General features: G+C 44.7%; 2 protein-coding genes across 3 annotated transcripts; both read left to right on the top strand.

The window, feature by feature from the left end:
- Positions 1-7954: 7954 nt before the first annotated feature.
- On the top strand, positions 7955-24996 carry LOC120038029 (pleckstrin homology domain-containing family A member 8-like). Of its 2 annotated transcripts, XM_038983975.1 has the most exons (14): positions 7955-8172; positions 8442-8558; positions 9127-9282; positions 11417-11529; positions 11752-11910; positions 12981-13012; positions 14140-14276; positions 15049-15382; positions 16899-16984; positions 17728-17786; positions 18534-18735; positions 18874-18935; positions 23154-23375; positions 23409-24996. In XM_038983975.1, the coding sequence occupies exons 1-13, from the start codon at positions 8133-8135 to the stop codon at positions 23349-23351; spliced, it is 1695 nt and encodes a 564-aa protein (XP_038839903.1). In that variant the 5' UTR covers positions 7955-8132; the 3' UTR covers positions 23352-23375; positions 23409-24996. The 2 variants fall into 2 exon arrangements, with proteins under 2 accessions (XP_038839903.1, XP_038839902.1); XM_038983974.1 differs by having other exon boundaries at positions 23154-24996.
- Positions 24997-26878: 1882 nt separating this feature from the next.
- Positions 26879-58912, top strand: LOC120038028 (acetylcholinesterase collagenic tail peptide-like). The gene is made up of 16 exons (XM_038983972.1): positions 26879-27288; positions 28375-28493; positions 33368-33484; positions 39812-39856; positions 40025-40051; positions 47568-47639; positions 48130-48192; positions 48291-48317; positions 48500-48580; positions 48863-48943; positions 54140-54236; positions 55289-55425; positions 55560-55679; positions 55825-55951; positions 56226-56328; positions 56471-58912. Exons 1-16 carry the CDS (start codon positions 27192-27194, stop codon positions 56538-56540), a joined length of 1383 nt encoding a protein of 460 aa, XP_038839900.1. The 5' UTR covers positions 26879-27191; the 3' UTR covers positions 56541-58912.
- The last annotated feature ends 1600 nt before the right edge of the window (positions 58913-60512 follow it).

The following is a 60512-nucleotide window of genomic DNA, read 5'->3' as shown; positions in this document are numbered from 1 at the left end:
GGACAAGAGGTAGTTTGATATGAAGGACAAGAGGTAGTTTGATATGAAGGACAAGAGGTGGTTTGATATGAAGGACAAGAGGTGGTTTGATATGAAGGACAAGAGGTAGTTTGATATGAAGGACAAGAGGTAGTTTGATATGAAGGACAAGAGGGGGTTTGATATGAAGGACATGAGGTGGTTTGATATGAAGGACAAGAGGTAGTTTGATATGAAGGACAAGAGGTGGTTTGATATGAAGGACAAGAGGTGGTTTGATATGAAGGACAAGAGGTGGTTTGATATGAAGGACAAGAGGTAGTTTGATATGAAGGACAAGAGGTGGTTTGATATGAAGGACAAGAGGTAGTTTGATATGAAGGACAAGAGGTAGTTTGATATGAAGGACAAGAGGTGGTTTGATATGAAGGACAAGAGGTGGTTTGATATGAAGGACAAGAGGTGGTTTGATATGAAGGACAAGAGGTGGTTTGATATGAAGGACAAGAGGTGGTTTGATATGAAGGACATGAGGTGGTTTGATATGAAGGACAAGAGGTGGTTTGATATGAAGGACAAGAGGTGGTTTGATATGAAGGACATGAGGTGGTTTGATATGAAGGACAAGAGGTGGTTTGATATGAAGGACAAGAGGTAGTTTGATATGAAGGACAAGAGGTAGTTTGATATGAAGGACATGAGGTGGTTTGATATGAAGGACAAGAGGTGGTTTGATATGAAGGACAAGAGGTGGTTTGATATGAAGGACATGAGGTGGTTTGATATGAAGGACAAGAGGTGGTTTGATATGAAGGACAAGAGGTAGTTTGATATGAAGGACAAGAGGTAGTTTGATATGAAGGACATGAGGTGGTTTGATATGAAGGACAAGAGGTGGTTTGATATGAAGGACAAGAGGTGGTTTGATATGAAGGACATGAGGTGGTTTGATATGAAGGACAAGAGGTGGTTTGATATGAAGGACAAGAGGTAGTTTGATATGAAGGACAAGAGGTAGTTTGATATGAAGGACAAGAGGTGGTTTGATATGAAGGACAAGAGGTAGTTTGATATGAAGGACAAGAGGTGGTTTGATATGAAGGACAAGAGGTGGTTTGATATGAAGGACAAGAGGTGGTTTGATATGAAGGACAAGAGGTGGTTTGATATGAAGGACAAGAGGTAGTTTGATATGAAGGACAAGAGGTGGTTTGATATGAAGGACAAGAGGTGGTTTGATATGAAGGACATGAGGTGGTTTGATATGAAGGACAAGAGGTGGTTTGATATGAAGGACATGAGGTGGTTTGATATGAAGGACAAGAGGTGGTTTGATATGAAGGACATGAGGTGGTTTGATATGAAGGACAAGAGGTGGTTTGATATGAAGGACATGAGGTGGTTTGATATGAAGGACATGAGGTGGTTTGATATGAAGGACAAGAGGTGGTTTGATATGAAGGACAAGAGGTGGTTTGATATGAAGGACAAGAGGTGGTTTGATATGAAGGACAAGAGGTGGTTTGATATGAAGGACAAGAGGTGGTTTGATATGAAGGACAAGAGGTGGTTTGATATGAAGGACATGATGTGGTTTGATATGAAGGACAAGAGGTGGTTTGATATGAAGGACAAGAGGTGGTTTGATATGAAGGACAAGAGGTAGTTTGATATGAAGGACAAGAGGTGGTTTGATATGAAGGACAAGAGGTGGTTTGATATGAAGGACAAGAGGTGGTTTGATATGAAGGACAAGAGGTGGTTTGATATGAAGGACAAGAGGTAGTTTGATATGAAGGACAAGAGGTGGTTTGATATGAAGGACAAGAGGTGGTTTGATATGAAGGACAAGAGGTGGTTTGATATGAAGGACAAGAGGTGGTTTGATATGAAGGACAAGAGGTGGTTTGATATGAAGGACAAGAGGTGGTTTGATATGAAGGACATGAGGTGGTTTGATATGAAGGACAAGAGGTGGTTTGATATGAAGGACAAGAGGTGGTTTGATATGAAGGACAAGAGGTGGTTTGATATGAAGGACAAGAGGTGGTTTGATATGAAGGACAAGAGGTGGTTTGATATGAAGGACAAGAGGTAGTTTGATATGAAGGACAAGAGGTGGTTTGATATGAAGGACAAGAGGTGGTTTGATATGAAGGACATGAGGTGGTTTGATATGAAGGACAAGAGGTGGTTTGATATGAAGGACAAGAGGTGGTTTGATATGAAGGACAAGAGGTGGTTTGATATGAAGGACAAGAGGTGGTTTGATATGAAGGACAAGAGGTGGTTTGATATGAAGGACAAGAGGTGGTTTGATATGAAGGACATGAGGTGGTTTGATATGAAGGACAAGAGGTGGTTTGATATGAAGGACAAGAGGTGGTTTGATATGAAGGACAAGAGGTGGTTTGATATGAAGGACAAGAGGTGGTTTGATATGAAGGACAAGAGGTGGTTTGATATGAAGGACAAGAGGTGGTTTGATATGAAGGACATGAGGTGGTTTGATATGAAGGACTCACATACAACCAAACGTTATTTAGATCATACTGGATTAATCTGATTCTGTTCATACTGTCCTAGGCTACCTAAGTTCTAGTATGCATTAATGCAGTGGTTCCCAACCATTTTTTGGTTACTGTACCACCAACTGAATTTTGCTCTGCCTGGAGTACCCCTGAAGTAGACATGTGTATTTTACCAGTAGACCTATGGTCTCATGAGTCTTCTCAAGTACCCCTGTGGATAGACCAGGTACCCCCAGGGGTCCTAATACCACTGGTTGGGAACCACTGCAGTAATGAACTCTTACAGTGGATGTGAATGAAGGATATGCCAGCATGTACATTAGCTAGTGTTGAGGAGATTTTAAGATTAAATTTAGTTGTTTACATCACATAATATTTTAAATGTAAAAAGAACAAAACATCTGCATTTAGTACAGCAATGTACGTACACACACACGCACACTCACTCAGGAATTACATATGACGTTAATACACCTTTGTTACATATTTATTGTGGATAATATATTTACTATTTTGTCACGATCTCAAAATCTCTGTTTTGAATGGACTATGCCTACTGGCATCATTGTTTACAGTCTGCTAAAAGTTTACTTCAGAGATGTATATGAAGAAAAAACATCTACAATATTTTAAATAAATGTGTAAATATGTCATTTGGTTTACTTTGTGTTTTATTTTCACTTAACAATAACAGATATGGTGAAGAAAGCTAAATACATCTAAAAGTCTAAATACATCTTAAATTAAATTAAATGTTATTGGTCGCATATACATATTTAGCTAATGTTATTGCGGGTATAGCGTAATGCTTATGTTCCTAGCTCCAACAGTGCAGTAATATCTAACAATACAAAACACACAAATCTAAAAAGTAAAATAATGGGATTAAGAAATATATACATGTTAGGATGGAAGTCTAGAAGTCTAAAAGTCTAAATACACCTACCTAAAAGTCTAAATACACCTACCTAAAAGTCTAAATACACCTACCTAAAAGTCTAAATACACCTACCTAAAAGTCTAAATACACCTACCTAAAAGTCTAAATACATCTTGAAGTCTAAATACACCTAAAAGTCTAAATACACCTACCTAAAAGTCTAAATACACCTTGAAGTCTAAATACACCTAAAAGTCTAAATACACCTAAAAGTCTAAATACACCTAGTCTAAATACATTTAGAATTTAAGATTCTGGTTTATTCTGGTTTCTAGAAGATCAATGGATGCATGACCTCGAACCACACAATAGATGTAGCCATTGTCATTGTTCTGTTGCTAGGCCTCTGGGTGTGGTGAAATGTTTAGACAGCAGCTTCCCTGGGGCTGTTGGGGTTATTTTTAAATCATACATTCTTGCCTCTTAGAGCACCATTATTATAAACAGAATTACCTAGGCTTATTACAATAAATTATTGATAGATCCAAATGACCAGTTCCTCCTTACTGGATTAGAGGTAGCTACTGTAACTCATTATGGTTCATGTGAACGGCATGGTTGCTAATGTCAGTGCCAGGACATGATAATGCTTGCTAATGACAGTGCCAGTACATGATAATGGTTGCTAATGACAGTGCCAGGACATGATAATGGTTGCTAATGACAGTGCCAGGACATGATAATGGTTGCTAATGACAGTGCCAGGACATGATAATGGTTGCTAATGTCAGTGCCAGTACATGATAATGGTTGCTAATGACAGTGCCAGGACACGATAATGGTTGCTAATGACAGTGCCAGTACATGATAATGGTTGCTAATGACAGTGCCAGGACATGATAATGGTTGCTAATGACAGTGCCAGGACATGATAATGGTTGCTAATGTCAGTGCCAGGACATGATAATGGTTGCTAATGACAGTGCCAGGACATGATAATGGTTGCTAATGACAGTGCCAGGACATGATAATGGTTGCTAATGACAGTGCCAGGACATGATAATGGTTGCTAATGACAGTGCCAGGACATGATAATGGTTGCTAATGACAGTGCCAGGACATGATAATGGTTGCTAATGTCAGTGCCAGGACTTGATAATGGTTGACTGACGACCTTAGTTAAGTGAAATGTACAGTATAAAGGAATGATCTGGTTCATCCTTTTTCAACTCAGATTCACACAGAAGTACATACTGTATTCCCCGTTGCTCTATGTAATCTGCTTATTCACCCGTGTTACAGATGGTGTGAAATAGGGGGACAAATATTTGTGATGGAATGGCTTCTGTGAGCTTTTCACTTCAATTGTTCTCTCCAAGTAAGCAAGGGTGTTGTTCTACACTTTGGGTATTAGTATGAAAACAGAAGAAAGAGCGCCCTCTACTGTTCATCCTGTACTCTACTATCAGTGCCTCTCCCTTATTAAGGCATTTTTGGCACAATTGCAACTTGGCCATGTTTGCGTTGGGGGGAAAATAATAAAATAATAAATAAATAAAAATAAAAAGAGTACATGACTCTTCTGAGAGATTTATGAAAAGTGATTTTATTTCAGTGGCTGACAAATACAGATATTCTTAGGAATACTGTATGATACTTTACAAACTGGTGACCCCATCATTCACCATCAGCCTTGTACTTGAACTAAAGACTTGTACTTGAACTAGACTAACACAAAAATATGTATCTATACAGAAAATCATTGAAATGAATGTGAATAACTGTACATTGGGTAGAAATGCAGTCGATAGATTTAGTGTTCTCTATGATACGTCTTCAAGGCAGTTGGGGCGGCAGGTTGCCTAGTGGTTAGAGCGTTGGGTCAGTAACCGAAAGGTTGCTGGATCAAATCCCCGAGCTGACATGGTACAAATCTGTTCCCCGGGAGGCTGTCATTGTAAATAAGAATTTGTTCTTCACTGACTTGCCTAGTTAAATAAAACATAAAAAAGGTAATTTCATACCTGCAAAACCTTGAAAAATACCCAAATCACATAAATATATGCCAGTAAATCCTGAGTGCTCCTCAGAACACTTTAATTGTAAATTCAGGACTGATTGAACATAGTTAAAATAAGGAGTAAAGGCTGGTTTATACCTGGGCTAATGACACAGTCACTTGACCTACTGTAAACCAACCTTATAAAATCGTGAATTTCAGACTTCTACAGCTCATCGTGTTTGTAGGTAAACTCTCTAGAAGATATGAATCAATCCTAGCCTCATGACGTGCATCAGTGAAGAACAAATCCATTAAGTACAATGACGGCCTACCGGGGAACAGTGGGTTAACTGCCTTGTTCAGTGGCAGAACAACAGAACAACAAATCCAGCTTGGGGATTTGATCCAGCAACCATTCGGTTACTGACCCAACGCTCTAACCACTAGGTTACCTGCCGCCCCAACTGCCTTAAAGACGACCTTGAAGATGTCTTTCAAACTCTTTCTTCAGGCTTCACAGAGAGAACATAAAACCCTCACATTAACAAACACCTCATCTCTGTAACCCAGATGTAAAATAATCTGCCTACAGGAGATTAACAATCTGGGTTCAAATACTGGGCTTGATTGAGTTTATCCTGGTGTAACAGTATTGCTATAGCTTGCTTAACAGTATCACCTCCTTCCTTAGGTACCCTGTCCCTTACTGAGCTCGAACCAGTGATCCTCTGCCTCGCAAAAACATGAGACATTTCAAGATGGGGAGTGAGGTTAGCCATGTAGCTTGTGACTCGAGGGTCCACTAATCCCTGTCGTGTGTAGAGTCCTCTGATGCCTACCTCTGGTTTGGAGAGGCTCCAGTCATCGTTTTGATCCATTTCCTGGAACGACTCATGGAACGTTCTGAATCTCCATGATCTCAATGTCAAAGATTAACGTACTCTTAGGGGAGATTTTACCTGCCAAAATACACGTGAGCAATATGACACGATGGCTGTGTCCCAAATGCCATCCTATTCCCGAGTGTATTTATTTCATCCAGAGCGCTCTAGTCAAAAGTAAAGCACTAGGAAAGATTGTCCCATTTGTGGTGCATCCGATGACATTGACTTTGACACAAAAGAATCACCTAGCGAATTAAAGTAATTATGGATTTCAGTGTTTGAGGAGATCACACTAACGTTCACACTAACGATCAGTTCTGTAATTGGGTATGAAGGGTTAGGTAAGCACTAGGCTACTGGTAGTCATATGTTAATACATGTGTAATACCTTCTCCCTCTTTGCCATAGGCCAGAGCTGGGGGGATAGTGAGCTCCCTCATCCCTCCTCTCTCCTGAACACATGTACTTCATTCAGCCCCTTATCCCAACCCTTGATCACCTCTCGGATCCCCAGGGTGAACCACACTGGCTGCTTGTCCCTGTGGTTACGGCTGCCAAGAGTCACACAGATCCATCATAGTGTTCTTAAAGAAAAATCAGTAACCACTAAATTAAAGGACTAGTTCACGCCAGTGGCGGCTGGTGGGAGGAGCTATGGGAGGGGCTCATTGTAATGGCTGGAATGGAATTCATGGAACGGAGTCAAACATGTGGTTTCCATATGCTTGATGTGTTTGATACCATTCCATTCCAGCCATTAAAATGAGCCCATCCTCCTATAGCTCCTCCCACCAGCCTCCTCTAGTTCACGTGCAAAAACACATCATTACAGTGCTGACATGCACCATTTTTCAGATTGTATTAATAGTGGACTATTTAACAAAATATCGTTTTCGATTGGACTGTCCTTTTAACCAACCGGTTAATCAGAAAAACAAACACATCGATTGTCAATGTCGACAAACATGCAGGTGTGCAGGTGTTATGGGAGTGTGATCATGGGGATCATGGGGATTGCCACCTTCAAGATCCCAATTCAACCCTTGAGTATGATGGACTGGTTGACCATTGGTTAGTCGACTAAGATTGCAGCAACAGGCAACGGAACCTTATCCAATCAACAGAGCATTTCATATCGGTTTCAACAAGTCAGCTGGAATGAAACATGGTGCCATTGCTCTCCAGAAATCCCTCGAAGTGCACAAGAAGTATGTCTCCATATTTCGACTTCCTGAAAGCAGGCAAATGGTTTATTCAAAACCTCAATTTTCACCTCTGGTTCGGGTAGTTTAGCGCCATTCATATATAAAAAGCACACAAAAAATTGACCAAAATATAGGAGTAACATTTCAGTGCTTTCTGGTTGGATAGATTAATCACACCAGAGTACACAACTAAGTAGACTACGCCTGACTAACAAGTGTGCAACAAACCTGCATGGAGTCTAGATCAATTGATAGCTACGTGGCAGTCAAACTGAGAGGGGTACTTGCAAAATGTTTCCCTTGTTCATTTGTGAGACCACCTTTTTTGCGATTGGAGAGAATTTTTGGAAGCCGCACCCAATTTCTAAATAGTTTCTGTTCATTGGAGGACATACATAGTTCCTCCCACATTGTCACGTCCACAGGCCCTAAAACGCAAATCCATTTGACGTCATATGACTGGGCGGGATCTCACGCGATCACATGGAATCCCATTCATGTATGACTTACGTACTTTTCTGTCGTATCCAAATGAAACGGGTCCTTTATTTCCGAAAATCTTACTTGGTAATTCAATTGAGTCTCCAGGATCAGCTGTGGCCGGCGTCTTGTTCTAATAAACAAGTAATGAACCTCAGAAACAGATGAAGAATGGAGGGAATCCTATACAAGTGGACAAATTACATAAGTGGTATGTAGAAACTAAGCAGCTAACTGAGCTTCTGAATAAGTCAGCTTTGAATCAGATTGTTAGCTAGCTAGCTAACAACTAGCTGGACAAGTAATCAGACAGAAAAACAACATGATCTAACCTTAGCTAGCTAGTTAGCTAATTGTCATTGGATGGCACTGAGTCATATGGTTATATGTCTTGCTCTGTTAGCTAGCTACTACAGGTTACAATGAATAGTGAAAGTTGTTTTTCACAGTGGTTATAGTTATCAACATCCTTTTCTCCAGGTTGGCAGCCTCGCTGGTTTGTACTGGAAGGAGGGACTTTGTCCTACTATGACTCGCAAGAGGATTCCTGGAAAGGATGCAAGGGAAGCATCAAGATCTCAGTGTGTGAAATACAAGGTTGGTACTTGGTAGCTATTATTGGCTTGGTAAAGACACAGTGGCCTGTATTATGACAACATGCTAACTGTTGCGGTCCTTTGAACTAGATAGGCTACACCCTACTGAAGAGTCAATCTGAAGCTTAGTCTATATTGTTTTAGTCCCAAACCTTCCATTTGGAAAAACTCTTTCCCACTTCCTGTTTACCTGTGTGCCTATATACATGTGACCCATGACCCAACACATAGAACCGCTCTAGTGTACAAATTAAGTGGAATATACAAAGGCAGACAAAGTATAGACAACATAACAACCACATATGATTGCCAAAATTTATCCTACACCAGTGGTTCCCAACCTGGGGTACTTGGCCTATCCACAGGGGGTACTTGAAGACTCATGAGCCCATAGACCTACTGGTAAAATACACATAAGGGTGTACTTCAGGGGTACTCCAGGCAGAGCTAAATTCAGTTGGTGGTACAGTAACCAAAAAAGGTTGGGAACCACTGTCCTACCCCTTGCTGTTAACTGGGGTTTACCCACTTTCTGTCTTTCTCTCTCTTCCACCATCTCTCCCTGCTAGTCCACTCCTCTGACTTCACACGGGTTGACCTGACCATCCCTGGAGAACAGTACTTCTACCTCAGAGCCATCAACGCAGCGGAGAGGCAGAAATGGCTGGTCGCGTTGGGATCTGCAAAGGCCTGCCTGACAGACAACCGAACCAAGAGAGAGAAAGGTAAGGTGATAGGTTTGGGTTACTCCAAACAAGTCTGAAAACACACAATAGCTTGAGTGAAACACGATTTCATGCTGTTATGTGGGTATTTAATTTGGCTTGGTTTTACCTGTTGTAGCCTGGTGCCTGTCATGGACATGTAGGTCTACATGGGTGACCTGTTAAAAGCTTTCCAACTGACTTCATGAAATGAATGTGTTTATATTCCTCAACTGGTGGCCCGAGGGAGGGACAAATAAAATCACCCAAGTTTTCTGAGCAAAAAAACCCCAAAACAAGGTGTTTATTTGTTGGAACCGATTTTACAGTCTCATGTCCAAAGTATTCCCACGCATAATAGAGATGTGATCGTATAAATGTAAGCAAGGTTTGAAATGATTATGTTTTAGTCAAATATATTTTGGGGATTCTTGCGATCATTTTTATTATTTTTATTATTTTTTATTATGTTCTGGACCCGCTCAATAAAAAAATTGTTCCGCTGCTGACTAGTTGATGATCTACAGCAAGTAAGTGAGAACCTCCACATCCCAAATGGCATCTATTCCCATATAGTGCACTACTTGCCCATTGGCCCTGGTCAAAAGTAGTGCACTAAATAGGGAATAGGGTGTCATTTGGGATGTAACCAGTAAAATGAATTTCCAGGTGAACAAAAGAGAAGAGCAGTCTCAGTTAAAGCAATCCTGTTTATTACAAGTTACAGCCTCCAGCACAGCAGCAGAGGAAATGTCTACCTGGCCTTCTCTGAGACTAAATCCTAATCAGCAGACAGCTGTTCTGTAAACACCAGCCCAGAAGGCTTGTATGAAGTCCAAACAAAAGGCAGTGACTGTCAGCTTCTACAGAATCACAGTGTTTCAGACAACACAATAATAATCAGTGTGTTTAGTCCTTGTACCTCCAGTCTGGCGTCAATCACTATCAACAGATATGAGTTTAATCCGTAACATACAACATCCAGTCTAGTGACCATTAACCCGAGAGCCACCAACAGAACACTGGACATTGTGTATTATAGAGAGCCACCAACAGAACACTGGACATTGTATTATAGAGGGCCACCAACTGGACCCTGGACATTGTGTATTATAGAGAGCCACCAACTGGACCCTGGACATTGTGTATTATAGAGAGCCACCAACTGGACCCTGGACATTGTGTATTATAGAGAGCCACCAACTGGACCCTGGACATTGTGTATTATAGAGAGCCACCAACTGGACCCTGGACATTGTGTATTATAGAGAGCCACCAACTGGACCCTGGACATTGTGTATTATAGAGAGCCACCAACAGAACACTGGACATTGTGTATTATAGAGAGCCACCAACAGAACACTGGACATTGTGTATTATAGAGAGCCACCAACAGAACACTGGACATTGTGTATTATAGAGAGCCACCAACTGGACATGGTGTATTATAGAGAGCCACCAACTGGACATGGTGTATTATAGAGAGCCACCAACTGGACATGGTGTATTATAGAGAGCCACCAACAGAACACTGGCCATTGTGTATTATAGAGAGCCACCAACAGAACACTGGACATTGTGTATTATAGAGAGCCACCAACAGAACACTGGACATTGTGTATTATAGAGAGCCACCAACAGAACACTGGACATTGTGTATTATAGAGAGCCACCAACAGAACACTGGACATTGTGTATTATAGAGAGCCACCAACAGAACACTGGACATTGTGTATTATAGAGAGCCACCAACAGAACACTGGACATTGTGTATTATAGAGAGCCACCAACAGAACACTGGACATTGTGTATTATAGAGAGCCACCAACTGAACACTGGCCATTGTGTATTATAGAGAGCCACCAACAGAACACTGGACATTGTGTATTATAGAGAGCCACCAACAGAACACTGGACATTGTGTATTATAGAGAGCCACCAACAGAACACTGGACATTGTGTATTATAGAGAGCCACCAACAGAACACTGGACATTGTGTATTATAGAGAGCCACCAACAGAACACTGGACATTGTGTATTATAGAGAGGGAAATGTATGCAGAGAATATGATCTTTATTCATCTTAAATATTCACATAACACAACCAAGGATATTTTCAAGAAGTGACATCACATGTCTCTCTCTCTCCATCAGAACACCAGGAGAACACAGAGGCTCTTAAGACCAAGATGTCAGAGTTGAGGCTGTACTGTGACCTTCTCCTCCAGCAAGTTAACCAGATCAAGGACAGTGAGGAGAATGAGGAGGTAAGACAGAAGACGGGGTGAGGTTTCAATGGCCTATTTACTCTCTGTGCAACCATAACTTTTTCTCACTGAGTTCAGTATGTATGCTCTGTTTGAAGCGCCAGTGGATTATGTTGCTATGCAAATGGCCAGTCACTTTTACAGTACAAGCAAGGGATAAGCAATGGCATAAGCAATCTGCTTAGGAGTTGATGGTTGTGTATATCTGTGTGTCTGTTTCAGGCTGGGGAGAACCCTGGCACCATGGTGAAGTCTACATGCACCACCTTCATCAAGACGTTGGAGGAGTGCATGCTGATCGCCAACCGCACCTTCAGCTCAGACCAGGCCACAAAGACCCCACCCGGGTCACCTCCCGTGGCAACCATCAAACCCCAGAAGGTACCAGCGTACGCATAGAGATACCAAAGGTTTTTTATAACTAAACCAAGATAGACCACAGCCCGTCGTTTCAAATGGGAACAAATGAGTCATAGTGGGCAGAACAAGCAAGGAGGTGGGCAGAGCCAAACACGAACTAGCGAGATCCTATTGGCGCGTTCTAGCATTCCTTTGCATTAGGGAATGCCTACACTGAAGTGAGCATGTGCAACAACTCAATTTGAATTTGCACTCCTAAGTAACAACAATTTAAAAACTTTGGCAAACAGTAAAGTCTACAAAACTTAGTCCACTCTGTTTGTAACATATTTTAGTTTTGGTAACAGAACTGTATTGAGATCAAATGTTTAATTGATGAGAAAATGAGCAGAATGTCGGCCAAAATCCATCTCGTTCCGTCTTCACCCACTGCCGGCCGCTGGGCTTCCTCTCACCACCGTATTTGGTAGTGAGTGGAAACTCCAACCGGATGCTTCACATTTATACATCCGGTGAAATATGTCTCATTGTTCTATCTGTGGAGAGAGTTTAAATCCTGACAGATGGCAGATGTTTAGTTATGTTGCTACGGTGCAATGTCCATTTGAGGGTTCTATTTTATGTAATTCTATGGGTATAAGGGCAATTCTAGGTTTGATTCTGAAATGACCGTAAGATCCATATTGACCTAAGAGTTTCTAAACCCAGAGGTGCAACATTGTGAAACTTCCGAGAACGCTTTCGAAACAGATCAAACAGACCAGGCTGGGATTTGGCGTTTTTAAAAGTCTTGAGAGAAGTGGAAAATGATTCTTTAGTTGTTAATTTTCTCAATCTAAAGGCTCACCCTAGATTGGAGCCAATATCTTAAGTAGTTTAACATGTTATTACTCCAACCTCGTGACAAAAGGATGTTTTCATTTTTGTCAAAAACAACGTATCTATCGAAGGACTACCTTTTGATTTGGCGGCCTGCACATGCTCAGTTTGGTGCAAGACGACCGTGATTCTACACATGAGCTTAGCTAGCCAACGTTTTATCTTCATACTGCTCTGTCTTTGGCTAATGTGCTATATTCTTTGTTCCACAGGTCAAACCTGTCAATCAATCAAATCAGGAAAAGTAGGTGGCTCTCTTTTCAGAAGTTTGGTTTGAAGCTAACTTGTTGCTCACGTTCTCAACCTTTACACCAGCACTCCCTTATCTCCATCTTCCATGAATTGTTACATGTCCACTAACTGCTGAAACTACAGCATTAGATATGTATCTATGATAACTCTGTGGGGGGTCATTGTCTTGTTCTCCGGGATGTGGGGGGTTATTGTCTTGTTCTCCGGGATGTGGGGGGTTATTGTCTTGTTCTCCGGGATGTGGGGGGTTATTGTCTTGTTTTCCGGGATGTGGGGGGGTTATTGTCTTGTTCTCCGGGATGTGGGGGGGTTATTGTCTTGTTCTCCGGGATGTGGGGGGGTTATTGTCTTGTTCTCCGGGATGTGGGGGGTTATTGTCTTGTTCTCTGGGATGTGGGGGGTTATTGTCTTGTTCTCTGGGATGTGGGGGGGTTATTGTCTTGTTCTCTGGGATGTGGGGGGTTATTGTCTTGTTCTCCGGGATGTGGGGGGGTTATTGTCTTGTTCTCCGGGATGTGGGGGGGTTATTGTCTTGTTCTCCGGGATGTGGGGGGGTTATTGTCTTGTTCTCCGGGATGTGGGGGGGTTATTGTCTTGTTCTCCGGGATGTGGGGGGGTTATTGTCTTGTTCTCCGGGATGTGGGGGGGTTATTGTCTTGTTCTCCGGGATGTGGGGGGGTTATTGTCTTGTTCTCCGGGATGTGGGGGGGTTATTGTCTTGTTCTCCGGGATGTGGGGGGGTTATTGTCTTGTTCTCCGGGATGTGGGGGGGGTTATTGTCTTGTTCTCCGGGATGTGGGGGGGGTTATTGTCTTGTTCTCTCCGGGATGTGGGGGGGGTTATTGTCTTGTTCTCTCCGGGATGTGGGGGGGGTTATTGTCTTGTTCTCTCCGGGATGTGGGGGGGGGGTTATTGTCTTGTTCTCTCCGGGATGTGGGGGGGGGTTATTGTCTTGATCTCTGGGATGTGGGGGGGGGTTAGTGTCTTGTTCTCTGGGATGTGGGGGGGTTAGTGTCTTGATCTCTGGGATGTGGGGGGGTTATTGTCTTGATCTCTGGGATGTGGGGGGGTTATTGTCTTGATCTCTGGGATGTAGGGGGTTATTGTCTTGTTCTCCAGACACAGGGAGTGTAAAGAAATCTCAGGAGGATCTGTAACACATGACAACCAGAGCCTTGACTGTGGAGCAGAGGGACCAGACCAACGAGACGGACCAGACACGCTCCCTGAGAGAACCACCCAAACACCCCCAACAGGTCTCATTTAAATACACTTGCCCTTTCAAATGTACGTGTACACATACACACACACACACACACACAAAGTTCTGTAGAAAGAGGACCAGCTGAAGTTGGTAAAGTAATGTCTTCTAGAGTTCTGTAGAAAGAGGACCAGCTGAAGTTGGTAAAGTAATGTCTTCTAGAGTTCTGTAGAAAGAGGACCAGCTGAAGTTGGTAAAGTAATGTCTTCTAGAGTTCTGTAGAAAGAGGACCAGCTGAAGTTGGTAAAGTAATGTCTTCTAGAGTTCTGTAGAAAGAGGACCAGCTGAAGTTGGTAAAGTAATGTCTTCTAGAGTTCTGTAGAAAGAGGACCAGCTTAAGTTGGTAAAGTAATGTCTTCTAGAGTTCTGTAGAAAGAGGACCAGCTGAAGTTGGTAAAGTAATGTCTTCTAGAGTTCTGTAGAAAGAGGACCAGCTGAAGTTGGTAAAGTAATGTCTTCTAGATGGGAGACAATGATGGATGCCCAGCAGCTTTATTATATTTATCTTAACGTTGAGTAAAATGACGGACCCCAATGTACGAAGCCAGATGTATCACTGGCACATGATAAATGTGGAACTTAGAAAGTGCTTCTTTCACAATATGGCACACCTAGATACTGTTAAGGTAGTGGTTTAGAGTTCCCCTTGAAATGGCATTGACAATTCTGCTTGAATGGGTTTCACATGCCAGTTGCTATGGCTCATACATGCCAACTGGAACAGAACATTTGTTAACATGCTGTGTGTGTGTCTCTGTGCCATACAGAACATAGCCCAGCCGGCGGAGACCACCAGGGCCCAGAGGAGTCTGCAGTGGAAGAGGAGGCCACTACCCAAACCACCCACACAAACCCTGACCCAGAACACACCGACCAACCAGCGCAGCAGGAAGAGGAGGAGGAATTCAAAGAGGTGGAGCAGGAAATGAGGAATGCCCAAGAAGAAGAGAAACAGGAAGTGACCCAGAACCAACAGGAAGCTGTCACTGACCAAGCGGAAGCCAAGCTGGAAGAGGAGCAGCCTTCCCAGCCTCAGGAAGAAGAGAGGGAGGAGGAGGAGACAGAGCAGGTGGACACATTCTTCAGTACGATGAGTCACAGGTATGGGGACACACCGCAGGAGGGACACATACTGTAGACCTTACGGTGTAGGGTGAAGTTGACCCTAGAATGCTGATCTGTGGTCAGTTTTGCATTTCCCCCACTAATGGTTAAAGGGATAGTTTGGGATTTTGGCAATGTAGCGTTAGCTCAAAGACTGGAAGTCTTGGGTATCTGCTAGCATGCTAGCTGCAGAAGACATTTTCTTTGCGCTAAGCTAGTTAGCATTGGCTCATGAAACTACCTCCAACTTCCTTCATATTGAACGCATAGACATCATTGTATTAAGGTCAAATATTTTGCTAAATATCTTGAAATAAGAGAAATTACTTGTATTAAGCATGTTTTTGGTTAGAATATGCACAATTAGACTGGTACGGGGGAAAAAGAAGGAAAAGTCAACGTAAGATATTTAGGCTTGCCTAGATTTCACTTGTTGCATTGTAGGATTGGGGGAGGGGAAGCTGATCCTAGATCTGTAACTCGGGGAAAACTTCACCCCAGAGTGTAGGTGTTTTACTACTGCGGTCAATGCTAATATTTCACAAGCAGTAACTAGACAGAACAAGGACCAACACATACACTAATCGATTAATCCCCATGTTTCCTATAATTATTCTAGGTACTGTAATGATGTTGATTACACAATGAGGTATTTATTATTGAAATTAATGTATTTAGTGTGATCAGATTATGCTGTGAATTGTGCTACTCTCATATATACTGTTTAGGTCCAATGCTAATGCTTTGGGTATGAAAGGGCAAAGGTCATTTTTCCATGCCTGTGCGAAAACAAAAAGGGAGAACTAGCCTGGTCCCAGATCTTTGTGCTCTTGCCAACTCTGTTGCTGTTAATGACTGACTAGGTTAAAACATAGCAAGTTTTATGACTTTTTAAACCCATTTGAACATATAACAAGTTTTACACTGGTGTGTTCTCTGTTGATCACATGACTATTACAGAGATGCCCTCATCTGATTTTAAAAGAAATTGGGTAATCATTTAACTCTTTCTTTTCTTTTGGATGACATTTGAAAGCCCCTTTTTAACAGTGTTATTCAGCATTAAGATAGGATTTGAATGATCATAACTGTGATATGAATGATCATAACTGTGATATGAATGATCATAACCATGATGTTGTGATATTACAGTATTCCAATGACGGGGAGAGACAATGTAAGCAGTGTTAACGTGTTTAAGTGCAGTAAACATCGAACACAGAACTAGTGTAAATGAAATCCTTAGAACAATGCCGTAGAGGTTGGGGAACATAGCAGATATGCTTTTGATACATTAGAATTATTTATTATACAGGTGTATCTTAGTGAGAGACAAGAACTCAAAACAAGTATCAAATCACCCAATAGCCTGACAGCATGGTCTTGTGTGGAGGCTGTCTTTGACTTTGGTTGTATCTGTTTCTGTTTTGGTTTGATTGAATGAAATAAAGGTTGTCGATGCTGGACCTCACTAATATCTCCCCTTGTTTGAATCTCTCTGACTTCCCTTTAGATTTAGTGATATAAGACTGGACGGTGACAGTGGTATTCCTACACAAGCCTTTTTGGACTCATGCTATGCGATAGTGCCTGTATTAGGTAGGATGGTCACTTCACTCATCTGTCTCTTCGTCCATCTTTTTTTTTCATTTTTTTTTTTTTCAATCATACCATCTTTTCTGAAACATGTTGTCAATAATCTTTTCCACCTGGTGATGGTGCATGCTCTATCCATAATGTTTCCTTCAGTCTCCTCTCACACGTTCATACTGTTCTCTCCTCGTCTGCATCTAATTGATCATCCTATTGGATGTGTTCTCTAGTTGACTGGAGGCATTTCTTCTCTTACTAATCAAGTGGATGGGTTTCCTGGGAGGGTGTCTGTATGTGAGTCTGGAGTGTGTAATCCATCTTGAAGTCATACAACACCCCTCCCTCTGTCCATTGTTCGTGTGATCCGACCCACCGTAATGCATGTCACTGTGATAAACTATAGACAGCTACTGGTATGTATTGTATGTTACACACATTGCTCTGGATCCTCCAGGCTTACGATCTCTTCCATGTTATATTTAGTTTTGTCAATTTACTCTTCTATTGAAGTCTACATCAGTTTGTAAAGGTTACTGGGGAATAAAACACCGGGGGGGGGGGGGGGTCCCGGACACAGATTAACACACATTCTTGATGCAAAAGAGCATTTAATGGAGATTCTCTGTCAAACTGTTTTTTTTAGTCCAGGACTAGCCTTAATATGTGTCCGTGAAACCGCCCCACAAAGACAAACAATAGTGTAACAAAAATATCCAGCATTGAAGTGACATTGGACTCTCTCTCCTCAGACAAACTAGGATCCACAGTATTTGGTCCAGTAAAAATGGATTTTACGGGCAACATCAAGGTAAGAGGAAAGGCTGTCTTGAGTTTAGAACAATGTTAGATTTTTACATTACAGGAAATTAAAGTTAGATTAAGTTTACTAAAGCCTACCTTTTTTAAAAAGCTGCTCAAATCAGCATAACATTCTGGGTGCAGATGTTGTATAAGCCTGTCTGGTATCAACAGTTCTCTAAATGACCACAAGAGGGACTCTCCTCCCTCCATGCAGTTACAATGGGACCAAATTGACTTTTACACCCACCGGGTCTGTCCCAAATGGCACCCTATTCCCTATATACGGTAGTGTAGTGCACTACAGAGGGAATAGGGTCCTTAACCTGCCCTGTGAGCTCTTCAGTTGGGCAGAATACACTCTAAACAAAGACTGTTCTAACAGTTGCTGTGCTGGAAGGGGAAAGTGATATGTCATTAGGCAGTGCTGTGTGTAAAGCACAGGAACATTTCACTAGCAGAGCTTTAACAGAAGTATTTTACTCTACCGCCACCAAGAAATAACAAGCTATGGTTCCCAGTGTTGTCATGGAACAAGTAAACCTGTTAAGTGGCAACACGACACGACCAACCAGATTTAGAAACCTATAAGAACTGCTGGGGCTGCGTAACAAACGGCACCCTATTCCCTATGTAGTGCACTACTTTTGACCAGGGCACACACAGTGCACTATAAAGGGAATAGGGTGCCATTTGGTCGGCAGACATTGTCTTTATGACGACAAGTCCTTCTGTCTCTCTGTGTGGCTGTCTGTAGAAGATCCACCAGAAGCTGTCGTCGGACCCGGGCAGCTTCCCCACACTGCAGACCATAGTGCTCCATGAGGTGCAGACCGGTGTGGCCCGCGTCCGCAACTCAGCCACCGAGGCCCTGCTGTGGCTCAAACGAGGACTCAAGTTCCTCAAGGAGTTCCTGTCCCTGGTCAACTCTGGGGAAAGGGATATCCCCGGAGCGCTGGGTGAGTTAGCATCGCAACACCGTGGTACACACACACACACAATGGTTAGGTGATAGTCCTCTTTTGGTTTGATGTCATATAGTGTATTACATAATGTCCTCTGTATTCCTAACACACTCCCCTCCCTCGTCCATTCAGGTAATGCTTATGGACGGAGTCTGCGGCAGTATCATGGATGGGTTGTGCGAGGTGTATTTGCTGTGAGTAATACTTGATAATCAGTCTTCAAGCTCTTTTTTTTTAAGGAAGCAGTTTATAGTTGGAAAAAGTATCCCAACATAAGATCATGCCCACTTGGGCGGGCGGGCATGTGTCTGTGCGTACGTACACTAAGGCTATTATAGTCAACTGAAACAAAGTAATCAAGGGAAAAAACTATTTAGTAAACGGAAATAAAATAATTAACAAACCTGTTTGAAAAACTATACTGAAACTTATCTCTGACTCCAAAACCAACTAAAATAAGAACATGAATTATGTTCATTTTTCATTTTTGGGGGAGGCAAAAATGGGGTTTAAGGATTTTTTTCTAATGGTGTTTTCAAGCTTCTGAATCTGGCGGGTCACATTGAGATTAAATTATAAAGTCAAAGGGAGACTCAGCAAGATGAGGAGCAGCACTGCAGATATTGGGTGTGTTTGAGTGGTGAGTCTAAAACCACCAACTGTAGATGGAAGTCAAGGAGTGGTGAGTCTAAAACAACCGACTGTAGATGGAAGTCAAGGAGGGGTTTGAGTGGTAAGTCTAAAACAACCAACTGTAGATGGAAGTCAAGGAGGGGTTTGAGTGGTAAGTCTAAAACAACCAACTGTAGATGGAAGTCAAGGAGGGGTTTGAGTGGTAAGTCTAAAACAATCAACTGTAGATGGAAGTCAAGGAGGGGTTTGAGTGGTAAGTCTAAAACAATCAACTGTAGATGGAAGTCAAGGAGTGGTAAGTCTAAAACAACCAACTGTAGATGGAAGTCAAGGAGGGGTTTGAGTGGTAAGTCTAAAACAACCAACTGTAGATGGAAGTCAAGGAGGGGTTTGAGTGGTAAGTCTAAAACAACCAACTGTAGATGGAAGTCAAGGAGGGGTTTGAGTGGTAAGTCTAAAACAACCAACTGTAGATGGAAGTCAAGGAGGGGTTTGAGTGGTAAGTCTAAAACAACCAACTGTAGATGGAAGTCAAGGAGGGGTTTGAGTGGTGAGTCTAAAACAACCAACTGTAGATGGAAGTCAAGGAGGGGTTTGAGTGGTGAGTCTAAAACAACCAACTGTAGATGGAAGTCAAGGAGGGGTTTGAGTGGTGAGTCTAAAACAACCAACTGTAGATGGAAGTCAAGGAGGGGTTTGAGTGGTGAGTCTAAAACAACCAACTGTAGATGGAAGTCAAGGAGGGGTTTGAGTGGTAAGTCTAAAACAACCAACTGTAGATGGAAGTCAAGGAGGGGTTTGAGTGGTGAGTCTAAAACAACCAACTGTAGATGGAAGTCAAGGAGGGGTTTGAGTGGTGAGTCTAAAACAACCAACTGTAGATGGAAGTCAAGGAGGGGTTTGAGTGGTAAGTCTAAAACAACCAACTGTAGATGGAAGTCAAGGAGGGGTTTGAGTGGTGAGTCTAAAACAACCAACTGTAGATGGAAGTCAAGGAGGGGTTTGAGTGGTGAGTCTAAAACAACCAACTGTAGATGGAAGTCAAGGAGGGGTTTGAGTGGTGAGTCTAAAACAACCGACTGTAGATGGAAGTCAAGGAGGGGTTTGAGTGGTAAGTCTAAAACAACCAACTGTAGATGGAAGTCAAGGAGTGGTTTGAGTGGTAAGTCTAAAACAACCAACTGTAGATGGAAGTCAAGGAGTGGTAAGTCTAAAACAACCAACTGTAGATGGAAGTCAAGGAGGGGTTTGAGTGGTAAGTCTAAAACAACCAACTGTAGATGGAAGTCAAGGAGTGGTAAGTCTAAAACAATCAACTGTAGATGGAAGTCAAGGAGTGGTAAGTCTAAAACAACCAACTGTAGATGGAAGTCAAGGAGGGGTTTGAGTGGTAAGTCTAAAACAACCAACTGTAGATGGAAGTCAAGGAGGGGTTTGAGTGGTAAGTCTAAAACAACCAACTGTAGATGGAAGTCAAGGAGGGGTTTGAGTGGTAAGTCTAAAACAACCAACTGTAGATGGAAGTCAAGGAGGGGTTTGAGTGGTAAGTCTAAAACAACCAACTGTAGATGGAAGTCAAGGAGGGGTTTGAGTGGTGAGTCTAAAACAACCAACTGTAGATGGAAGTCAAGGAGGGGTTTGAGTGGTGAGTCTAAAACAACCAACTGTAGATGGAAGTCAAGGAGGGGTTTGAGTGGTGAGTCTAAAACAACCAACTGTAGATGGAAGTCAAGGAGGGGTTTGAGTGGTGAGTCTAAAACAACCAACTGTAGATGGAAGTCAAGGAGGGGTTTGAGTGGTAAGTCTAAAACAACCAACTGTAGATGGAAGTCAAGGAGGGGTTTGAGTGGTGAGTCTAAAACAACCAACTGTAGATGGAAGTCAAGGAGGGGTTTGAGTGGTGAGTCTAAAACAACCAACTGTAGATGGAAGTCAAGGAGGGGTTTGAGTGGTAAGTCTAAAACAACCAACTGTAGATGGAAGTCAAGGAGGGGTTTGAGTGGTGAGTCTAAAACAACCAACTGTAAATGGAAGTCAAGGAGGGGTTTGAGTGGTAAGTCTAAAACAACCGACTGTAGATGGAAGTCAAGGAGGGGTTTGAGTGGTAAGTCTAAAACAACCAACTGTAGATGGAAGTCAAGGAGGGGTTTGAGTGGTAAGTCTAAAACAACCAACTGTAGATGGAAGTCAAGGAGGGGTTTGAGTGGTAAGTCTAAAACAACCAACTGTAGATGGAAGTCAAGGAGGGGTTTGAGGGGTAAGTCTAAAACAATGGGGGGGGGGGGGGGGGTTAGGGTTAGGGGGGATGCATTTGCGACAGCCGAAAGTCGGACACTAATGTAGTTCTCTAACAGGCTCAGATCAACATGGCAGTGTTGCCATTGTTTATAAAAAAGGTTTTCTTTATAATGTATATAACCCCTATATCACAAACTGAAATAATATTATACTGAACAAAAATATAAATGCAACAGGTAAAGTTTTGGTTTCATGAGCTGAAATAAGTTTCCAGAGATTTTTCATAGGCACAAAAGCTTATTTCGCTGAAATTTTGTGCACAAATTTGGTTACATCCCTGATACTGAGCATTTCTCCCTTGCCAAGATAATCCATCCACCTGACAGATGTGGCATATCAAGAAGCGTATTAAACAGGATGATCATTACACAAGGGCACCTTGTGCTGGGGACAATAAAAGGCCACTAAAATGTGCAGTTTTGTCAAACACAATGCCACAGATGTCTCAAGCGGAGGGAGTGTGCAATTGGCATGCTGACTGCAGGAATGTCCACCAGAGCATTTAATCTTAATTTCTCTACCATAAGCCCCCTCCATCATTTTAGAGAATTTGGCCGTACGTCCACCCGGCCTCACAATCGCAGACCACGTATAACCACACCAGCCCAGGAAGTCCACATCCGGCTTCTTCACCTGTGGGATTGTCTGAAACCAGCCACTCCCCAGTGGGTTTGCCTGGGCCTATGCCCTCCCATGGTTGCGCCCCTGCCCAAGTCACATGAAATCCATAGATAAGGGCCTAATGAATTTTTTATTTAACCGGGCTCATTGAGATTTAATCTCTTTTTCATGACTCAGCAAGATGAGCAATTTATTTCAATTGACTGATTTTCCTTATAACTAACTCAGTAAAATCATTGCAATTATTTCATGTTGCGTTTATTTTTGTACAGTATACAGTGGGGAGAACAAGTATTTGATACACTGCCGATTTTGCATGTTTTCCTACTTACAAAGCATGTAGATGTCTGTAATTGTTATCATAGGTACACTTCAACTGTGAGAGACAGAATCTAAAACAAAATTCCAGAAAAGCACATTGTTTTGAGCCTGTAATCAAACCCACAAATGCTGATGCTCCAGATACTCAACTAATCTAAAGAAGGCCAGTTTTATTGCTTCTTTAAATCAGAACAGTTTTCAGCTGTGCTAACATAATTGCAAAAGGTTTTTCTAATGGTCAATTAGCCTTTTAAAATTATGAACTTGGATTAGCTAACAACGTGCCGTTGGAACACAGGAGTGATGGTTGCTGATAATGGGCCTATGTAGATATTCCATTAAAGTCTGCCGTTTCCAGCTACAATAGTTATTTACAACATAAACAATGTTATTTTAATGGACAAAAAAGTGCTTTTCTTTCAAAAACAAGGACATTTAAGTGACCCCAAACTTTTGAACAGTAGTGTAAGTACAAACCTATAATAACCTTGGTGTGTTCGTGTGTGAGACTTATTGACACTTCATCTCTCCGTTCCCAGCTGGCCCTCCGAGCAGCGCCATCATACAGCAGCTTTGCGGCGGCTCTGGTGTCCAGAGAGGGGGATGAACTGAAAGAAGGATTCAACACAGGCATGCACCGGGACCTGGGGGTCTACCTGCCTGCCATGGAGAACCAACTGGCCATCCTGGATGCCCTGTATGAAGAATACAACCTGGAGTCAGATGAGGTGGTCTGAGAGGAGGAGACGAGACCCCAGCTGGTGGCCCGAGAGGAGGAGACGAGACCCCAGCTGGTGGCCCGAGAGGAGGAGACGAGACCCCAGCTGGTGGCCCGAGAGGAGGAGACGAGACCCCAGCTGGTGGCCCGAGAGGAGGAGACGAGACCCCAGCTGGTGGCCCGAGAGGAGGAGACGAGACCCCAGCTGGTGGCCCGAGAGGAGGAGACGAGACCCCAGCTGGTGGCCCGAGAGGAGGAGACGAGACCCCAGCTGGTGGCCCGAGAGGGACACTACCAGAGGAGGAAGAGAGCTCTCAGACTCAGACCATCTGGGATACACTGACAGAGGAGGACGGTGTGGAGGGAGAGGAGAACCCTCTTCAGGATGCAGAAACTTTAACCCTGGAGGTGTAGGCTTGGTTGGTTTGCTCCCCGAGAACAGGGTCAAGCCCCAGGTAGCATGCTCACTAGATTAGCCAATCAGAGCCATCCGGAGGATGGAGGGGCGTGATTGAGTGTGAGCATGCTCGGTGTAAGATGAGGTATTGTCTCACATTACTAACTCTGGAACAATGCAAGGTCTAATGGCCGTAGAGGGACTAGGTTTGAGGGAGGACTTTTTCAGGTTTTCCTTCTAGTGGTTTACGCTTAGTGCTTCCAATTACAAAGGGTGCACTGTTGTACAAATGGTGGTCTTCTGACGGAGCACATTTCCTGACGACGGATGCACACTTCACTCCGTTATAGTGACTGACTGTACTTGATGTAGTGTACAGTACTTTAGACTCAGGCTCTTTTCCCTCCTGTGACTTCCATTATGAACAGCTGCACCATTGGTTGCCGAGAATGCACAAATATGAACTTCTACTTTAAATTGAGGCTGATATTGTTATAATTGGCAGCATTATTTGACCGCTTACATAGGCTGTATGTAATGAACTGCATACAACACTGAAGAGTAATGTAGCAGTGTTAGTATTGATCCCTGCTGAACTCATACACCAATATACTGTATCTACATGGATGACCCACCTCCTCCCTCCAGAACCATTCTCATTCTCGCATATTGTCTCATCTACAAATGTATTGTTTACCAAGTGACATTAACATGAACTAGTATTTTCCTCGTTATCTTAATCATTTAAATGTAGTCTGAGTAACTTATGGAATAAACCATGTTCTATATGGATGGATGGAAATGTCCATGTTTTAATGTAAAGGGTTCGACTGAGGTGCCAACTGAAGTGGAATATATATAGCAAGGCCTTGATTCAAAATGTATTAACAATCATGATGATGGATAGATTGTTAGTCTATTAGCTGACTTTCCTCTCTGTGACTGATGGCCTAACTGATGGTGTGGGTTAATAATAATACAGTGGTTATCATAGAGGCAGTCTAACTTTGGCCTCTTAATTCTGGACATGAATTCAGTCTTGTTATAGATGCACTGAGCCATTTGGACAAAGCAGGAAGATCTGACCGATGTGCAATAGGCTGATTCCTTGTTGTGAAGCATTTCTGGTGTCAATGCTAATGTTTTTGCTATGCTAATGTTTTTGCTATGCTATTGTATCTCACAGTTTCAGAACACAATTTATACGAATGTACATAAGATGGCATTTTTACATATGTATTAAACTTGATGAAATGGTGAATGGGTACGTTTTGGTCATTTGGATGGTGTTTTTACCTTGGGCATTTCAGTTTCCATTCCAACCCTGTGAAAGCCCAACCTTCTAAGACTTGGGTTCCCCTCCTATACACACTCTCTATCAACCTATATCTTCCTAGCCCTTGATGATGACTCTCCATTACACACAAGTCATCTTCCTCTTCCTAGCCCTTGATGATGACTCTCCATTACACAGAAGTCATTGGATGAAGGCATCTTCTCCATGGGGTTTTCTTAAGAGTCCTGAAACTGAGTTTGTTGAGAGCATGGTTTTGGAAGCATAAGGACCTTTCATATCAGTGAGAAATAATTGCCAAACAAGGTTAAATTGATACACACCCTTTGTTGGGTTAGGGTTCCCACAAGGCCATATTTCCACAGAGCCACACGGTGGGGGGGTCAATACCCAGAAAACCTAGGTCAAACAGGGAAATGATTCCAATCGTCCCCCCCCCACCCCCCATAAGCGATTTTAGAAACACATAAAATAAGGGAAGTGTTTAATGTGGGTTTACCGTGGTGTAACATTTTTATAACCATGTAAACCTCTCACGGACAAGGTGACTTTTAGCAATATATTCGGCTCTATTTACGCTCATTTGAAAATGCTAATTAGCATCAAAGTAGACATAATGCAAAACATCTGTAGCCGACATCTTTGCTAACAGGTATTGTATCAATTTAAAACTTGCCCCAGACAGTTCAAAGAATTGTCAATTTAAAGAAGCGTAGCCAATTATTCATTACTACATTTAGCTAACATAGTTAAGAGATTCTTACCTTTGCCTCGATTCGGTAGTCTTGGCCAGATCATCATGGCATGTGGAGTTCTTTATGAAAACCACATTACCAGCTAATTAGCGTTTCATTTGTTGGGGGTAAATATAGGCAATATATTGATAAAAGTCAACTTGTCTGAGAGAGATTTTACACACCAGGGTAAACCTTCACGAAGCACAGCCCTTTAAGTGTTTCTAAAATCCACTAGTGGAAAAACGATTGGAACCATTTCCCTGACTGTGCTGTTTTGGCTTCGAGCCAATTCATCTTTAAACGGAACATGTAAGGTGGACTATAAGGAGTACGGACAGGCTCCTTTAGTTCATTATTGGGCTAATTATCTAGTTAATTAGACACTTATCTACCTCTTCTTCAAAGAGTGTAGATAGTTTAGCTATAACAGAGGAAATAAATTACACCAAGCAGGCATGGAAAGAGGAAATGTCCATTTGTGAGAGTAATTCATTTGTGCACGTGAAATTTGGGGCGATAAAACTGAACGTAAAATTCAAGTCATTGCAATCACCTACATGTGCAAATAATTGATTGCTCTCATTGGGAGAAAATGTCAAATATAATTCCAAACTTTTACATTAATTTATTTAAATTGATACTGGCGTCTATATTGCTCCCCTGCCAGCCCAAGATCCAAGTGCCTCTTTATAAATGCCTGGCCATTAATGTTGCGGCAGAGGCTGATACGTTGATGTGGTGGTCTAATCCATATATCGTAGAGACCGATGTTGTAGTGAATTCTGTGTGACACAAGTGGAGTCCTATTCATTGCGTATCCATGTGGTGCGCTTCTAATACCTAAACCTTATTTTTCTGATAATAATCGTATAATCTAACAAATGTTTTAGATTATATTTTTTTACGGTGACAACCCGCCACAGGTGCATTGCGATTTGCAGGCATTCATGACAGAACCGTGTTTATTTTTCCTTGTGTTGTGCAACATGTACAAGATCATACAGCTTGTGAAATTGTGTTCTGTTTATTTTTCTACAGTTGTGAAGTGACCCCATAGTATGGTCTTTGTCTTTCCAATGGCATTCCAGCCATGTAGTATATTTTGTCGTTACCTCTGTATCCTTATGAGAGGAGAGGGGAAACTATTAAGGCATCCCTTGCAGTAGTAAGATTCTAATATTGTCACAAAGGGCAGCTGACAGGCTGCGCCTCCTGTAATTTTAGCGCACACTGATGCAGGAGATAGATTTAACGGGCAATGGTTGGCAAGCACCCCCCTCCTAAAGACGCAGGGAGACTGAGAGAGGAGAGAGAGGGGTGTTGAGGGCAGTAGGCAAGAGAGAGTCAGAGAGAGTGAGAGTGGAGTCGTTTTGCTGTGGCTCCTCAGTAAACCCAAGTTAGAGACAGACAGGGCATTGTATTGACAGCAGCATGATCCTTATCACATTTGGACTCTATCTTCCACTATTGTTTTGTTATGTCTTGTCTCAGTCCTCTTTCCTGGACAATATTCTTTCATTCCCAGCAGGTAAGATATTGTGTGTGTGTACATGCGCATACTCATGCATGTGTGTGTGTGTTTATGTGTGTGTGTGTTTATGTGTGTGTGTTTATGTTTATGTGTGTGTGTGTGTGTGTTTATGTGTGTGTGTGTGTTTATGTGTGTGTGTGTGTTTATGTGTGTGTGTTTATGTGTGTGTGTGTGTGTTTATGTGTGTGTGTGTGTGTTTATGTGTGTGTGTGTTTATGTGTGTGTGTGTTTATGTGTGTGCGTGCAGGAATATGTCATGCACGGTTTTGACAAGCTGCAGTCCGACCCTGGGTAAACCCCATGTCATGTCTTATCCTGATTGTCTTTGCACTTTGAAGAAGTGTGTGTTCCTGTGTATTTTCCCTTAATTTATGGAATACGAAATGCTGTCAGAATGGAAATGTCTCTATAAATAGCGTCTGACAGTTCCTGACAGGGAGGCGGGCATATGGTGCTTCATATGTGTATTCAGTCAGAGCCAGGAGCAGCTCTCTCCAGTGTGGAGGACGACACGTATCATGTTACAGCTCCCAGTCTGAATATTCTGCTGTTCTTATTGTATTCTAGTTATTATGTGTTAGATTTGTAGAGCTATTTTACTTGTTGCTGTATATCTATGTAGATACCAGTTGTAGCGTCTAGTGTTGTCAATATCCTACCAGACCGTACATTTACAGATGACTTTCAGTTCAGCTGATGTTTGTTGTGAAGGGGAGGATCTGCTGATTGAGTGGATTTGAACTTGGCAGCTGCAACACCACTTCTTTGGCAATGCCTCTATGCAGGAGCTTTTACTTTATGGCTTGTTAGTGAGGTGTTGTCTGCTCTCTGCCTCTGCAGGATGCAGTAACATACAGATTCTATTACACACCTTACCATCCACTCTGATGCTGTTAGAAATAAGCCAACATTGAGTTTTCTTTAAGCCCCTTCAACTAGTTTTGACTCTATTCATTTCATTTGCCACTGATGTCAACATGACAAACAAATGTAATATTCTATTACAAGGGTATCCTCTGCAGCGTCGGTGTGTATTTATTTCCCATGTGACTGACTTACCGTACTGTCCACTACTTTCCCTAGCTCTCCAACAACAACCTGCCTTGGACCAGCAGAGGAAATTCAACCCCTGCTGTTTACTGAGTCCACCCCCACCCCCCCTGTTCCCTCCTCCTCCCTCACTGTGGCACCGCGGTGGTCATGTGAGTCCAAAGTCATGTGACTTGCCCATGTGACAAGTGTATGATTGTTGATTTGTCCTTGGGTGCTGTCCAAACCTCACTCCCTGGTTACGTTCCAAATGGCACCCTATTCCCTATTTAGCGTACTACATTTGATAGGGTTGTGGTCAAAAATAGGGGACTATAATGTATAGGGAACAGCGTGTCATTTGTGACTTAGCCTCACTCTTGCCCTCCTCCGCCACTGACTAAGAGCAGTAGGGATTTCTGATGATATAGTAGGTGTGTGCAGGAAGCAATGGATTAACGTGTCTCCCACGAGTGCTGACTGCAGATCAGGGTTGATGAGGGGAAACGACCTTAGAGGGTCCTCTTAGAGATACAACTCTGTCTGTTAGAAGGTCCTCTTAGAGATACAACTCTGTCTGTTAGAGGGTCCTCTTAGAGATACAACTCTGTCTGTTAGAGGGTCCTCTTAGAGATACAACTCTGTCTGTTAGAGGGTCCTCTTAGAGATACAACTCTGTCTGTTAGAGGGTCCTCTTAGAGATACAACTCTGTCTGTTAGAGGGTCCTCTTAGAGATACAACTCTGTCTGTTAGAGGGTCCTCTTAGAGATACAACTCTGTCTGTTAGAGGGTCCTCTTAGAGATACAACTCTGTCTGTTAGAGGGTCCTCTTAGAGATACAACTCTGTCTGTTAGAGGGTCCTCTCAGAGATACAACTCTGTCTGTTAGAGGGTCCTCTCAGAGATACAACTCTGTCTGTTAGAGGGTCCTCTCAGAGATACAACTCTGTCTGTTAGAGGGTCCTCTCAGAGATACAACTCTGTCTATCCTGTTAGAGGGTCCTCTCAGAGATACAACTCTGTATATCCTGTTAGAGGGTCCTCTTAGAGATACAACTCTGTCTATCCTGTGAGAAGGTCCTCTTAGAGATACAACTCTGTATATCCTGTTAGAGGGTCCTCTCAGAGATACAACTCTGTCTATCCTGTTATAGGGTCCTCTTAGAGATACAACTCTGTATATCCTGTTAGAGGGTCCTCTTAGAGATACAACTCTGTCTGTTAGAGGGTCCTCTTAGAGATACAACTCTGTATGTTAGAGGGTCCTCTCAGAGATACAACTCTGTATATCCTGTTAGAGGGTCCTCTTAGAGATACAACTCTGTCTATCCTGTTAGAGGGTCCTCTCAGAGATACAACTCTGTCTGTTAGAGGGTCCTCTCAGAGATACACCTCTGTCTGTTAGAGGGTCCTCTCAGAGATACAACTCTGTCTGTTAGAGGGTCCTCTTAGAGATACAACTCTGTCTATCCTGTTAGAGGGTCCTCTCAGAGATACAACTCTGTCTATCCTGTTAGAGGGTCCTCTCAGAGATACAACTCTGTCTATCCTGTTAGAGGGTCCTCTCAGAGATACAACTCTGTCTATCCTGTTAGAGGGTCCTCTCAGAGATACAACTCTGTCTATCCTGTTAGAGGGTCCTCTTAGAGATACAACTCTGTCTATCCTGTTAGAGGGTCCTCTTAGAGATACAACTCTGTCTATCCTGTTAGAGGGTCCTCTCAGAGATACAACTCTGTCTATCCTGTTAGAGGGTCCTCTCAGAGATACAACTCTGTCTATCCTGTTAGAGGGTCCTCTTAGAGATACAACTCTGTCTATCCTGTTAGAGGGTCCTCTCAGAGATACAACTCTGTATATCCTGTTAGAGGGTCCTCTCAGAGATACAACTCTGTCTATTAGAGGGTCCTCTCAGAGATACAACTCTGTCTGTTAGAGGGTCCTCTTAGAGATACAACTCTGTCTGTTAGAGGGTCCTCTCAGAGATACAACTCTGTCTGTTAGAGGGTCCTCTCAGAGATACAACTCTGTCTGTTAGAGGGTCCTCTCAGAGATACAACTCTGTCTGTTAGAGGGTCCTCTCAGAGATACAACTCTGTCTGTTAGAGGGTCCTCTCAGAGATACAACTCTGTCTGTTAGAGGGTCCTCTCAGAGATACAACTCTGTCTATCCTGTTAGAGGGTCCTCTCAGAGATACAACTCTGTCTGTTAGAGGGTCCTCTTAGAGATACAACTCTGTCTGTTAGAGGGTCCTCTCAGAGATACAACTCTGTCTGTTAGAGGGTCCTCTCAGAGATACAACTCTGTCTATCCTGTTAGAGGGTCCTCTCAGAGATACAACTCTGTCTGTTAGAGGGTCCTCTTAGAGATACAACTCTGTCTGTTAGAGGGTCCTCTTAGAGATACAACTCTGTCTGTTAGAGGGTCCTCTTAGAGATACAACTCTGTCTGTTAGAGGGTCCTCTTAGAGATACAACTCTGTCTGTTAGAGGGTCCTCTCAGAGATACAACTCTGTCTATCCTGTTAGAGGGTCCTCTCAGAGATACAACTCTGTCTATCCTGTTAGAGGGTCCTCTCAGAGATACAACTCTGTCTATCCTGTTAGAGGGTCCTCTCAGAGATACAACTCTGTCTATCCTGTTAGAGGGTCCTCTCAGAGATACAACTCTGTCTATCCTGTTAGAGGGTCCTCTTAGAGATACAACTCTGTCTATCCTGTTAGAGGGTCCTCTTAGAGATACAACTCTGTCTATCCTGTTAGAGGGTCCTCTTAGAGATACAACTCTGTCTATCCTGTTAGAGGGTCCTCTCAGAGATACAACTCTGTCTATCCTGTTAGAGGGTCCTCTTAGAGATACAACTCTGTCTATCCTGTTAGAGGGTCCTCTCAGAGATACAACTCTGTATATCCTGTTAGAGGGTCCTCTCAGAGATACAACTCTGTCTATTAGAGGGTCCTCTCAGAGATACAACTCTGTCTGTTAGAGGGTCCTCTTAGAGATACAACTCTGTCTGTTAGAGGGTCCTCTCAGAGATACAACTCTGTCTGTTAGAGGGTCCTCTCAGAGATACAACTCTGTCTGTTAGAGGGTCCTCTCAGAGATACAACTCTGTCTGTTAGAGGGTCCTCTCAGAGATACAACTCTGTCTGTTAGAGGGTCCTCTCAGAGATACAACTCTGTCTGTTAGAGGGTCCTCTCAGAGATACAACTCTGTCTATCCTGTTAGAGGGTCCTCTCAGAGATACAACTCTGTCTGTTAGAGGGTCCTCTTAGAGATACAACTCTGTCTGTTAGAGGGTCCTCTCAGAGATACAACTCTGTCTGTTAGAGGGTCCTCTCAGAGATACAACTCTGTCTATCCTGTTAGAGGGTCCTCTCAGAGATACAACTCTGTCTGTTAGAGGGTCCTCTTAGAGATACAACTCTGTCTGTTAGAGGGTCCTCTTAGAGATACAACTCTGTCTGTTAGAGGGTCCTCTTAGAGATACAACTCTGTCTGTTAGAGGGTCCTCTTAGAGATACAACTCTGTCTGTTAGAGGGTCCTCTCAGAGATACAACTCTGTCTGTTAGAGGGTCCTCTTAGAGATACAACTCTGTCTGTTAGAGGGTCGTCTCAGAGATACAACTCTGTATATCCTGTTAGAGGGTCCTCTCAGAGATACAACTCTGTCTGTTAGAGGGTCCTCTTAGAGATACAACTCTGTCTGTTAGAGGGTCCTCTTAGAGACACAACTCTGTCTATTAGAGGGTCCTCTTAGAGATACAACTCTGTCTATCCTGTTAGAGGGTCCTCTTAGAGATACAACTCTGTCTGTTAGAGGGTCCTCTTAGAGATACAACTCTGTCTGTTAGAGGGTCCTCTTAGAGATACAACTCTGTCTGTTAGAGGGTCCTCTTAGAGATACAACTCTGTCTGTTAGAGGGTCCTCTCAGAGATACAACTCTGTCTGTTAGAGGGTCCTCTTAGAGATACAACTCTGTCTGTTAGAGGGTCCTCTCAGAGATACAACTCTGTCTGTTAGAGGGTCCTCTCAGAGATACAACTCTGTCTGTTAGAGGGTCCTCTTAGAGATACAACTCTGTCTGTTAGAGGGTCCTCTTAGAGATACAACTCTGTCTGTTAGAGGGTCCTCTTAGAGATACAACTCTGTCTGTTAGAAGGTCCTCTCAGAGATACAACTCTGTCTTTTAGAGGGTCCTCTTAGAGATACAACTCTGTATATCCTGTTAGAGGGTCCTCTCAGAGATACAACTCTGTCTATCCTGTTAGAGGGTCCTCTTAGAGATACAACTCTGTCTATCCTGTTAGAGGGTCCTCTTAGAGATACAACTCTGTCTATCCTGTTAGAGGGTCCTCTCAGAGATACAACTCTGTCTGTTAGAGGGTCCTCTCAGAGATACAACTCTGTATATCCTGTTAGAGGGTCCTCTTAGAGATACAACTCTGTCTGTTAGAGGGTCCTCTCAGAGATACAACTCTGTCTATCCTGTTAGAGGGTCCTCTTAGAGATAAAACTCTGTATATCCTGTTAGAGGGTCCTCTCAGAGATACAACTCTGTCTATCCTGTTAGAGGGTCCTCTGTCGTTCTGCTCCTGAGCAAGGCAGTTAATCTACTGTTCCCCGGGCGCCGATGACGTGGATGTCGATTAAGGCAGCCCCCGCACCTCTCTAATTCAGAGGGGTTGGATTAAATGCAGAAGACACATTTCAGTTGAATGCATTCAGTTGTACACCTGACTAGGTATCCCCCTTTCCCCTTCCCTTTCCCGGAGATACAACCCTCAGTCTAGAGCCTAGACTGTAAACTCAAGAGGGGTGATGAGCAGAAGTTGACGCTGAATGATTGTGTAGAATCTGAAATTCAAATTGACAGATGACATGACACACAGCTGTCATTTTGATTGGCAAGTAGTGTACAAGTGATCCACAATCTTAACTGCATTGTAATTGTTCTTCAGTACCACAAACGGCTACTGATCATTTTATTATAAAATAAAGCAATGATTGAATGGAAGAGTGTTTTTGTGTGATTGGTTTAGAATGAGGAGTCCAGTAAGGGGGGAAATCACAGAGAAGATCCAGATACAGGGACGGAGCTGAAAGGTCCCAGCTGTGTCGCAGGCCCCCCTGGCCCCAGCGGACCCCCCGGTCCTCAGGTAGGTAAACCTATCCACCTCCAACTGTCTTACATTTACATTACATTTTAGTCATTTAGCAGACGCTCTTATCCAGAGCGACTTACAGTAGAGTGCATACATTTTATTACATTTCACATACTGAGACAAGGATATCCCTACCGGCCAAACCCTCCCTAACCCGGACGACGCTATGCCAATTGTGCGTCGCCCCACGGACCTCCCGGTTGCGGCCGGCTGCGACAGAGCCTGGGCGTGAACCCAGAGACTCTGGTGGCGCAGCTAGCACTGCGATGCAGTGCCCTAGACCACTGCGCCACCCCGGAGTCTTCTGTTAACGTTGTCATCCCACTGGCTTCATCAATTCAATATATATTTTTAAGCCCGATTTTGGCCAATACAGTTATAATACAGTTATAATGCAGATATTTGGAAGAGTATTTAATCAGGGTTTATCAGGTGGAGACAGTAGTTAGTTGCCTGAGCTTCCTTACTTGTCAGTAATGGTAGTATACAGGTGTTGGGGGTTGGCTAAGTCCTCTATAGGCCTCTAGCAGCTCTTTACCATCTGAGACCCGTGTCAGTTCCTTCTCCTCCCGTCCTGTTGTACCTCTAGACCTGGGGACAGGGACGGGGACGGGGACGGGGACGGGGATTACATGGAGCTCTGCAACACAGCAGCCCATTAATGCTCCACATTTAGACACGACACAAATAGCCTTTTTCCACTGGCTGCCACGACTCTCCGTCCCTCCACACACCATTCTTAGAAACAACCCAAACAGCCCGGTCTGCTTGGAAAGACATATTGACTGGAGCGAGTAAATTCCTGTATCGCCCTGTGTACACAACAACCTGGTTAGGCTGCATGTGATTAGTTTCAATGTGTTGCCGTGTGGAGGGTGGGTGGTGGTGTTGCCGTGTGGAGGGTGGGTGGTGGTGTTGCCGTGTGGAGGGTGGTGGTGGTGTTGCCGTGTGGAGGGTGGGTGGTGGTGTTGCCGTGTGGAGGGTGGGTGGTGGTGTTGCCGTGTGGAGGGTGGTGGTGGTGTTGCCGTGTGGAGGGTGGGTGGTGGTGTTGCCGTGTGGAGGGTGGGTGGTGGTGTTGCCGTGTGGAGGGTGGGTGGTGGTGTTGCCGTGTGGAGGGTGGTGGTGGTGTTGCCGTGTGGAGGGTGGTGTTGCCGTGTGGAGGGTGGTGTTGCCGTGTGGAGGGTGGTGTTGCCGTGTGGAGGGTGGTGTTGCCGTGTGGAGGGTGGTGTTGCCGTGTGGAGGGTGGTGTTGCCGTGTGGAGGGTGGTGGTGGTGTTGCCGTGTGGTGGTGGTGTTGCCGTGTGGTGGTGGTGTTGCCGTGTGGTGGTGGTGTTGCCGTGTGGAGGGTGGTGGTGGTGTTGCCGTGTGGAGGGTGGTGGTGGTGTTGCCGTGTGGAGGGTGGTGGTGGTGGTGTTGCCGTGTGGAGGGTGGTGGTGGTGGTGTTGCCGTGTGGAGGGTGGTGGTGTTGCCGTGTGGAGGGTGGTGGTGTTGCCGTGTGGAGGGTGGTGGTGGTGGTGTTGCCGTGTGGAGGGTGGTGGTGGTGGTGTTGCCGTGTGGAGGGTGGTGGTGGTGGTGTTGCCGTGTGGAGGGTGGTGGTGGTGGTGTTGCCGTGTGGAGGGTGGTGGTGGTGGTGTTGCCGTGTGGAGGGTGGTGGTGGTGGTGTTGCCGTGTGGAGGGTGGTGGTGGTGGTGTTGCCGTGTGGAGGGTGGTGGTGGTGGTGTTGCCGTGTGGAGGGTGGTGGTGGTGGTGTTGCCGTGTGGAGGGTGGTGGTGGTGGTGTTGCCGTGTGGAGGGTGGTGGTGGTGGTGTTGCCGTGTGGAGGGTGGTGGTGGTGGTGTTGCCGTGTGGAGGGTGGTGGTGGTGGTGTTGCCGTGTGGAGGGTGGTGGTGGTGGTGTTGCCGTGTGGAGGGTGGTGGTGGTGGTGTTGCCGTGTGGAGGGTGGTGGTGGTGGTGTTGCCGTGTGGAGGGTGGTGGTGGTGGTGTTGCCGTGTGGAGGGTGGTGGTGGTGGTGTTGCCGTGTGGAGGGTGGTGGTGGTGGTGTTGCCGTGTGGAGGGTGGTGGTGGTGGTGTTGCCGTGTGGAGGGTGGTGGTGGTGGTGTTGCCGGTGGTGGTGGTGGTGTTGCCGTGTGGAGGGTGGTGGTGGTGGTGTTGCCGTGTGGAGGGTGGTGGTGGTGGTGTTGCCGTGTGGAGGGTGGTGGTGGTGGTGTTGCCGTGTGGAGGGTGGTGGTGGTGGTGTTGCCGTGTGGAGGGTGGTGGTGGTGGTGTTGCCGTGTGGAGGGTGGTGGTGGTGGTGTTGCCGTGTGGAGGGTGGTGGTGGTGGTGTTGCCGTGTGGAGGGTGGTGGTGGTGGTGTTGCCGTGTGGAGGGTGGTGGTGGTGGTGTTGCCGTGTGGAGGGTGGTGGTGGTGGTGTTGCCGTGTGGAGGGTGGTGGTGGTGGTGTTGCCGTGTGGAGGGTGGTGGTGGTGGTGTTGCCGTGTGGAGGGTGGTGGTGGTGGTGTTGCCGTGTGGAGGGTGGTGGTGGTGTGTTGCCGTGTGGAGGGTGGTGGTGGTGTTGCCGTGTGGAGGGTGGTGGTGTTGCCGTGTGGAGGGTGGTGGTGTTGCCGTGTGGAGGGTGGTGGTGTTGCCGTGTGGAGGGTGGTGGTGTTGCCGTGTGGAGGGTGGTGGTGTTGCCGTGTGGAGGGTGGTGGTGGTGGTGTTGCCGTGTGGAGGGTGGTGGTGGTGGTGTTGCCGTGTGGAGGGAGGGTGGTGGTGTTGCCGTGTGGAGGGAGGGTGGTGGTGTTGCCGTGTGGAGGGAGGGTGGTGGTGTTGCCGTGTGGAGGGTGGTGGTGGTGGTGTTGCCGTGTGGAGGGTGGTGGTGGTGGTGTTGCCGTGTGGAGGGTGGTGGTGGTGGTGTTGCCGTGTGGAGGGTGGTGGTGGTGTTGCCGTGTGGAGGGTGGTGGTGGTGTTGCCGTGTGGAGGGAGGGTGGTGGTGTTGCCGTGTGGAGGGAGGGTGGTGGTGTTGCCGTGTGGAGGGAGGGTGGTGGTGTTGCCGTGTGGAGGGAGGGTGGTGGTGTTGCCGTGTGGAGGGTGGTGGTGGTGTTGCCGTGTGGAGGGTGGTGGTGGTGTTGCCGTGTGGAGGGTGGTGGTGGTGTTGCCGGTGTTGCCGTGTGGAGGTGGTGTTGCCGGTGTTGCCGTGTGGAGGGTGGTGGTGGTGTTGCCGTGTGGAGGGAGGGTTGTGGTGTTGCCGTGTGGAGGGTGGTGGTGGTGTTGCCGTGTGGAGGGTGGTGGTGGTGTTGCCGGTGTTGCCGTGTGGAGGTGGTGTTGCCGGTGTTGCCGTGTGGAGGGTGGTGGTGGTGTTGCCGTGTGGAGGGAGGGTTGTGGTGTTGCCGTGTGGAGGGTGGTGGTGGTGTTGCCGTGTGGAGGGTGGTGGTGGTGTTGCCGTGTGGAGGGAGGGTTGTGGTGTTGCCGTGTGGAGGGTGGTGGTGGTGTTGCCGTGTGGAGGGTGGTGGTGGTGTTGCCGTGTGGAGGGTGGGTGGTGGTGTTGCCGTGTGGAGGGTGGGTGGTGGTGTTGCCGTGTGGAGGGTGGGTGGTGGTGTTGCCGTGTGGAGGTTGGTGGTGGTGTTGCCGTGTGGAGGGTGGGTGGTGGTGTTGCCGTGTGGAGGGTGGTGGTGGTGTTGCCGTGTGGAGGGTGGTGGTGGTGGTGTTGCCGTGTGGAGGGTGGTGGTGGTGGTGGTGTTGCCGTGTGGAGGGTGGTGGTGGTGGTGGTGTTGCCGTGTGGAGGGTGGTGGTGGTGGTGGTGTTGCCGTGTGGAGGGTGGTGGTGGTGGTGGTGTTGCCGTGTGGAGGGTGGTGGTGGTGGTGGTGTTGCCGTGTGGAGGGTGGTGGTGGTGGTGGTGTTGCCGTGTGGAGGGTGGTGGTGGTGGTGTTGCCGTGTGGAGGGTGGGTGGTGGTGTTGCCGTGTGGAGGGTTTTGGTGGTGTTGCCGTGTGGAGGGTTTTGGTGGTGTTGCCGTGTGGAGGGTGGTGGTGGTGTTGCCGTGTGGAGGGTGGTGGTGGTGTTGCCGTGTGGAGGGTGGTGGTGGTGGTGTTGCCGTGTGGAGGGTGGTGGTGGTGGTGTTGCCGTGTGGAGGGTGGTGGTGTTGCCGTGTGGAGGGTGGTGGTGTTGCCGTGTGGAGGGTGGTGGTGTTGCCGTGTGGAGGGTGGTGGTGTTGCCGTGTGGAGGGTGGTGGTGTTGCCGTGTGGAGGGTGGTGGTGTTGCCGTGTGGAGGGTGGTGGTGTTGCCGTGTGGAGGGTGGTGGTGTTGCCGTGTGGAGGGTGGTGGTGTTGCCGTGTGGAGGGTGGTGGTGGTGGTGTTGCCGTGTGGAGGGTGGTGGTGGTGGTGTTGCCGTGTGGAGGGTGGTGGTGGTGGTGTTGCCGTGTGGAGGGTGGTGGTGGTGGTGTTGCCGTGTGGAGGGTGGTGGTGGTGGTGTTGCCGTGTGGTGGTGGTGTTGCCGTGTGGAGGGAGGGTGGTGGTGTTGCCGTGTGGAGGGAGGGTGGTGGTGTTGCCGTGTGGAGGGAGGGTGGTGGTGTTGCCGTGTGGAGGGTGATGGTGGTGTTGCCGTGTGGAGGGTGGTGGTGGTGGTGTTGCCGTGTGGAGGGTGGTGGTGGTGGTGTTGCCGTGTGGAGGGTGGTGGTGGTGTTGCCGTGTGGAGGGAGGGTGGTGGTGTTGCCGTGTGGAGGGAGGGTGGTGGTGTTGCCGTGTGGAGGGTGGTGGTGGTGTTGCCGTGTGGAGGGTGGTGGTGGTGTTGCCGTGTGGAGGGTGGTGGTGGTGTTGCCGTGTGGAGGGTGGTGGTGGTGTTGCCGGTGTTGCCGTGTGGAGGTGGTGTTGCCGGTGTTGCCGTGTGGAGGGTGGTGGTGGTGTTGCCGTGTGGAGGGAGGGTTGTGGTGTTGCCGTGTGGAGGGTGGTGGTGGTGTTGCCGTGTGGAGGGTGGTGGTGGTGTTGCCGTGTGGAGGGAGGGTTGTGGTGTTGCCGTGTGGAGGGTGGTGGTGGTGTTGCCGTGTGGAGGGTGGTGGTGGTGTTGCCGTTTGGAGGGTGGGTGGTGGTGTTGCCGTGTGGAGGGTGGGTGGTGGTGTTGCCGTGTGGAGGGTGGGTGGTGGTGTTGCCGTGTGGAGGTTGGGTGGTGGTGTTGCCGTGTGGAGGGTGGGTGGTGGTGTTGCCGTGTGGAGGGTGGTGGTGGTGGTGTTGCCGTGTGGAGGGTGGTGGTGGTGGTGGTGTTGCCGTGTGGAGGGTGGTGGTGGTGGTGGTGTTGCCGTGTGGAGGGTGGTGGTGGTGGTGTTGCCGTGTGGAGGGTGGTGGTGGTGGTGTTGCCGTGTGGAGGGTGGTGGTGGTGGTGTTGCCGTGTGGAGGGTGGGTGGTGTTGCCGTGTGGAGGGTTTTGGTGGTGTTGCCGTGTGGAGGGTGGTGGTGGTGTTGCCGTGTGGAGGGTGGTGGTGGTGTTGCCGTGTGGAGGGTGGTGGTGGTGTTGCCGGGTGGTGGTGGTGTTGCCGTGTGGAGGGTGGTGGTGGTGTTGCCGTGTGGAGGGTGGTGGTGGTGTTGCCGTGTGGAGGGTGGTGGTGGTGTTGCCGTGTGGAGGGTGGTGGTGGTGTTGCCGTGTGGAGGGTGGTGGTGGTGTTGCCGTGTGGAGGGTGGTGGTGGTGTTGCCGTGTGGAGGGTGGTTGTGGTGTTGCCGTGTGGAGGGTGGTGGTGGTGTTGCCGTGTGGAGGGTGGTGGTGTTGCTGTGTGGAGGGTGGTGGTGTTTTTGCCGTGTGTGTGGGTGGGTGGTGGTGCTGCTGTGTGGAGGGAGTTTGGGTGGGTGGTGGTGTTGCTGTGGGGAGGGAGTTTGGGTGGGTGGTGGTGTTGCTGTGGGGAGGGTGGAGGGAGTTTGGGTGGGTGGTGGTGTTGCTGTGGGGAGGGTGGAGGGAGTTTGGGTGGGTGGTGGTGGTGGTGTTGCTGTGGGGAGGGTGGAGGGAGTTTGGGTGGGTGGTGGTGGTGGTGTTGTAATGCAGCAGATCCTATAGTAATTCCAGAGTCCTATAAATGGCCACTTGCCTAGATGGCATTCTATCAGGGAGAGGAGAGCAGGATTGGTAGACTCTTCCGATATGTTTTTCACATCTGTATTCATACACAATTTAGCCTATACAGTATGGCACTACAACAAACACATTTGGTGTCAGTATGGATCCTGTACCTGCTCATTGAAATGACATTGTGAAGGGAAATAATACTTAGAATATTACTGGGATTGTAAATAATCAGTTGATGGCATAAAGACAGAAAAAGCCCATGTTCTGATTGGTTAGATATCTGATTATTGTTGACTTTCTACAGGGTCCAGCTGGGCTACCAGGTCTGAAGGGACCAAAAGGTGAAAAGGTAAGTGTAATTTATAAACAGTTTTTTTTACATTAGATGTTTAGTGAATGATTGAAAACTACCATTATACGAAGCGGAAAGGCCTTGTATAAAATAGCAGCAGTTATATCTCTCTCTCTCTGTCTCTCTCTCTCTCTCTCCACCTCCATCCAACGAACTTGTTGCCAGGGAGAACTGGGACGACCTGGACAAAAGGTGAGAGCACCCATTGATCATTCTATTAGCTCTGCTAAGTGGATTTGCTGAAAAATGAGATCCAGTCCCTCCTCAGTCTGTCTGGTGGGCTGTAACTCACGTCCCCGCCGCCTGCCGCCCGCCTGTCCCCCCGCTGCCCGCCTGTCCCCCCGCTGCCTGGTTATGAGCATTATGAAATTCAGAGAAAGACAAGCAGCACAACCTTGACATGATGCCAGGACAGCTAGGATACAGAGAGAGAAAGACAAGCAGCACAACCTGGACATGATGCCAGGACAGCTAGGACACAGAGAGAGCAAGACAAGCAGCACAACCTGGACACGATGCCAGGACAGCTAGGATACAGAGAGAGAAAGACAAGCAGCACAACCTGGACACGATGCCAGGACAGCTAGGACACAGAGAGAGAAAGACAAGCAGCACAACCTGGACATGATGCCAGGACAGCTAGGACACAGAGAGAGAAAGACAAGCAGCACAACCTGGACATGATGCCAGGACAGCTAGGATACAGAGAGAGAAAGACAAGCAGCACAACCTGGACACGATGCCAGGACAGCTAGGATACAGAGAGAGCAAGACAAGCAGCACAACCTGGACACGATGCCAGGACAGCTAGGATACAGAGAGAGAAAGACAAGCAGCACAACCTGGACATGATGCCAGGACAGCTAGGACACAGAGAGAGAAAGACAAGCAGCACAACCTGGACATGATGCCAGGACAGCTAGGACACAGAGAGAAAGACAAGCAGCACAACCTGGACATGATGCCAGGACAGCTAGGACACAGAGAGAGCAAGACAAGCAGCACAACCTGGACATGATGCCAGGACAGCTAGGACACAGAGAGAGAAAGACAAGCAGCACAACCTGGACACGATGCCAGGACAGCTAGGACACAGAGAGAGAAAGACAAGCAGCACAACCTGGACACGATGCCAGGACAGCTAGGACACAGAGAGAGAAAGACAAGCAGCACAACCTGGACATGATGCCAGGACAGCTAGGATACAGAGAGAAAGACAAGCAGCACAACCTGGACACGATGCCAGGACAGCTAGGATACAGAGAGAGAAAGACAAGCAGCACAACCTGGACACGATGCCAGGACAGCTAGGACACAGAGAGAGAAAGACAAGCAGCACAACCTGGACACGATGCCAGGACAGCTAGGATACAGAGAGAAAGACAAGCAGCACAACCTGGACACGATGCCAGGACAGCTAGGACACAGAGAGAGAAAGACAAGCAGCACAACCTGGACACGATGCCAGGACAGCTAGGATACAGAGAGAGAAAGACAAGCAGCACAACCTGGACACGATGCCAGGACAGCTAGGATACAGAGAGAGCAAGACAAGCAGCACAACCTGGACACGATGCCAGGACAGCTAGGACACAGAGAGAGCAAGACAAGCAGCACAACCTGGACATGATGCCAGGACAGCTAGGACACAGAGAGAGAAAGACAAGCAGCACAACCTGGACACGATGCCAGGACAGCTAGGATACAGAGAGAGTTAGACAAGCAGCACAACCTGGACACGATGCCAGGACAGCTAGGATACAGAGAGAGTTAGACAAGCAGCACAACCTGGACACGATGCCAGGACAGCTAGGATACAGAGAGAGAAAGACAAGCAGCACAACCTGGACACGATGCCAGGACAGCTAGGATACAGAGAGAGAAAGACAAGCAGCACAACCTGGACACGATGCCAGGACAGCTAGGACACAGAGAGAGAAAGACAAGCAGCACAACCTGGACACGATGCCAGGACAGCTAGGATACAGAGAGAGCAAGACAAGCAGCACAACCTGGACACGATGCCAGGACAGCTAGGATACAGAGAGAGAAAGACAAGCAGCACAACCTGGACACGATGCCAGGACAGCTAGGACACAGAGAGAGCAAGACAAGCAGCACAACCTGGACACGATGCCAGGACAGCTAGGACACAGAGAGAGAAAGACAAGCAGCACAACCTGGACACGATGCCAGGACAGCTAGGACACAGAGAGAGAAAGACAAGCAGCACAACCTGGACACGATGCCAGGACAGCTAGGACACAGAGAGAGCAAGACAAGCAGCACAACCTGGACATGATGCCAGGACAGCTAGGATACAGAGAGAGCCGCTGAGGTAGAAGATGGATAGAATCATTCTGCTGAGTTGGAGAGGAGAGTGGATGAACCTCCCACCCCATCCCCAACAGATGAGGAACTTATAGTCACCCTGTTAGCTCCTGAAACCTATCCAGCTTCACTGGGCCCTGTTCAGGAGGGTGCAGCGTTACAGCACCTTCACATAGAGATGTATAGCATAGAAAATAGATGATTGTCGGAGGGACAGGGGAGGAGTGAGACCTGTCAGAAGAGAAGTGTGGTCCTAATCAATTGGTGGCTGCAGTTATGTATTAAAACAGTTCCGTTGGGAGAGCTTCACCCTGCGTCCCAAATGGCACCCTATTCCCTTTATAGTTCACTACTTTTGACCAGGGCCCATCAGTCACTGCCCTGCTCTGTCTGAGCTGCAGGGCTGGCTGTGTACAGCAGCAGCATTGCAGTGCAATTTAGCTTAGTGCTCGAGCCAGACCATAAATCATTTTATTTCCCACAAGCAGAGGGCCGTCCTGTTCTATATATACGGCCTATCATTTAATTAAAGAGGACAGAGTGACAGACCTTGTTAAAGTCCTTCTCTCTCTCCACATGGCGGACCAGGGTAAAAACAGAACACAGGTTGTCATGTCAACATCCCGACCGGCTTATGGAATTCTCTGTAACTATTCAGAACAGCCATGTTTGTAACTCCTGCTGTATGTTACTTCTATGATATTACACATGGACATATTATACTGTACACTACACAGCTTACATGGATAGCTGCTGATTCATTCAATAATGCTTTTTTAAATGATGCTAGGTCAGCTGGTCATTTTTTCTATATGGCCGTCTTCATGCCCTGTGTTTTCTAGTCAGTTCAGAACTTGTGGTCTGGTTAAAGTAGTGTTCTAACGGTTCTGATATGGCTCAGCTATTCCCACACACACCCTATGTACCGTACACACGAGGCTGCAGAGGGGAGGACGGCTCATAATAACATCCGGAACGGCACAAATGGAATGGCATCAAACACCTGGAAACCATGGAAACCATGTGTTTGATGTATTTGATACCATTCCACAAAGTCCGCTCCAACCATTACCACGAGTCCGTCCTCCCCAATTGAGGTGCCACCAACCTCCTGTGGTACTGTGATAACTGTAAAGAGTCTGCTAAATCAGACATTCCCAAAGTGGAGGTACTGCAGGGAGTCTGCTAAATCAGACATTCCCAAAGTGGAGGTACTGCAGGGAGTCTGCTAAATCAGACATTCCCAAAGTGGAGGTACTGCAGGGAGTCTGCTAAATCAGGCATTCCCAAAGTGGAGGTACTGCAGGGAGTCTGCTAAATCAGACATTCTCAAAGTGGAGGTACTGCAGGGAGTCTGCTAAATCAGGCATTCCCAAAGTGGAGGTACTGCAGGGAGTCTGCTAAATCAGACATTCCCAAAGTGGAGGTACTGCAGGGAGTCTGCTAAATCAGGCATTCCCAAAGTGGAGGTACTGCAGGGAGTCTGCTAAATCAGACATTCCCAAAGTGGAGGTACTGCAGGGAGCCTGCTAAATCAGGCATTCCCAAAGTGGAGGTACTGCAGGGAGTCTGCTAAATCAGGCATTCCCAAAGTGGAGGTACTGCAGGGAGTCTGCTAAATCAGGCATTCCCAAAGTGGAGGTACTGCAGGGAGTCTGATTCTTATTTTTTTAACAATAATAATACATTAATTTAATAAAATGTTTTTCAATTAATATTGCTGGCAACAACCGATTAAACACATTTTGCAGAAGGGATCTGTGAAAAGTGCTTAGACTAGAGGGTGCAATACAATACAATGTATTATTCAACCACAATTTCTGTTAAACCTTAGACTCAGAGCCTGGGACACACTGCAGCAGGGATTTTGGCCCACTCCTCCATACAGACCTTCTCCAGATCCTTCAGGTTTCGGGGCTGTCGCTGGGCAATACGGACTTTCAGCTCCCTCCAAAGATTTTCTATTGGGTTCAGGTCTGGAGACTGGCTAGGCCATTCCATGACCTTGAGATGCTTCTTACGGAGCCACTCCTTAGTTGCCCTGGCTGTGTGTTTCGGGTCGTTGTCATGCTGGAAGACCCAGCCACGACCCATCTTCAATGCTCTTACTGAGGGAAGGAGGTTGTTGGCCAAGATCTCGCAATACATGGCCCCATCCATCCTCCCCTCAATACGGTGCAGTCGTCCTGTCCCCTTTGCAGAAAAGCATCCCCAAAGAATGATGTTTCCACCTTCGTGCTTCACGGTTGGGATGGTGTTCTTGGGGTTGTACTCATCCTTCTTCTTCCTCCAAACACAGCGAGTGGAGTTTAGACCAAAAAGCTCTATTTTTGTCTCATCAGACCACATGACCTTCTCCCATTCCTCCTCTGGATCATCCAGATGGTCATTGGCAAACTTCAGACGGGCCTGGACATGCGCTGGCTTGAGCAGGGGGACCTTGCGTGCGCTGCAGGATTTTAATCCATGACGGCGTAGTGTGTTACTAATGGTTTTCTTTGAGACTGTGGTCCCAGCTCTCTTCAGGTCATTGACCAGGTCCTGCCGTGTAGTTCTGGGCTGATCCCTCACCTTCCTCATGATCATTGATGCCCCACGAGGTGAGATCTTGCATGGAGCCCCAGACCGAGGGTGATTGACCGTCATCTTGAACTTCTTCCATTTTCTAATAATTGCGCCAACAGTTGTTGCCTTCTCACCAAGCTGCTTGCTTATTGTCCTGTAGCCCATCCCAGCCTTGTGCAGGTCTACAATTTTAGCCCTGATGTCCTTACACAGCTCTCTGGTCTTGGCCATTGTGGAGAGGTTGGAGTCTGTTTGATTGAGTGTGTGGACAGGTGTCTTTTATACAGGTAACGAGTTCAAACAGGTGCAGTTAATACAGGTAATGAGTGGAGAACAGGAGGGCTTCTTAAAGAACAACTAACAGGTCTGTGAGAGCCGGAATTCTTACTGGTTGGTAGGTGATCAAATACTTATGTCATGCAGCAAAATGCAAATTAATTACTTAAAAATCATACAATGTGATTTTCTGGATTTTTGTTTTAGATTCCGTCTCTCACAGTTGAAGTGTACCTATGATAAAAAATTACAGACCTCTACATGCTTTGTAAGTAGGAAAACCTGCAAAATCGGCAGTGTATCAAATACTTGTTCTCCCCACTGTAGGTATCCACAGTTCTCCATCAATTATACATTTGTTTAACTAAATTCTTCTTGTATTCCCCAAAATGTTGTTTTGAACATAATGGCACTGTAATTTAAGCCTAAACCTGCAACATTTTCTCTGTGTCCATGGCAAAATGGGTAGAACTAATTTGGTCACCTGTTTTAGTTTTAGTCTTAGACCTAGATTTAATCAGATCAGGTGATAGCCGACACCCGCATAGCTGATGTTTTGGCAGTGTCAGAGATGTAACTCTGTTAGAGCTGTCACATTGGTGAGAGGCAGCTGCTCATGTGGTCATGTTCACCAAGCCACATCCATTCCTCTTGTCAGAGGTTCTGAATGAGAAAGTCTAGGCTATATAGAAATGACACTCAAACAACATAATAAGAATTTACACTGAGTGGACAAAACATTACAGAAAAACATTATGCTCTTTCCATAACCTCTACAGGATGGGTGGGTCCCCCTCGGGAAGGGTGAGCTAACGTAGGCTAATGCCATTAGCATGAGGTTATAAGTAACAAGAACATTTCCCAGGACATAGACATATCTGATATTGGCAGAAAACTTGAAATTCTTGTTAATCTAACTGCACTGTCCAATTTACAGTTGCTATTACAGTGAAAGAATACCATGCTATTGTTTGAAGAATGTTCTTTCCATAACATAGACTGACCAGGTGATGAACGCTTATTGATGTAATTTGTTAAATCCACTTCAATCAGTGTAGATGAAGGGGAGGAAACAGGTTAAAGAATGATTTTTAAGCCTTGAGACAATTGGGACATGGATTGTGTATGTGTTCCATACAGAGGGTGAATGGGCAAGACAAAAGATTTAAGTGCCTTTGAATGGGGTATGGTAGTAGGTGCCAGGCGCACCAGTTTGTGTCAAGAACTGCAATACAACTGGCTTTTTCACGCTCAACAGTTTCCTGTGTGTTTCAAGAATGGTCCACTCCCCCAAAGGACATCCAGCAACTTGACACAACAGTGGGAAGTATTGGCGTCAACATGGGCCAGCAACCCTGTGGAACACTTTCAACACCTTGTAGACTCCATGCCCTGACGAATTGAGGCTGTTCTGAGGGCAAAAAGGGGGGGTGCAACTCAATATTAGGAAGGTGTTCCTAATGTATCGTACACTCAGTGTATATCAACCTAATCGAGGTGTAGATTACATTCAGGTAGCCTTGTCCAACTAGGCCTACTATCCCCTCGTATAATTTAGCTGGCCACATTGATATTGTGGCAGATTGTAACCAAAGCCAGCCATAATTAACCATAAAGGCTTAACTACAGGTAAATAAAATGTACAGCTCTGATTTTCTCCCCATCATGACTTTTGAAGGGGTAAATAACAATTGTTTCATTGAAGGGGAGAATTCTAGCCTTCCAGAAATATTATTGTTTTAGGAAAATAGAGCTTCTGATGATATCAAAGTAAAAATATCCTACATGAAAGTAAGAGAGAGAATAAACATGATTGTTTCTAGTTAAGGTTAGTTACAAGTGAAGTGTCCTGGCTTCACATCAGTTCAAAAGATGGACTGAAGAGACCACCTGGGAGCTTTGTGGGAGAGACGGACAGATCAGCTCAATCAGATCGCACAACTGAAAGATGTCAACTCTGCCAATGAGAGGGTTGCATGAAATATTCTGCATTCTTCTGATTGGACAAAACAGATGAAAAGGAGCTTCATGTCAAATTAAATATTCATTAGTCTCATGTGGAATTCTCATCTGGTCACATTTTTGTCTACTAAAATGAAAACTAATTTGTTACAGTTATCGTTTTTTTCCCAGGGCGTCTCGTTATCATAGCTTTAGTCAGGAAAAATAAGTCGTCAAGTATTTTTTGTCATAGTTATTGTTGCCGAAATTTACACTGGTGCTAGAATTGCAAGAAGTTAGCTTTAAAGTGGCAAAAGGGCCTCTATGCACAAAGGAAACATGTGTAGAATTACAAGTAATGAGCTTTTCTTCTCTCATGCTAAGAGGGGGGCCTTTAAAGATGTATTTCCCGGGGCCCAAGACCTGAAGTCATAGTAAAACTGCTTGTATGCTATTTATAGTCCACTCTGAAGTAGGACTTGTGTTCTGATATTATGAGGTGTTCCCTGATGAATTTGCTATCACAAAAGGGGTCCCCCACGCAAAAAACAATTTGGGAACCCTGTGCTAAAGAAAGGCTGTTGTGGCCCATTAGGGTCGGACGGGTCCTCCAGGTCTCACGGGGCGCCAGGGACCAGCCGGGTGGCCAGGACCAAATGGGCCCAAGGTGAGTAAGTCCTATTTCATGGTGCCCATATGTCAATATGATTATTATACCGTACCATAGTATGGTGGGAAAAAATGATAGAACACAAATTATGCAATAAGATAAGATGGTATGTGTGTTCCTGTACCTACAGGTGTTAGATCTTAATTTGACCAGTTTCGTCGCAGGAGTAAAATAATCTTGCAGCAGGAGGATTTGATATTTTTTTTAAAGTGATCATTTCTAATGAGAAAGAACTGTAGTTTTGATAGGCTACAGCAGGCTATATATTAGGAGTGAGATCGAGTAGGAGAAAGAGAACTGTGGGTTTTCAGTGAATTTATGTCAATCATGAGGCTCATTTGAATTTCCTACGGTGCAGGAAAATTCTCTGTGACAACAGAGTGATCAAATTAAGATACCACGTCTGTATGATATTATTTGTCAAGGTAGATGAAGACTGTGTTGTCAGAGCCGTGTGTGTGTGTGTGTGTGTGTGTGTGTCTGGCAGGGGGAGAAGGGAGATGGTGGATTGATGGGAATACCTGGAGCAAGAGGACCTCTTGGACCTAAGGTCTGTGACCCTTCATCTTTCACCGAGAAAATTGTCTGATTTCAACCATAATGTTATTCATAATTTCTATACTTCAGACTTCTGATCTTCCTTCCTAGGGTTTACCTGGATACAAAGGAGAAAAGGTGGGTGATTACTTCAAATGTTTTTGACTGCTTTCTTTTATTCTATTACATTACAAACCATATTTTAGTTTCTCTGGGTTGGTTCAACAACATGTGTGTGTTTTCAGTGTATCTGCCTGATCAGGTCTCCTGTTTATGGATGTTTTGTTTACAGTTGTTTTGTCTCCTGTCTGTCTCATCAGGGTTCCCGTGGTGACCGTAGTGAGAGCGGGATGAAGGGAGACAAGGGCACAATGGGCTTCCCTGGAATGCTTGGACAGAAAGTGAGACATACATCTGTAATCTCTTGATCTAGACATTATCTGATGTTTATCAGCTGCTGGGGTTGATGTGGAGGAGCTGGAGGAAGGGGAGAAGGAGGAGGAGGAGCAGGAGGAGGTCATTGTAGGGTGACGTGTAGTGGAGGTTCATTGAACAACAGGATAAAACCAGAATCAACTGGCCCTCCATAATAACTCAAGAACACAATTCTAAATTGGACCACAGTTATTTATATGACGTACCGGCATATGTTGTTGATGGAGTGCTGTGGTTTATGTCCTCAGGGTGAAATGGGTCCAAAGGGAGAACCTGGAATCTCAGGGAATAGAGGACCGACGGGCAGACCAGGGAAGAGGGGCAAACAGGTGAGAGATATATCTTATTATTAAACAGGTGAGAGATATACTTTATTATTAAACAGGTGAGAAATACACTTATTAGTAAACAGGTGAGAGATATACTTGATTAGTAAACAGGTGAGAGATATACTTGATTAGTAAACAGGTGAGAGAGATACTTGATTAGTAAACAGGTGAGAGATATATTTGATTAGTGAACAGGTGAGAGATATACTTGATTAGTAAACAGGTGAGAGATATATTTGATTAGTGAACAGGTGAGAGATATACTTGATTAGTAAACAGGTGAGAGATATACTTGATTAGTAAACAGGTGAGAGATATACTTGATTAGTAAACAGGTGAGAGATATATTTGATTAGTGAACAGGTGAGAGATATATTTGATTAGTACACAGGTGAGAGATATACTTGATTAGTAAACAGGTGAGAGAGATACTGTATTAAACAGGTGAGAGAGATACTTGATTAGTAAACAGGTGAGAGAGATGCTGTATTAAACAGGTGAGCGAGATACTGTATTAAACAGGTATGAGATACGCTGTATTAAACAGGTGAGAGATGCTGTATTAAACAGGTGAGAGATACTGTATTAGGATCTTACTTGGATCTTAATGATATAATATCATATGCTGTTAGAAGCTGTATTAAACAGGTGAGAGATATGCTGTATTAAACAGGTGAGAGATGCTGTATTAAACAGGTGAGAGAGATGCTGTATTAAACAGGTCAGATGCTGTATTAAACAGGTGAGAGAGATACTATATTAGGATCTTACTTGGATCTTAATGATATAATATCATATGCTGTTAGAAGCTGTATTAAACAGGTGAGAGATACTATATTAGGATCTTACTTGGATCTTAATGATATAATATCATATGCTGTTAGAAGCTGTATTAACTAGGTGAGAGATGCTGTATTAAACAGGTGAGAGATGCTGTATTTAACAGGCGAGAGATGCTGTATTAAACAGGTGAGAGATACTGTATTAGGATCTTACTTGGATCTTAATGATATAATATCATATGCTGTTAGAAGCTGTATTAAACAGGTGAGAGATATGCTGTATTAAACAGGCGAGAGATGCTGTATTAAACAGGTGAGAGATACTGTATTAGGATCTTACTTGGATCTTAATGATATAATATCATATGCTGTTAGAAGCTGTATTAAACAGGTGAGTGATGCTGTATTAAACAGGTGAGAGAGATGCTGTATTAAACAGGTGAGAGATGCTGTATTAAACAGGTGAGAGAGATACTGTATTAAACAGGTCAGATGCTGTATTAAACAGGTGAGAGAGATACTGTATTAAACAGGTGAGAGATGCTGTATTAAACAGGTGAGAGAGATACTGTATTAGGATCTTACTTGGATCTTAATGATATAATATCATATGCTGTTAGAAGCTGTATTAAACAGGTGAGAGATATGCTGTATTAAACAGGTGAGAGATGCTGTATTAAACAGGTGAGAGAGATGCTGTATTAAACAGGTCAGATGCTGTATTAAACAGGTGAGAGAGATACTGTATTAAACAGGTGAGAGATACTGTATTAGGATCTTACTTGGATCTTAATGATATAATATCATATGCTGTTAGAAGCTGTATTAAACAGGTGAGAGAGATGCTGTATTAAACAGGTGAGAGATGCTGTATTAAACAGGTGAGAGATACTATATTAGGATCTTACTTGGATCTTAATGATATAATATCATATGCTGTTAGAAACTGTATTAAACAGGTGAGAGATACTGTATTAGGATCTTACTTGGATCTTAATGATATAATATCATATGCTGTTAGAAGCTGTATTAAACAGGTGAGAGAGATGCTGTATTAAACAGGTGAGAGATGCTGTATTTAACAGGCGAGAGATGCTGTATTAAACAGGTGAGAGATACTGTATTAGGATCTTACTTGGATCTTAATGATATAATATCATATGCTGTTAGAAGCTGTATTAAACAGGTGAGTGATGCTGTATTAAACAGGTGAGAGATGCTGTATTAAACAGGTGAGAGATGCTGTATTAAACAGGTGAGAGAGATGCTGTATTAAACAGGTGAGAGAGATGCTGTATTAAACAGGTGAGAGAGATGCTGTATTAAACAGGTGAGAGAGATGCTGTATTAAACAGGTGAGAGAGATGCTGTATTAAACAGGTGAGAGAGATACTGTATTAAACAGGTGAGAGATACTGTATTAGGATCTTACTTGGATCTTAATGATATAATATCATATGCTGTTAGAAGCTGTATTAAACAGGTGAGAGATATGCTGTATTAAACAGGTGAGAGAGATGCTGTATTAAACAGGTGAGAGATACTGTATTAGGATCTTACTTGGATCTTAATGATATAATATCATATGCTGTTAGATGCTGTATTAAACAGGTGAGAGAGATGCTGTATTAAACAGGTGAGAGATACTATATTAGGATCTTACTTGGATCTTAATGATATAATATCATATGCTGTTAGAAGCTGTATTAAACAGGTGAGAGAGATGCTGTATTAAACAGGTGAGAGATACTATATTAGGATCTTACTTGGATCTTAATGATATAATATCATATGCTGTTAGAAGCTGTATTAAACAGGTGAGAGAGATGCTGTATTAAACAGGTGAGAGATACTATATTAGGATCTTACTTGGATCTTAATGATATAATATCATATGCTGTTAGAAGCTGTATTAAACAGGTGAGAGATGCTGTATTAAACAGGTGAGAGATATGCTGTATTAAACAGGTGAGAGATGCTGTATTAAACAGGTGAGAGAGATACTGTATTAAACAGGTGAGAGATACTGTATTAGGATCTTACTTGGATCTTAATGATATAATATATGCTGTTAGAAGCTGTATTAACTAGGTGAGAGATGCTGTATTAAACAGGTGAGAGATGCTGTATTAAACAGGTGAGAGATACTGTATTAAACAGGTGAGAGATACTGTATTAGGATCTTACTTGGATCTTAATGATATAATATCATATGCTGTTAGAAGCTGTATTAAACAGGTGAGAGATATGCTGTATTAAACAGGTGAGAGAGATGCTGTATTAAACAGGTGAGAGATACTGTATTAGGATCTTACTTGGATCTTAATGATATAATATCATATGCTGTTAGATGCTGTATTAAACAGGTGAGAGAGATGCTGTATTAAACAGGTGAGAGATACTATATTAGGATCTTACTTGGATCTTAATGATATAATATCATATGCTGTTAGAAGCTGTATTAAACAGGTGAGAGAGATGCTGTATTAAACAGGTGAGAGATACTATATTAGGATCTTACTTGGATCTTAATGATATAATATCATATGCTGTTAGAAGCTGTATTAAACAGGTGAGAGAGATGCTGTATTAAACAGGTGAGAGATACTATATTAGGATCTTACTTGGATCTTAATGATATAATATCATATGCTGTTAGAAGCTGTATTAAACAGGTGAGAGATGCTGTATTAAACAGGTGAGAGATATGCTGTATTAAACAGGTGAGAGATGCTGTATTAAACAGGTGAGAGAGATACTGTATTAAACAGGTGAGAGATACTGTATTAGGATCTTACTTGGATCTTAATGATATAATATATGCTGTTAGAAGCTGTATTAACTAGGTGAGAGATGCTGTATTAAACAGGTGAGAGATGCTGTATTAAACAGGTGAGAGATACTGTATTAAACAGGTGAGAGATACTGTATTAGGATCTTACTTGGATCTTAATGATATAATATCATATGCTGTTAGAAGCTGTATTAAACAGGTGAGAGATATGCTGTATTAAACAGGTGAGAGAGATGCTGTATTAAACAGGTGAGAGATACTATATTAGGATCTTACTTGGATCTTAATGATATAATATCATATGCTGTTAGAAGCTGTATTAAACAGGTGAGAGATGCTGTATTAAACAGGTGAGAGATATGCTGTATTAAACAGGTGAGAGATGCTGTATTAAACAGGTGAGAGAGATACTGTATTAAACAGGTGAGAGATACTGTATTAGGATCTTACTTGGATCTTAATGATATATATGCTGTTAGAAGCTGTATTAACTAGGTGAGAGATGCTGTATTAAACAGGTGAGAGATGCTGTATTAAACAGGTGAGAGATACTGTATTAAACAGGTGAGAGATACTGTATTAGGATCTTACTTGGATCTTAATGATATAATATCATATGCTGTTAGAAGCTGTATTAAACAGGTGAGAGATATGCTGTATTAAACAGGTGAGAGAGATGCTGTATTAAACAGGTGAGAGATACTGTATTAGGATCTTACTTGGATCTTAATGATATAATATCATATGCTGTTAGATGCTGTATTAAACAGGTGAGAGAGATGCTGTATTAAACAGGTGAGAGATACTATATTAGGATCTTACTTGGATCTTAATGATATAATATCATATGCTGTTAGAAGCTGTATTAAACAGGTGAGAGAGATGCTGTATTAAACAGGTGAGAGATACTATATTAGGATCTTACTTGGATCTTAATGATATAATATCATATGCTGTTAGAAGCTGTATTAAACAGGTGAGAGAGATGCTGTATTAAACAGGTGAGAGATACTATATTAGGATCTTACTTGGATCTTAATGATATAATATCATATGCTGTTAGAAGCTGTATTAAACAGGTGAGAGAGATGCTGTATTAAACAGGTGAGAGATACTATATTAGGATCTTACTTGGATCTTAATGATATAATATCATATGCTGTTAGAAGCTGTATTAAACAGGTGAGAGAGATGCTGTATTAAACAGGTGAGAGATACTATATTAGGATCTTACTTGGATCTTAATGATATAATATCATATGCTGTTAGAAGCTGTGATTAAAAAAGTTATTCCGATCTTTTTTTAACCTTTATTTAACTAGGCAAGTCAGTTAAGAACAAATTCTTATTTACAATGACGGCCTAGAAACAGTGGGTTAACTGCCTTGTTCAGGGGCAGAACGACAGATTTTTACCTTGTCAGCTCGGGGATTTGATCTAGCAACCTTTCGATTACTAGTCCAACGCTCTAACCACTATGCTACCTGCCGCCCTCTTTGAGCAACATACTGTAACATCAAATCACTATGATGTGGTGACATGTTTTGACCACTGAAGGTTTACCATATGTTTGTCAGTTGATGTTTTTACATGTGGTGTTTATCTTGTCTGATTAATCAGGGAGGGAAGGGCGACAATGGGATTATCGGCCCTCTAGGTCCAGCAGGTCCTCAGGGGCCCCCAGGCCACCCTGGTCCCCCAGGTCTCCCAGCCTCAGGTAAGGACTCCACCTACATCGGCTCTCCCATCTGAGCTTCGCTTCTTTAGAGACCGCTATAGGGCTAGGGAGTGTGGCTGGGCTAACATGCTAATCTGTTGCCAGTCTGTGTATATGCAGGCTGAGTGTGTAGCTGGATGAATTCTAGGGAAGAACATCGAGTCAGATTTAGAGTTATTGGTTTGTTCTTTGTTGGAGGCTCTGCCCATTTTCTGGACTCTGAAGGCTAGTTTCTCAGACCTAGATTATTAAACCTTGTCCTGTAATTAAAAGAAAGGCCCAATGGAGAATCTCACTGGAAAGTACATTTTGAGGTTTAATATGGGGTCCTGACAGTGTGAGAAGCTTCAGGGATGGGTCTGAGAAGCTTCAGGGATGGGTCTGAGAAGCTTCCGGGATGGGTGTGAGAAGCTTCAGGGATGGGTGTGAGAAGCTCCAGGGATGGGTGTGAGAAGCTCCAGGGATGGGTGTGAGAAGCTTCAGGTATGGGTGTGAGAAGCTTCAGGTATGGGTCTGAGAAGCTTCAGGCAGGCAGCCTCCCGTGTCAGCATCAGTGAAAGGAAGCAGACATTAAAACACAGCAGGAGGTAACACCAGAGAGCTTATTTAGGTTCAGAGGAACCTGATCACCCCCCCTCTCCCCCCCCCTGAGGTGAAACAGATACCATGAGGGGGGTGGCGGGGGTGACTGGGATGGGACGGATGCTAAAGCCATGACATCATGTCCTTAAAACGAATTCATAGTGGGCCAAGAAGCTTCTTACATATTTACAAACATTATGTCACCATGTAATTAAACTGTTACAGCCGGTGTCTTGTTCAGGTGTCTGCGCAAATTAAGTTGATTGCTTTACCAACTTGATAGATAGACGAGGGGGCCAGGATAGTGCAATTCAATTGAGGTATTTATAACATATAGTCCCTGTGACCTCGCTCATGGCTGTCTCTGAATGTGGTTCTCTGTGATATAGAGATGGTGTCATGTGTACATCACTTTTTGTACATATGCCTGCATTGATAATATATGATCTAAATGTTTATTTCTTGTTCAGGACTCTACGTGGTTGGAACGAAAGGTGAGAGGGGGCTACCAGGTCTTCCTGGACCTTGCAGCTGTAACTCCATTAGTGTCAAGAGTCCACAGTTTGATGAACATAGTTCCAGGAGCGACTACGCCAAAGTGCCAGCGGTGAGCACGCAACACAAGTAACACATGATCAACATTTACTGCCAATCAGAAACTTGCCTCAGCTAAGGCACTTAATAGGCCGAATTAGTCTTTGTGTCTCACCCAGAATGTGTCTTTTGTTGTTTCTCGTACAGATATTTGTGGTAAACAATCAAGAAGAACTAGATCGTCTTCATACGGACAATGCCCTAGCCTTCCGGAAAGACCAGAGATCGCTTTACTTCAAAGACACCAACGGATGGCTGCCCATTCAGGTACCTCACTTGATACACTATCTTCTAAACGGGATATGTCTAAGTGCTTACAGTATTGCCTGGCAAGGTTCATCTTTAAGTTACAGTTTTATTTCATTTTCTTAGTTTTAGTTTCTAATCTCTGTAAAAGACTTCTTTCTTCCAGCTGACGCCTTTCCAGTCTACGGAGAATGCTCCGGAACAGGAGGGTTACTGTGGCGACGGGATCGTTCAGATTCCCAACGGGGAGGAATGTGACGACGGGAATAGGATTGTCACCGACGGCTGCGTCAGTAAGTCACGTTATCAGAGTGGATGAACCAGATTCGTGATTTGGTTCTGCTGATGGTTCCGTTTGTTGAATCCTGGTGTTGTCGGTTGGATTACCGCATGGGAAGTTGATTTGTATAAATGAACTTGTTAAATGATAATGCTATTGATGACATACAGAAGCACCGGTCTGGTTTGGATGGCTATTGATCTCTATCTGTCTCTCTATGTCTGTCTCTCTACGTGTGTCTCTGTTTTTCTCTCCCTTTGTTTCTCTCTCCATCTCTTCCTCCTCAGAGTGTAAACATGCTTACTGTGGAGATGGTTATCGCTATGACGGTGCCGAGGAATGTGATGGAAAGGACTTTGGCTATCAGACATGCAACTCATATCTCCCAGGGTTAGTAGGCTGACTGGCTTGATCCATTCTTGTCTGCTTTCCATATTTTACTGTATGTAACTTTGTGTTCCCTATGAAGCAGTAACTGTCTGCTTTTGTCATGATTAGTTGACAGAGGGTTCTAATTCTCCTTGATTCCCAGGTCTTATGGTCGTCTCAGATGCACTCCGTACTGTGTCATTGACTCTACAAACTGCAAGTATTTCACATGAGGAGGAACCTGGACACAGCAGTGGGATGCTTCTTGTCTTGTTTGCTTTGGTACTGAACAGGATGACGGTAATGCAAAAAAAAGATCAACAACAACACTGCAAACAAGAGACTCAAAAAGGAAGTGTTGACAAACTGGACTAAACCTGACAAAATAACTAAAACTACACACACTAACTCTGTTGTATCGCTGCTGAAGCCATGTAGCTCCCGAGGAGGGGGGCCGGGGCCAGTAAAATGCCCCCTCATCCATTCGCACTGGACAATTTCACTTTGTCTTAAATAAAACTCAACCCAAGACTGAAGAGGTTCTGCCCACCTGATAGGACCAGCCGCTGAATGAGAGGCGGTCAAATGAGAGACAGCCAGGAAGTGAGAGACAGCCAATGGGAAAGCTCTGAGAAAGTGAGCGACTCGTGGGTGGAGCCGGAAGCCATATTTACCTCGACGTAGCACTGTTAAAGAAAAGAGAACCAGGTCTGAACAATCAGAAGCAGGGTGCTGTGTATTTTACTGCAACGTCAATGACGTCATGTACTGTAGCAGTTGCATGAGGCTGAAATTGCTGTGTGACCATGGCCACAGATGTCACTACCTGGGCATTTAACCAATCACAATACTTACTATCGTTGTCATGAGCTTCGTACTGTGTATATATAGTAGGTATACGTCTCCAATTGTACGTAGGGAGTATATTGTATGTCATAATTTTACTAATCAGGACAGGAGGGGCATGTTATAATAATACAGTATTCAGGAGGATTCTGAGAGCCTTGGTCAGTCTGTACTGAAGAGGCAGATCTTAAGCCTTGGTCAGTCTGTACTGAATTTGGCAGATCTTAAGCCTTGGTCAGTCTGTACTGAAGAGGCAGATCTTAAGCCTTGGTCAGATCCTCTTCAGAAGAACAGTAAAGCTATGTACTGTACAGTAGTAGCATTTAGCCAAGATGGCTGCCTGTGGAAATAGCAGCCAAGCTGATAGACCGGGAACCCTCACCTTCTGGTAGAACTGAACAGTGGACTAGTCCCAAATGACACCCTATTCCCTATGTAGTGCACTACTTTTGACTAGAGTCCAATGGGCCCTGGTTAAAAGTAGTGCACTATATAGGGGATAGTGTGCCATTTGGACAGCCAGGCCCGTGAGCTCTATTAGCTTTTGATGGCACTGTACTGTAGTTGAAGAGGGCCGTTCAGAATCTGGACATTGTGGACAAGGTCAGCTTTGCTTTAGTTTAGATTGACATTTCCACGGTTTAACTCAGGAACCACTAACAAAATGTAGCTTGCGGTTTTCAGAGAAATCCTCCCTCATATCCACTGTAGAACACAGATGAGATCACCGAGTCTGTGCTGCACACTGACTGTTACACTATCCCTCTTCTCACTCAGAAGTGCTTACTGTACACGTTGATGACTCATGCCATCAGTCCTCTAGGTAAAGAGGAGGACCAGTGAACTACTGTCTGCAGGGAGATATGACACGTGAAGGCTGGCAAACGGTTATTATGACTGCTACTACTACATGTTCTTAAATCATTTCCTCATTGCAGAACAGGAAGCGTTTTTAGCTGCTATTTGGTAGGAAGTGAATTCCGATAGTTAGGGTGGGAAACCTTATGACAGTCTATGGTGCATCAGCTCTGGACATCTTTCTGTCTGGTATTTATAGCAGACAAATAACTGGAGCAGAACTACTGCACCACTCAGTGGAGAACTGAACACTATAGTTGTAGTCTGCATTACTTCCTGTATTCCCTCAGTAGTTTAAGAGAACATTTCAGGATAAGCTGTTCTTTACCACAAGCTATAGGTCGCCGTGCCAACGGAGGCCAACCTTTAACCTCACCCACACTTAGGAAAATATTGTTGCTCATGTAAAAGTGGATGTATGAAAATATGTAATTTCAAGACTGTTCTAAATGTTACATCTGCATGTTAGTGGTACTGTAACTTACAAGTTGAACCCATTTGCCAAAGGAGGCTGTGAATGAAGCCTACATGCTGTAAGTAAATATTAGTCAACTCTCGACAAGGTATATGCTTTTAAAGAAATATTGATGGTTCTTGCTAATGTAACTGTATAACTGTAATGACTGAATATTATGTCAACTTTTATATGACAGGTATAACTGTATTATCCATTGCACCGTGTATAAACACATTACATATCCATTTGTTTGGCTAATATGAGTGTACTGTATGCTGTAGGTACACTGGTAGCATGTGGTAACATTACACAATGCTTGGTGGTGGTGAATGCGCTCGCAAATCAGGATTTCACAACTCCTCTGATTTCATAATTAAGACATGTTTGACACAGACATGTTTGACACAGTCATGCATTATTGAGAACAAAATAAAGATGAGAAAATGGAAGCTGTTGACTGTTACAAGCTATTTACTCAGCCTAGGAACTCACATTAAATGCTCAAATCAAATGTAAAAAATTGGTTGCATACACATTTTTGACCAGAGTCAATACTCTCTAGTTAGTGTCAGGGCATTTGGTTGGTCTGACATGGGGCTGGGAGTCAGGGGTTTGTCAGCATCCCTGAGTAGAGGAGTCTCCTCGGTCGTTGACAGTGATTGGATGGTTGGTGTGTGGTGGGGAGCAGACTGACAGTTCCGGAAATTCTGTTGACGTTCTCTCAGGAAGGAAGAGAACACACTGCACAGCAGTGGACCTGCATCAAGCAGAGAAAAGACGCTGTCAGCAGGCAGCTGCTGACAAAGTGCTGTGTCTGTCTGTACTATTTCATGTATTGGCAGGGCATAAATATCCTCAGAGAGACAGAGTCTTGAATTGAACACACCACAGCTAGAATTGTCATCAACCCTCCCAGATTTGGCCTAGTGTTCTATAGTCAGCCTGATGGTCTACCTCACGAGCAGTAACATTATTCTGGGACTATTTTGTACTATATTGTATGATCTCTCAGAATGAGAGAGGGGGGGGGGGGGGGGGGGGGTGTGTGTGTGTGTGTGTGTGTGTGTGTGTGTGTGTGTGTGTGTGTGTGTGTGTGTGTGTATATACACACACACACACACACCTGAGGCAGAAGATTGAGGGCTCAGGTCGTGGCAGGGAGCCATGGGTCCAGGACAGGAGTAGGTAGGAGTTGGCTGCAGTTCTGCCCTCCCCTCTCCGTAACTCAATTACCATGTCATATTTCACTCCATGATTTCATTAAGGTTCATTTGCCTGCAGAGATGCCCAAGTAAAAGCTTACTTATGCTTTTCTTTGTCCTACCACTCTGGGTTCCCTAACCAGACCAATGTGATTTGTGGGCAGAGTACCGATGTCTCTGTAGATGCCTTTAGAAATGAAGCGGCAAATGCAGCCCATTCTATTATCTTAATGAAGAGTTCCGAAGTTGACAAAAGAATACAGAGACATTTTTCCCTAAAGCCATTTTGTGCTCTGTGTGACTCTAAAATATCATTTGAGACGGACAGTCTAGGTGACCTTCATCAGTTTATCCTGGGTGGGGGGGGGGGGCTTTGACCTCTGACCCATCAGGATGCCTGAGTGAGACAGGAGTGGTGGCGGGTCATGAAATAATGAACACAGTCACTGGCTTTTCGTTCCCAGAGAAAAGTGTCGTGGAAATTCAGTACTGAGAGAGACTTGGTCTTAGTCATTTCTTCAAACAATCATCTTTATTTAATATCGATTAATGATTGCAATAATGAGACCGTTAGCCCACCAGTCTTGACTGACAGTCTAGCCTTTACAGACGATGCACAGTTTTTATATAGCTGATACCAAGATTGCTTAGTCAGTCACTTCTAACCTTCCCATAAGCCACTTTGGTTATCTACACAGGATGGTCTTTTACTTAGTTTCCCAGATGCCAGGAAGATGAGACAATGAGGCATTATTCTTAATTCTTCCAGGCTCTCTATCTCGAGTCACACACACCACATCTTGTCTATAGAATGCTAGCTTTTAGGTTTTTATCACCAACAC

This window comes from Salvelinus namaycush, unplaced genomic scaffold (assembly GCF_016432855.1).
Source record: "Salvelinus namaycush isolate Seneca unplaced genomic scaffold, SaNama_1.0 Scaffold204, whole genome shotgun sequence".
Classification (NCBI taxonomy): domain Eukaryota; kingdom Metazoa; phylum Chordata; class Actinopteri; order Salmoniformes; family Salmonidae; genus Salvelinus; species Salvelinus namaycush.
The sequence above is the reverse complement of the archived record's forward strand: the minus strand, read 5'-3'. Positions and strand labels throughout refer to the sequence as shown.

Coding starts and splice junctions, on each gene's coding strand:
- LOC120038029 (XM_038983975.1), top strand. CDS start 8,133: ATGGAGGGAATCCTATACAAGTGGACAAATTACATAAGTG. Junction 11,530..11,751: donor ACAGTGAGGAGAATGAGGAG/GTAAGACAGAAG, acceptor TGTCTGTTTCAG/GCTGGGGAGAACCCTGGCAC. Junction 13,013..14,139: donor AATCAATCAAATCAGGAAAA/GTAGGTGGCTCT, acceptor CTTGTTCTCCAG/ACACAGGGAGTGTAAAGAAA.
- LOC120038028 (XM_038983972.1), top strand. CDS start 27,192: ATGATCCTTATCACATTTGGACTCTATCTTCCACTATTGTTTTGTTAT. Junction 27,289..28,374: donor TATTCTTTCATTCCCAGCAG/GTAAGATATTGT, acceptor TACTTTCCCTAG/CTCTCCAACAACAACCTGCC. Junction 48,193..48,290: donor GAGGACCTCTTGGACCTAAG/GTCTGTGACCCT, acceptor CTTCCTTCCTAG/GGTTTACCTGGATACAAAGG.